The 72,089-nt window shown below is 36.0% G+C and overlaps 1 protein-coding gene, 1 long non-coding RNA gene and 1 pseudogene across 2 annotated transcripts in view; 1 reads left to right on the top strand and 2 right to left on the bottom strand.

Moving 5' to 3' along the window:
• The window catches only part of LOC123690527, a 1,360-nt gene extending 1,148 nt beyond the window's left edge, over positions 1-212 (bottom strand). Inside the window, exon 1 of the long non-coding RNA XR_006751152.1 lies at positions 1-212. This exon is cut by the window's left edge and continues 231 nt beyond it. This is a non-coding gene — a long non-coding RNA (uncharacterized LOC123690527).
• Positions 213-9,143: 8,931 nt separating this feature from the next.
• On the bottom strand, positions 9,144-14,569 carry LOC123690433. Its single transcript, XM_045633865.1, has 4 exons — positions 14,380-14,569; positions 11,637-13,687; positions 10,655-11,087; positions 9,144-9,361 (listed from the first exon to the last, which is right to left on the bottom strand). Exons 2-4 carry the CDS (start codon positions 13,683-13,685, stop codon positions 9,144-9,146), a joined length of 2,700 nt encoding a protein of 899 aa, XP_045489821.1. The 5' UTR covers positions 13,686-13,687; positions 14,380-14,569.
• A 14,955-nt stretch (positions 14,570-29,524) lies between these two features.
• LOC123690434 lies at positions 29,525-49,943 on the top strand (annotated as a pseudogene).
• Positions 49,944-72,089: the final 22,146 nt, after the last annotated feature.

Here is a 72,089-nt window from a genome sequence, read left to right on the forward strand (position 1 = left end):
TGGAACATACTGGGGCTCTGATCCTAAAATTCTTTTAACTCTATACAAATCTCTTGTTTGTAGCCACTTTGAATACAGTTTCTTTTGTTTTGCTTCAAATAACCAACTGCTTCACAAATTGGATGTCATTCAAAATCATAGTCTTCGACTTATCACTGGGGCAATGAGAACAACTCCCATAAATTCACTCCAAGTTGAATGCAACACTCCTCCACTATTCCTTATTAAGGTTTCAATTTCTAAAAAGGAGATTTTTGCTAAAATTACTTTCTATTAATAATCACTCCCTTATAAACAAACTTACTCGTCTGAACAATAGTTTGCCTATGAATTCCCCTCTATCAAGCAACTATCCCTTCCTTTTGCATGAGCTCCCCTTCTTGTTAAATCTGGTCAATCAGCACAACATCTTTAAATCAGATAACTGGGTTTGCTATACTAGGAACTATGAAAGTATTATGCATAACATCAGCATAATTATAGACAATAAACTGAGAGATCGACACGAAATCTATAATGTTATATCTCAATATCCCAATTATAAACACATTTACACAGATGGCTCAAAAAAGGAGGATACGGTTTCAATGGCATTCTATATACCAAGTTTGAAGTTTGGACGAGTTACTAAACTAAATGAAAATTTGAGCATATTTTATTTTCTGCAGAAGCTCTTGCTATTGTTTCTGCATTAAGATTCATTGAAGATCGTTCGGAAAGATATTGGTTAATCATCACAGACAGCATGAGTGTTCTAAAAGCTCTACAAAATCATCAATTCAGTGCTAAGTCAAGCTATATTATCACCGAAATAAGATACTTATTGTATATGCTATTTAAAAGAAATTACAGTGTGGAATTCTTATGGACGCCCTCGCATAATTATAGGAGATGCAGGCAACGAGCATGTGGATTTCCTTGCACGTGCGATTGTCGACAGTGACAGCGGCAGCGCTGCTGACAATGTTGCCATTCCGTACACAGATTTACTACCACTTCCAAAGTCAAAACTTAATCAGGATTGGAAAGATCTTTGGCAAGAAAGTTTAGCGAGAAAAGGCACTTGGTATGCTGCAATCAACCAAGATATTGGAATGCCATGGTTTTGTAAATCCAGCAATTACAAAAGCAGAAGATTTTATACAAAACTATGCCGCCTTAGATTCGGACATTGCAGATTTAATTCACATTTACACCGCATGCGCATTATTATGTCTCCCTCCTGTTCGTATTGCAATTCAGACGTCGATCAAACTTTAGACCACATATTCTTCGAATGCTCTGAATTCCATATTCAACGCCTATGTTTGTCATCTTATCTGTTAAACTATCCTAAAAGACCTGAAAATATACCGCGCTGTATTCAAGACTTGCTTGTGAACCATGATATATATGATACTATTTATGAATTTATTTCTAATACGGTTCAAGAAATTTAAGAGGATTGTACTCCTAGGATTGACTAATTGGTTTGAATGGTTCTATTTTTGGATTTACCTTAAGATCGGATTTGAAACAAGCACCTGAAAATTTAATCATTTTTACTTGGATTCTTCTATTATTGCTTATGGATTTGACTTTGACCAATTCAAAACGTCAAAAAAGTGGTTTAGGCTTTTATGACCGAGATTAATAAGACATGACAACAATAAGACAAGTCATGGCTTCGGCCTTACGATCAAGAACAATGAAGTCGTGGCTTCGGCCTTTAAAACTACCAAAAATTTCCAATTATTACCAAAAATAAGACTTGGCTGTATTGACTAAAGTCCTTTGCCTTTCCCATTAGGGATAAATTGAAAAAAAAAATATATATATATAAACAAAATACATATTACTATTTTATTCGAAATAAAAAATAGAATACGTACATCAATCATGTTTTGGGGGATGGCGGCGCTGGTTGTTGATTATATTATTTATATTTATTGCAATTTAAAGTGGACTGTAATTTTCTTAATACGGTTGCTCAATATTTGGGTCTTGTACTGGAGAAAGAAAGAAAGGACACGGCACAGTACCTTGAACCTTCTTGGCTTCCTTTCTTATGTCTGGATGTGGCTTCTTGCTGCTGGATTTGAGCTTCTTCACTAACTTTATCACAGACACGCTTTATCACGAAAAAGTATGTAACGATATATATCACAAAACAATTATTACAATAAACAAGATAAATAATTAATAAGGTTAAAATGAAACTATACGATGCGTGCGGAGACCGAAACAAATCCACAATGCGAGGCGACCAAATTAACACTACCCGCTGCTCAATTTCCCTTTTTTTTAAATGTCGACGCATTATTATGCGTCACCTACAGCCCGTTCCGGTACTAGTGCCGTCATAGGGAAGGACATTAAGGAGGGATATATTGAGCAACCATTAAGATAAAAAAAATGCGAATTTGGCGCAACCATTCCCCCGGGCTTGAAGGGTGGCCTTCAAAAAAAAAAACAATAAACAATAAAATAAACTAGAATACAATAATCGAAAAGTTCATTAAGCTTACTAATCTACCTAGTGATCTATTAATCTAATCTATACAAATGTAAACTAACTATTCTCGAGGTAAGGGACAGAGACGTACTACAGGACGTATGTAGGAACCTGTAGCCGTACGAACGCGGACCACACGTGTGACACCGTTTGAACCAGGGAAAACTTCCTCCACTATTCCTAACGGCCAGTGAAGCGGCGGTGCATTGTCAACAATAACAATAACAACATCACCGTTAGAAATTGGGTTAACTGGCGTGTTCCACTTGTTCCGCATTTGCAATGTATGAAGGTAGTCAGCCTTCCAGCGCTTCCAGAAGGACTGCACTAGCTTATCAACTAACTCATGGCGTGAAAGCAAATGTAACCTATCTTCTTCGATTTCTCTAGCTGGTAGATACTTAAGCGGTGTTAAGTTTAAAAAATGAGCGGGTGTTAACGCGAGAGGTTCCGAAGGATCATTGGATAGCGTGCGACACAGTGGCCGCGAGTTCATCACTGCCTCGATCTGTGCAAGTACCGTGCTGAACTCCTCGAACGTTAGAATTTGATCACCTATCACCCGGTATAAATGAGTCTTTACACTTTTGATTGCCGCTTCCCAACTACCACCAAAATGTGGAGCGTTAGGCGGAATCATTTGCCATGTAATACGATTTTCGTTTAATACGCAGCGAAAGTCCTCACTGAATGCGTTAGAAAAAATGAAATTTTGACGTTCGCTTAAATAGGAACGTGCACCAATAAAATTAGTTCCATTATCAGAATAAATGACTTGGATTGGACCTCTGCGCGACATGAATCGTTTTAAAGCATTCAGAAATGAGTTAGTACTTAAATCAGTTGCGGTTTCTATGTGAATCGCTCTTGTCACAAGACATATAAATACGCAGATATAAATCTTTTCACTTTTACTACCCCGTCTACGAATAGGGGTATATGATAAATCACTATAGAATTTCTTCCATGCTTTAATAATATGAGGAGGAGCAATCTCATCCCAATCCTGTTTTAAAAGCCAAAGCTCCTTTATTAGAAGTTTTACGTATAGTATGAAAGGTGCGGCAAAACCTAGCACGTCCCATAAACGGGCAATGATAGAAAGCATATTACGCTTAGTTGCTGTGACATTAGTTAAGTTACTTACTTCGAACGAGAAGGTATCTGATTTTGAATCCCATTTTACACTTAAAACTTTATGAAACTCATTTGAGTCAAAATGAACTGCTTGCGGATGCAAATGATGGGAAGGTAAAGAAGAAAGTAACTTTTCAGAATTACTAGACCATTTTAAAAGATCAAATCCACCAGCTGAAAACATTTTAATAAGTTGAGAGGATACTTCAACTGCTTCGGGAATCGAATCGCAACTACAGCAAATATCGTCCATATAATAATTACCACGATCAATAACGTCAGCAGCCAAAGGATATTTTGCCCTTTCATCATCGGCTAGTTGTTTCAAAGTCCGAAGCGCTAAATATGGGCTTGAAGAAAATCCAAAACAAACGCGCTTAAATTCAAATAATTGTAACGGATCAAATCTATAATAAACGCGTTGATATTTATTATGTTCAGAAAGGGTTTTCAGTTGTAGATACATCTGTTTAACGTCAGCGCAAAAGGTGATAGAGAACGTTCTAAACCGAAGTAGAACTGCAAATAAGTCAGGCTGTAAGTTAGGACCGACATGTAAAATATCATTAATCGATATGCTATTATCAGTCTTCGCGCTGGAATCGAGCACCATTCTAACTTTGGTGCTTATAGATGACTCACGAATTACACCGTGATGTGGAATAATGTAACCTATATTGTCGCACTGATCTACTACAGGAGAAATATAATCTTTTTCCAGATATTCAATGAATATTTTGTCGTATGCCTCACGATAACTAGGCGATGACTGTAATTTACGTTCGAGTGACATAAACCGCTTTTTAGCTATGTCCATAGATGAACCCAGATTAAGAGGGCTTTTCTTGAATGGAAGTGCAACAACATATCGACCTGACAATTCACGATACGTGGTAGTCTTATATATGCGTTCACACTCTTCCTCTTCCTCACTAAGCAAAGCGGAAGACTTAGATGACGGCTCCTCAAGCTCCCAGAATCTTCGCAAAATGTTTTCTAAAGGGATACTCGAGTAAGCGCATAAAACCGATGAACTTTTTATATTAAAATTTGTAGACAAAATAGGCGCTTTACCAATTAAAATAAAACCAAATGTGGTTTGAACAGCATCAGGCATACCAGGCGGTCCCTGGATGCGACCCTGCTTGAGTAGTTTCGAAAACAGCTGCGCACCGATTAACATATCAATCTGACCGGGTTCATGAAATATATCATCGGCGAGCGGTACGTTAAACAAATACTCCAACTTCGATCTATCAACCTTAGAAGTGGGTAAATAATCCGTAATGCGTTTCACGATTAAAGAATTAATAGAATATTTAATATTTTTATCAAAACGAGAGGATATAACAATATTGGTTGCTCCTATTATATCATTCGAACAGCCACCAAACCCGTTCACAAACATAGGTTCGGAAAACGTATTGTAATTTAATAGTAACTTTTTACAACACTCAGTCGTTATAAAATGATTTTGAGAGCCGTTGTCTATAAGACAACGCAAAATATGCGGGTTACCACGCATATCAAGAGTACATACGCGGGCAGTACCAAGTAAAACCGTTGACGGTTGTGATATTAAAGTATTCGCTTCATTCTGCAATGAACACAGAGAAATCGGCGCGTGATTGTTATTAGGTTCGTCAAAGGAGCCAGACGCGACGCGCGGGGTACTGTCGACTAGCAATGACTCACGCTGCGACTCAATGGCTTGCGCGTTTGATCGCAGTCCATCGATAGCAGGTTCGAACGGTTTCTCCTGTTTATTGAACAAACTGGAATTTAACGAAAAATGCAGCAATGTATTGTGCGTATTAGAATTACATGTTTTACAACTTTTAACAGAATTACAATTTGTGGTTTTATGTTTTACGCTTAAACACTTCACACAATAATTTCGTTTTTTAATGATATTGAATCGTTCTTTTGCATTTAATTTTAAAAAATCAGGACAAACGTATAACTGATCATGATTTTTACTATGACATAAAGGACATTTTAAATTAGTTTGATCAGAGTTAGAAGTTACAAAAGATTTCACGGTTTTGGCATATTTATTATTAGCCGGTTTAATAATAATAGAATTTGTTCGATCCAAAACTTTACACTGTTCTCTTAAAAACATAACTAATTGCGTGTAACAGGGTAATTTTTCTTTTCTAACGGAATTCTCAAATGAAATAATTGTTTCGTTATCTAATTTTTTAAGTGCCAAAAATAAAAATAAAAAATTCAATTTATTAGGTATTTCTAGGTTTTCAAATGCTGCGATTGATGTAACAAAATTATCAAGAAAATTATTTAAACCCTCTGTAGAAGAGCTAGTTAATGTTTTGAAATTATATATATTATCTAAATACTGAAAGCCGAGAGACCGTATATCTTGATATTTATCAACCAAGGTAGAATAAATTAAATTATAATTATTCGCGGTTGGATTTATGCCAGCGATCACAGTTAGGGCCTTACCTGTTAGTTGCCCACAAAGATAAAACACCTTTTCTGAGTTCGAAATTGACCCATTATTATGCACTAAATGGTTAAAGGCTTCATAAAACGACGTCCAATTATTTGGGTCGCCATTAAACTGTGGTAATTTAATTGGAGGCAATTTCAATTTCGGGTGATCTAATTTCTCCTCAGGTGAAGTATTTTTAATTTCCTGCAGCTTACTTTGTATGGTTACGTACAGGTCCTCAAAGGACTCCCATGTTTGAAAAGAAGGAGTGAACTGAGGGTTATGCTTCATTTGTTCAATATTTAATTGAGTTACTAACTCATTAAATTCACTACGAAGTACTTGTATATTAAACGTTTTAATTTGGAAATTTTTTTCGTCTTCTTTACTATTAATATTTAACGACAAATCTTATAATGATTGCATCTTAGAAAAATACGAATTTTGTCGGGCTTGTAATAATAATATGGAACTTTGAACATGTTCTAACTCGATTGGTGAACATTCACCGGCCTTTGTTCTTGTTCTTTTGTCCATATTATCTACAAATAATTATTAATCGTTTCAAAATTAACTTTATAAAATAAAAAAATAAAAAATTAAATATGAACAATACGATTTATTTCGATTGTTAACTATGAAACAATTTTTAGAAAAAAGCGATGTAGGTACTAATGTTACGCATGATCATTCTCACCAAATCAGGCACAATATATTATTAAATACGTAATACGGGATATGAAATACGGATAATAGATTTATAAATACATATAATATTTAAAATCTATATTAAAATTGTCGTTATACAGGTAATAAAAAATGCCCACCGGCAATTTCACCTAACGAACAAAATTGAAAGAAAATATACGAAAATATATATGCCTAACTAAGAGATATGATACATATACGGCTCGAAAAGGACCAAAAAAAAAAATGGCGGCGCTGGTTGTTGATTATATTATTTATATTTATTGCAATTTAAAGTGGACTGTAATTTTCTTAATACGGTTGCTCAATATTTGGGTCTTGTACTGGAGAAAGAAAGAAAGGACACGGCACAGTACCTTGAACCTTCTTGGCTTCCTTTCTTATGTCTGGATGTGGCTTCTTGCTGCTGGATTTGAGCTTCTTCACTAACTTTATCACAGACACGCTTTATCACGAAAAAGTATGTAACGATATATATCACAAAACAATTATTACAATAAACAAGATAAATAATTAATAAGGTTAAAATGAAACTATACGATGCGTGCGGAGACCGAAACAAATCCACAATGCGAGGCGACCAAATTAACACTACCCGCTGCTCAATTTCCCTTTTTTTTAAATGTCGACGCATTATTATGCGTCACCTACAGCCCGTTCCGGTACTAGTGCCGTCATAGGGAAGGACATTAAGGAGGGATATATTGAGCAACCATTAAGATAAAAAAAATGCGAATTTGGCGCAACCAGGGGACCTAGATTGAATTCAAATTAGATAAATACACTTTTTTAATGTAGTGTAAATATAAAAAAAACATCTTGCCAATTATAACCTATTACCTTATGAATATTGTTAAGAATTAAGATGATATTGATATTGACCGTATAGCCCATCTGGCAAAGGGGCCGCTTAAAGGTAAGTTATAAGTTTATTTATTATGTGTTCCGTTTGACGTCCGAGGTCCATTATGAGAGTACATCGCTTCCGTTTCCGCCCAAACCGCTAGTTACCGACCTTTTCCCACCACGTGACACCGCCGCCAGCGCCCAGCGTTTGAAACTGGAACTAACTTTTTATCGCGCTAAAGCAAGCCGCCAGAATTCTTGTTCATTGTTGCGTCGTTTTTCGTCTAGCACAGTCGCTAGTGCAAACTTAAAAACGAATCAGTATATTTAAAGTTATATCGACCTAAAATTTATTTTCAAAGTGGAAATATTTATATATACGTAAATTGGTGAACTCGATTTTCACGTTATAAATACAAAATGGTTAATAAAAGTGCTAAAATCAGTGAAAAATGGTTAATCAAAGTGCTAAAATCGGTGAAAAATGGTTAATAAAAGTGCTAAAATCGGTGGTGTTGGCCACGCGGTCCAACGTACCTAGCCCGCACTTTACAAAGCCTTCTCATAATGTCACGGAAGATTTTGTCTCTGCAAGTTCTAACAAGCCGAGTTCTCCGCAAAGTTCGCAAAAGCACGAGTGAAGAGGATGATGAACCGCCGCCAAAACAAAGACGAAATAACCACGTGCGCAGTAATTCACGTGATTCTTCTCCAGATTTGTTTTATAGGTTTCAGTAATTGTCGCAGAAATTGGTGAGTCATCTTAATAATACTTTCTTCAATTATGCTGCGTTATCTGGTGTAACGAATTCTCACAATCGATCCTCGTCGTACAATACAAACGCCTGCTTTGTTACAACATTAATTATAATATGTACTTCCAGCACTTATGATTCCCAAGCAACCTTACAGCTTTCACACTAACGACCGTCCTCGTCAAGCGGACCGGCCCCAATGCCCCCGCTTATTTTTGATCGTCTCAAGACGACTCGTCATTTTGTTCGTGAATGTTGGTATCGAATCAATTAACTTACTTACATCGAGTAAAACATATTTAACAAATACAATCATCAAATAATCTATATTCTAAATTATAAATAATAATTTTAAGCATAATAAAATTGTAAAATAATAACATATCATAAATTCGTTAAATCGTGAATCAAGTACAATCATCAAATAAAGTAACTTGTAAATTGAATATAACTATTAATTAAAATAAACGTAATTTAAATAATAAATTTGTAAAATAATAATAAGTTATCCTAAATTCATTACATTCGGCCGTCCGACTACGTGCGATCTCCTGACGCACGGTATATAATCATGGGAAGGTTTTATAAATTCAAATAAGTACACTATCAAAATATTTTAGTTTCATGTGAACTAATTGTAACCTATCTATACATTTGGTTTTTATCATAAATTCATTACATTTACATCATTATTACAATCATTACATTCGGCTATTATTTGGATTCAGATTGATTGTGTGATAGTTTATTTGTCACTTTTGTTACTTTCGCTATCAGACGTACTACTGCTGCTAGCTACTGCATCTAAATTATCATTATGTTCGGACACATTTATATTGATCCACGGGCAAATCCTGTCTACCGCAACCACACTATCGAATTTATTTTTGCGTTTACTAAAGCCAGGTATTTCGACAATTTTATACCTATCATTGCCCAAAATTTTTGCTATTTTGAAGGGGCCTATAAATTTTGACATTAACTTAGTACTATTACCTTTATTACTAAAATTAGTTCTAGTTATTTTAATTAAATCCCCTACTTTATAAGTCGGGGCAGGAACTCTGTTTTGATCGTAGGTATGTTTTTGTTTAATTTGACTAGACTCAATATTTGTACGAACTTCTTGCCTCACTTCTGTAAGGTTTGAATTAGGCTCGTTATTTATATCTAACATATTACTTAGGCTATCTTTCAATCTGGTTCCAAATAATGCTTCCGTAGCTGTCTTTTGAGTGGTGGAGTTTGTTGCATTATTAATTCCCCACTGAATTTTTCCTACACACATGTCCCAGTTCCGTTCGTCCTCACCGTCAGAATACTTTGCAAGTGAATTTAATATCGTTTGGTTATATCTTTCGGCTTGGCCGTTGGCTCTGGGACACGCAACAGCATTCAAAACATGTTTAATACCATGGGTATCACAAAAATATTTAAAAGCTGCTGAAGTAAAAGAGGTACCTCGATCTGATATAATTCGGGATGGTAAACCGAAGTCATAAAAAATATTTTGTAATACTTTAACAGTTGTTTTAGTCTTTGTATCCTTAACAGCTCTTACAAACAAATACTTGGTAAATCCATCCACTATGGTGAGAATGTAAACATTGCCGTTCTTGCTTTTGACAAATGGACCCAAGTGGTCAATGTGAATGGTGTGGAACGAGATGTTAACCTTCTCTATCGGATACAACTGACCCTTCTTATGTCGAGACGTATTATCCTTATTATAAGCACACTTAATACAAGACTTAACATACTTTTTTACAAATCTACGTAACTTAGGAAACCAGAAAACAGATTGAATTTTCTCGGTAGTCTTTGATATTCCTAGATGACCTGCGTCATCATGGTTAGATTTACATATTTGCCATCGAGCACTGCGAGGAATTACTAAACAGAGCTTATCATCAACTCTCCTATATACTCAACTGTTCTTAATTAAATAGTTTCTCTTAATATCTTTAGCTTCTTCATCACACTCAGGCTTAAGAATTTTATATATTCGGGATATCTCAGGATCTGACATTTGTAAAGTCAAGAGCCAGTTATTAGTGTCGATACTGTAGACTGTAACTGCAGAATTATCGATAACCTCGGGTTTTAATTTTGTGTTACGGCTCAGTGCGTCCACATGAGTCATGCGGATGCCTGGCCGGTATTCTATACTAAAATTGAACTCACTTATTAAAAGCCACCACCTAGCTATTCGGGGTATTAAATCGCGTTTCGTTAATGTGGTTCGAATAGCGTTACAGTCTGTTATAATTTTGAACTCAATCCCCAACAAATATACCCTAAATTTCTTTAACGAACAAACAATTGCAAGGGTCTCGAGTTCATAAGAGTGCAAGTGACGCTCTTCCGGGGTGGTTTGCCGGCTAAAGTAAGCAATTGGCTTGAGAGCACGCGACTCCAGCTGCCATTGCATCAATATCCCACCCACGCCTAGAGAACTTGCATCCGTATGCAACTCAGTTTCAAAATTAGGATTGTATAGAGCTAAAACTGGTCGGTCAATTAACTTATCTTTTAAGGTATTAAACGAATGAAATTCTTTATCTGTCCATTTAAAAACATTACCCTTCTTGAGTAAGTTGGTAAGAGGCCTGGCTATCTCACCGAAACTTTTGATAAATTTTCTAAAATATCCTGCTAGTCCCAAAAACTGACGGACTTCATGTACGTTCTGAGGAACAGGAAACTCTTTAACAGCTAGAATCTTACTTTCGTTAGGACGTATGCCTTCTGCAGAAATCTCATAGCCTAAATAGTCCAGGGTATTATTGAAGAATCGGCATTTAGATAATTTTAAAGTGAGCCCATTTTGCCGTAACAATTTCAAAACATTCTCTAACCTCTCAAATCCCTCCTCCAGGGTAACCGATGGCACAAGAATGTCATCCAAATAAGCCAACGCTAACTCATCACGTTTATTACCAAGCATTGTATTCATTGATCTCTGAAATACAGCTGGAGCATTCGCGAGACCAAACGGCATCCTTTTAAATTCATAATGACCATCTGGCGTCACGAACGCAGTCAATGGACGACTCTCTTCCGCCACCGGCACCTGATAATACCCAGAAATCAGATCTAACGATGTAAAGAATCTATTGCCACTAAGGTTAGTTAATTGATCATCGATTATCGGCAAAGGGAAACAATCCTTCCTCGTTTTACTATTGAGAGCCCTATAATCAACGCATAAGCGCTGTTCTCCTGTTTTCTTCCTTACCAATAAAATAGGACTGGCATAATTTGAATTAGACTCTTGTATAATATCATTTTGCAACAAGTCGTTTATTATCTCCTTAACCTGACCTCTTTCCGAAAAGGATAATCTATACGGTCGGTAAACTACAGGTTTGTCATCCAATAAGTCTATTTTCATTTTAGTTGAGCTGATACAACCTATTTCTCCTAAATTAAATGCAAAGCAATCTCGATAATTGAGTAAAAGCGAATGAAGTCTAACTAATGCCTCTTTGTTAACTTGAGGACCAACATTTATGTCAGATATTAGTAAAGGCTCATATTCCGAATTATTTTTGGTTACTTTATTTACATGGATACTATCTTTTTCAACAAAACAAGTTCCTTTAGCAATAGGGCATTTCTTGGATAATGTAAGATTTTGACCAGATAAATTTGTCACGGGCAAATAGCACTTTCCATCAACAACCCTATAAATTCCCTGGTGCAAATAATGCTCTTTCCTAGGCTCACCATTACAGTAACCTTCAATATAAATATCTCCACAGAAGTCAGCGTCAGATGCGGTAGCTTCAACTAACCGTGATAATGAAATGTCGGTATCGTTATCAAGATTTAACTTCAAACATTTTACCGGCTCTGGTATGGTATCGATATCAGGGCTCTGGTAAAAAGTTAACTGACGACTATTCTTAAATACTGTAACACAAGGAAGTTCAGTAACATTTTGACCAATAAGTAAAGCCGACTGAAGGAAATGATTGCTAACCACCAGTAACTCTACATTAACCTCAACTTCATCTAATTTCAAATCGACGTTGGTCCTATATACTGGAAATACTTTAGAGTTCCCGAACCCTTTGATTACTGGCAACTCCGTTGAGTTTTTAGTTAAATTCAGACTTTGAGCATCAGATTCCCTGATTAAACTACATTCACTGCCGAAATCAATAAATGCAGTTACAGACTTATCGTTTACCTTAACCGTTTTGTAAAATTTGTCGCTGTTGTTATTGAGGGTAGATATAGTTAAAATTTTTCTATCCTGGTTATCCGTTTGTTTAGGCTCATTTCGCAAGATCAACGGCTCTAGTTTACAATTATCGCTGTTGTGGCCTACCCGATGGCATTTTACACATTTCGTAAGAGGTTTAGGGCATCGAAGGTAAGGGTGTCCCTTTGAGCGGCAATTGAAACAAGTTAACAAACTTTCGCCTGAGGATGATGCAGTGTTACCCGTTCGAACTATCGTATTATCGCTACGTTTCCTATTGAATGTTTTATTTTCTAATATAGGACGTTGGGAGCTTAGAAAATTCAACAAGTCTTCTGGTTCGCGACAAGTCAGTGCCTGTGCACTGCTTCTAATAGATGTATCTAGTATTCCGTGGATAATACAATCGACGGCCTTTTTGCCTCTTATTTCAAATCTGTTCAATAACGTTAACTTATCGTAGAAGTACTCACGTAAACTTTCGTTACTACGAGTACTGCGAGATAACATTTCTTCGAGAAGCCGACCATAATTTTGCTCATTTGGGAAAGCTCTTGTAAGTTTGTCCTGCCACTCTGACCAATTGAAAACAACGCTAGGAAGGGCTTCGAACCACTTCTTTGCCAAGCCAGACAGTTTCTGCAGAGCAAAATGTATGGTCTGCTTCTCGTCCCATTCATAGATTAAAGCACATTCATTTACTTTCCTAATCCAACAGTCGATATTCTGAGTTTTACTTGACGGATCAAATTCTGGTATTACATTGTTGAGAAGATTATTATTTAAATTACTTGTCTTGCACTTATGCCCTTGAAGGGTATTAAATATATCCAGTACCTGTTCAGTAGACCAACTACCTTTTTCCTTGGATCGTCTCTTACTTGCACACCGTGAACTACGGGGTGACTCACTGTTGGAGGAGGAGGAGCTGGAAGACACTTTGCGTTTCTTCTTTGATCGCTTTTTGCCTCTCTTAGAGTTAGCTGCTGCCTTGGAGGAAGACCGTGAACGCTTTCTCTGAAATTCATCATTTCGAGAAGGCGAGCCTTCGGGAGTCATCGCTTCATCAGTATCCATACCTCAAAAATAAAATATCATTTTATTATGTTAGTATATCAATTCATTGTCTAGACACATAACCTTTAACGACTAAGCACACATGGCTCGGTAGGCATACATAGCCTCTAGTAGCTGATGCACACTTGGCTTCCTATTGTAGGCACACATAACCTCTAACTATTAAGCACACATGGCTCGATAGGCATACATAGCCTCTAGCAGCTGAAGCGCACTTGGCTTCCTATTGTAGGCACACATAACCTCTAACGACTAAGCACACATGGCTCGGTAGGCATACATAGCCTCTAGTAGCTGAAGCACACTTGGCTTCCTATTGTAGGCACACATAACCTCTAACTACTAAGCACACATGGCTCGATAGGCATACATAGCCTCTAGCAGCTGAAGCACACTTGGCTTCCTATTGTAGGTACACATAACCTATAACTACTAAGCACACTTCGCTTCCGATTGTAGGTACACATAACCTATAACTACTAAGCACACTTGGCTTCCTATTGTAGGTACGCATAACCTATAACTACTAAGCACACTTGGCTTCCTATCGTAGGTACGCATAACCTATAACTAATTAGCACACATGGCTCGATTGACGTACATAATCTCTAGTAGCCAAAGCGCACGTGGGGCGTTCGATTTCTAATCATTTATAGAAATAACATTAATAGTCGTATAAAACACTTGTACGCACCTTAGATTGGGTCTTGTCCCGCTTCTGAATTGTAACGAATTCTCACAATCGATCCTCGTCGTACAATACAAACGCCTGCTTTGTTACAACATTAATTATAATATGTACTTCCAGCACTTATGATTCCCAAGCAACCTTACAGCTTTCACACTAACGACCGTCCTCGTCAAGCGGACCGGCCCCAATGCCCCCGCTTATTTTTGATCGTCTCAAGACGACTCGTCATTTTGTTCGTGAATGTTGGTATCGAATCAATTAACTTACTTACATCGAGTAAAACATATTTAACAAATACAATCATCAAATAATCTATATTCTAAATTATAAATAATAATTTTAAGCATAATAAAATTGTAAAATAATAACATATCATAAATTCGTTAAATCGTGAATCAAGTACAATCATCAAATAAAGTAACTTGTAAATTGAATATAACTATTAATTAAAATAAACGTAATTTAAATAATAAATTTGTAAAATAATAATAAGTTATCCTAAATTCATTACACTGGCATGTTTAAAAAGTGCCTGAATCTATATAATATAATAATAATGCAAACCTAAACGACCCGTTTTTGAACCATGCGGCTTAACACTTCTGATTGGAACTGTGTACGTTATATGATATACAAAAGAAATGCGTTACTTTTCCTGCTTTTACCCATTTCAAAATTAATAAAGACGTTTCCTAGAGGATTCTTTATAATTGTATATCATGGAACGAAATTGTGCGGTCTTATCGAACGCGTTTGTAGCTCAAAATGAGTTAGTCAATAAGGCGTTACGTAGCGTTTTAGAGTGGTATTCTCACTTGAACGTAACGCTTAATTCAATTCTATACATGATCAATTGTACGAATGTTTTGGTTAAAGTATAAAGTGAGTAATGGGCTTACGATGTTTTATAAATTATTTGCGGCAAGCGGGCCGAAGTCTTAGAATCTCGCTGTAAATCATTGCTAAAAAACCTTAAAAGAATTCCCCCTCTTCGGAATACATGTTCAATCCGGACATATCTACATATTTACATAAAGTTGGTGGTATTGACAAATTTGGCAGAATTCGCGAGTACCAACCTAAAACAATACGCGTTAAATTATCTGAACGTTCTGAATAGCCTGTAGCTTCAACTTCTCAGGACAGTCAAAAGCCCTTTCTTTGTAACCGATACAAACTCAAAACAAGGACAAAAGAGTCACAACTTCGATGATCACGAAAAGAAAAAAGGGGGTGCAAAAATAACAGATAAAATAAATACGTGATAGATATATAAGTATAAGTGACTCGAAAGGCTTTTCCGGCGGTTGTTTAAGGTACTATCACAAAAATTGGGCGAAATTAAAACCTTCTTCCATGCTATAAAAATTACCTAAGCTCGCATACCTTTCAATCGAAAACCGCCATTAATACTGCCAACGCGGTAAATCCTAAAAAAGTTGCAAACACCTGTTTCAACTTCGATGTCTTGGAAATCCATTTTATGATTCTAAACCATAATAAATACTGGAGCCAGCCCTACTGACCCCGTTGTTCATATCTGCTCTTTTGTAATAACGAAAAAATAAATCAATCCTATTTATTTTCAACCCAAAATCCTTATTTTCATGAAACCAGAACCTTTTCATCTGTTTCATCACCACCAAATGCTAAATTTCCTATAATAAAGCAAAAAAAAAGTAAAGTAAAAATAAGTAAAGGATCTCGGCCAAACCCAGTACCATGTACCGATTTTCCACGAACATCGTTTCTTTCTGTGTACCAGTTATGAGGGAAAGCTCCTTCAAATGACTTGTCTACCTCTTGGGTTGGCCATAGCTCCGAAATTTTTTGCGTCGGCGACAACTTGGACAGCCGAGCTATTACGCCGTCAAGGCTTACGAGTAATCGTTTTGTTTTTTTTGGATGATTACTTACTTGTCCAACAGGACAGAACAATTCTGAACTCCCAGGTTCTCGTAGCCATGCCCTTTATCAGAAGTCCTTAAGAATCTGGACTGGACCATAAATCTAGAGAAGTCGATATGCACTCCAATAAGGTCGATCGATTTTCCGGGTATCACGTGGGACACAATATTAAATGCAAAGTCCTCACCTGCAGAGAAAGTAATCAAAATTTGTCAGCGCCAGTTAACACGCCTGTCAGCCGGCAAATTGGACCCTCAAGCAGGCCCAACGCCTCTTAGAGTATGTCAATTTTGCGACCTCCATCACCCACCGGGAGAGGTCGCATTGCCGAACGCTACAGCGATACAGGAATGAATTAAGGAAATCGCCTCTTTGCCCGAGTCCTTTTGCAGAGGAGGTGAATCAAGACATGGTATAGTGGATAACCTATCTCAATTTTGCGACCTTCATCACCCACCGGGGAAGGTTGCATTGTTAAACACTGCAGCGATAAAGCAATTCATTAAGGAGACCTACTCTTTTCCCGAGTCCTTTTGCAGAGGAGGTTAATCAAGACATGGTATAGTGGATAACCCTTTCTCAATTTTGCGACCTTCATCACCCACCGGGGAAGGTTGCATTGTTAAACACTGCAGCGACAAATAAATTCATTAAGGAGACCTCCTCTTTTTTCCGAGTCTTCTTGCAGTGGGGGTGAATCAAGACATGGTATGGTGGTTGCATAACCTCAGTCACAAGACCCCGATTCACTTCGAAACAAGGCATATGCATTATATTGTCACCGATGATGAAAGGTTATTGGACACAGTCAGATGGAGTGGCATTGTAATCTGAAGGAGATGCACGCTCTGGTAGCAGCAATCTCTTTGACACACTCCGAGGTCCTAAAGAACTGGACGTTAATCCTGCAAAGCGACAGCAAAATTGTTGTATAGTACATAAAAAACGAAGAAGGAACAAGGTTCCCAAATGCTGTTAAAATTTACAATAGATCTTCTGGCACTGACGTACAGTTTGAATATTGTACTTATCCCTCACGACACTTGCCGGGAATGTACAACGTGGAAGCCAATTACCTCTCGCGCAATCGCAGGGGCGCCAAAAGGCATCTCTTAAAAAGGCAACCACGGACATATTCGAACCATATAGATCTTTTCGCTTCTGGAGAGGTTCATGTCTTAGCAAGTTATGTGTCGCTCAACTATTAGACTCGAACGTTTGCTTTAACTACTCCTTCATTAAGCAAATACTGGAGTTACGATCTAGTGTTGATATTTGCACCGCCAGCGCTTCTACCTCGAGTGCTGCACCATTTTATCTCATTCTAAGGGAAATAATAGCACCCAGGTGGAGGAAGCATTTTTTGGCGCCCGGATTTGATAGCCCGAACACTTGCACTCTCGCTATCAGTACGGAATCTAAGCCAAACCCTGATATATACCGTAACTAGTTAACCTTCCTTAAGTGCAGAAATTACAGTACAGTTGGAAGCGTTTTTGTCTAGGAATCTTTAACAGACAACTGGAAACGAGACGAAAAACTTCTTTCGTCGTGTTGAAGAACTTCAACAAGGAAAACATATGCCCCTATTTGGTATAAATAGGTAAATTGTTGTCAACAGAATATGTCGATTCCCGGCTCCTCCTGATGTAGTTAGATACTTAGCAAAACTATTTACCAAATGATCATCTGGCATATGGTTCAATTTGTGAGACTCTAAGCGATGTTAAGATTCCATCTAATAATAATTTATTAAAAACATACATAGTAAAGCATTTCCTTTCCTCATATCGCTTATAGCTAAACCAATCACGCAGGAATTGCCAGCATGGGATGCACATCCATTATAATTTTATCGGCGTCTCGGCGCAGAGTTCATGATTTGACTCTTGCGTGGCGACCTTCATCATTTTATTATTAGCCGTAATTCCATCACTTTGCATCTGGTTTTCGGTTCTAAAACAGATACAGAAACGTATAGACAATCAAGTTGGACGTTTTATCTTGCCCGAATAAGCATCTAAATCCGTCATTTGTCTTAGGACACTCATAACCGTCTCTAATAATAGGCGTGGCTCCTTGACAAATTTATTTATTACAACCAGGGATCCTGTACGACCAGCTACCCCCGCAATTATTGGGAGCTAAGGGTTAAGAAAACCCTTTGGAATCGGGTATCGAATCATCGCCGCGTAGTTGAGTAGCTTCGCTAAAGTTTTTAGAAAGATTTCCCATAAATTAAATTATTGCTAAGGCAAAGTGGCGTCATGAAAGTACATAGTCCGAGGTCCAAACAAGCTCTTCCTGGTTCTCTAATTATGAGACACACAATGAACAAGAATTCTGGCGGCTTGTTTTAGCGCGATAAAAAGTTAGTTCCAGTTTCAAACACTGGGCGCTGGCGGCGGTGTCACGTGGTGGGAAACGGAAACGATGTACTCTCATAATGGACCTCGGACGTCTTAGGAAACATAATACAAATTTTATTTTTAGGTAAAATTTATATATTTTATGTTGTCTACGTTTCCTTTTTTCAATGTCATTTGCAATTTTTAAAGCAATATTGCCATCGAACGACGGCATCACAGGATGGACATCGCGCGATCTATTAGGACACCTGTTAGGTCATCGCACGACCACTTTGATCGTGAGATGAAAAACGCATCGCGCCATCGTACGATCGCTCCCACTTAGGACGCCGCATTAGTGTTACATTTATTTTGTTTTCTCGTGAATGTGCGTGATTTTATTTGAATTTTTTTAAACTTGGTGAACCATGCTTGGTAAAAGACCGTCTTATGTGGATGACTTTGATGACGATGGGCCCGGTTAATGTTAGGTATTATGTTTTGTTTTTTTTATATTTTTTTATTGAAATAACTGTTTCTGGTACTTGAAATTGGTTGGGGGTGATAAATATACCCTCCTCCGTCCCTCCCCGATCTCAAATCTAGGTATTGAATTGCAAACCTTAACCCGCTTTATGTTCAGCTCTATTCGTAAGCCCTAAATTTTCTTTAGATACCTACTTTTAGTGTCTTACTTCCTACTACTACTATACTAGTGGTTTTAGGCGGCATAATTTGACGTCAAAGTTGTACCATTCGCTACAACTATAATAATGTAAGGATTGACTTAAATTAATTTATGTGATAGTGTTAGCACGGATCACGACATCGATGAAAAATATAATTATTCACTATTTTAGATATCACTAAATATTTATCAACTTCCACAAAAACTGAAAAGTTGAAAACAACAACCAAATTTATAAAGATAATTTAGTATATAGTACGGACGCGGAGCACGAAGAATTTCGTACAATGACCTTTGGGCCTACTGCCAGTGGTTAAAAACATTTTTTTTATAAGTACGAATATTAAAAACGGTAGTTTTGATTTTTATTTAAACTAAACGGCTTGATGGATTTATAAAAAGGAAAAGTTATGATTGCGACTAAGATTTGGTAAAAAAAAACAGAAATACTCTTAAAAAAAAAACCATAAACCACCAAATACAATACACAGTAGTTTAAGTTATGTAGCGATTTACCACAGATTTCTTAGTAAATAGTAATTGTATCATAGAGGTTGACCGACATAGGTAGGACTATGTCGGTCAACCTCACAGTTTGTTGGCGTAAGACTGTGGCGATATATCATACTATTTAGATGGGAAAATTTATAGGTTTACTTGCAATTTTGCGTATAGATCCATATGCAGAACATTAACGTGATATGTTCAAGATTCAAGACGTAAATTACTCAACTTTGAGCTCATCTACGATCTATACATAATAATTAACTATTATATGCGATCTGTGGTACTTACCGGCCAGCAATTCATTTACATAAGAGCCATGGAAGTTGAGACAAAAGTTATGCCATTAATATTGAGACGACTCTTACTTGCACACAGATACTGTGTCAAATTACTATCTTCAAATAATATGCAAATAGTTAAAAAATTGCACCATATCTAGACATTACTCCATCTTCATTATTAACTGGAATAACTCTTAACAAATATACACCACCTTTGTCCATAATTTTAGAAAGATAAGAGATATCGAGATATAGGTAGAAGATAATTGTAGAAATTAATAATAAATATAAAAATACCAGTAAACAGTCCCTCTGGCCATGTTACTTTAACAGCTATCACTCCATTTCACATCCAGTAAATATTATCCCAAGTACAATTAATAATAATTCTGATATGATGCAGTTCTTGTCACAAAATATTAGATATTACTAATTACACTATATAGTATATATATGGCATGGATGGCAGCAAGGGCACTTATCATGTTCATGCAGCCTTTTATGATTCGAAGACCAAGTTTTCTCAAAGCTTTGTTTTGAATAGATCTTGTTCCATTTTTACTACAGAGCCTTATGCCGTTTATCAGGCCTTACTGCAAATTAGTGTAATTAATGACTCTTAATACTATTTAATAATAATGGATACTTTAAGCCTGATAAAGGGTCTAAGTGATGTTTCTGTAAATTATAAAACTAACTACATCTTGTATATTATAAAAGACCTATTGTATAAATATCATCTTAAGAATGTAAATATATATATTTTATGTGGGTGCCTTCACATTAACCGAGTATCCGTTCCTTTTACTGATTATTTCCTAAATATTAAGGAAAACATGTACACTCTGTAGACGGGAATGTGGAAGGAAGATCAGGAAAACAAGGGCAAGTGGTATGGAAGTATACAAGATAACCTACCTATTAAACCATGGTATGACAAATTGAAAACTAATGAAAGTCGAGATTTCATTACAACAATAAACAGATTGAGATTTGGTCATAATACTGCTCCGTCAGACTGAGCAAGACTTGGGATTGTTTTAAACAATCAATGTAATCACTGTCAAGCAGAAGGAACGATCCACCACATTATAATTTATATTCGCTTGCCAACTGCCAAGGATTCCTTATTCAAACTTCAACTTTTTTTTTTTTTTTTTTTTGTATGGAATCTCGCTGTTAGCATGAAGGGCCTTTACAGCTCAGCACGGGCTGTTTGGCGAGTTTAGCTCAGCCGGAAAGGGTGGGGTTACCGCGACTCGCGCAAGGGCGTCTCCTGTGAGACTCAAACCTCGGCTTGGGCCGTCGCATTGGATTGTCAGGGGTGTCAATCGCCTGAAGGGCAGGACGGAAGCTCACTGGAGTGAGCGAAATGCGTAGTAAAGGTCATCGCCTTACCCGGATAAGGCGGTTTTTAACCCTAGTCTGATTGTTTCTGCTTTTATTATTATTGGCCGCGCGGGCTGCTTTTCATTTGTCGTTAGCTATTGTAATTGGATCATTCGGATCCGTTAGAATGTGTCGGGGCCTCCTGCGAGCCTTTTTAGTCGGGAAGAGGAAACTTCAACGTAGACGGACTATGGTATAGACCAGGCATCAGCGTACAGCGTGTGAGATAGCGAATATAATAATCCAACTATTTACAAAGGACACAAAGTGTGGCAACTACCTGACGATGGTAACATGATTCGCAATTTAGTCGGCTTGCAATTGTCGTTTGTTTGGAAGTGTTGTTGTGTCAAAGTATTAATTTATTGAAGATTGCTTATTATTGACCAAAATACACATCCGAATTAATAATTCTTGCACAAAGTTACTGAGTCAAAAAAAGTACTGTATAAATTATTAGGGGATGAGTTGTCACACAGAAATGGCATTCTATACACCAATACTTCCCTAAATCTGCCCAAACGGTCATTTGTCATCGGAGTTATCAAAATTTTCTTCTTTTTACCTGGTTTTTGTTGCCTTAATTGGAATTCAAACCATTGACCAGTGTGATCAGATTTAAATCTATTGAAAATATAAACATTTAAAGGGGCTATGTCACTATATATATTATCTATGCAAGTTGCAGTGCTAGCTGTTATTCTTGTCGGTGAATGAAATTGATTTTTTAAATTGTAAGAAGAAAAAACGCGGGAAGCTTCGAATTTGGCGGGCGCGATTTTTGTTTGAATTTTCTGTACAATAATATTTTTAAAAATTTAGTGATCAGAATAGTTAAATATTGTATATATTTATAATTTGTATTATTATTTATATTTTTCTTCTTCTTTCTTCGAGTTTTGGTAAGCTTTTCTGAGTTTTATGAACGAGCCTCCGGACCCGGGGGGCACGGCGCCCCCCGCGGTTGCATTTATCACCATTTCTAATGAATCCGGTATGGATTCAGACTGTTCTTTGGCCTCTAAAAGGAAGCTGAAGCGCAGTCACAGGCAAAATTTACACAAAATGTGCAAACATTGCAATAAAAGGAAACGCAAAAGTACTACAGAACACTAAACCCTCAGACAGTCATTCTTGTCAATGCACAGATGAATTTGCTGAGACCACTGTGACACCACCAACCAACAATTTGCCCCCACCTAGTCCTTCCACAAATAAGACAACAATGCCTCTTTCCACCGGTATATCTTTTAAACCCACCACACAAATTGGTAGGGCTAGTTACGATGCCAATGACCACGGCCCGTTTGTGGTACATGTGCAGAAAGTACAGTCTGCTGATGATGATAGCACAGTTTTACACCCAGTTGTATTCGGGAGATTTTTAAAAAAATTTCTGTTTAAAAATATTGTAGATGGTAGTTTAAAACGTATTGGCAGAAATAAAATGACATTAACTTTTAGTAAATATACAGGCGCAAACAGCTTTATAAATTCAAACTGCTTACCAACTAACAACATGAAAGCTTTTATCCCTACTTTCAATATTACAAGGATGGGTTTGGTTAGGGGAGTACCAACGGAATGGTCTCCTGAAGATATTATGGAAAACACTAACATACCCATTGGGTGTGGGGAAATTATAAAAATCAGGCGCCTTAATTATAAAATCATGGTCAATAACTCACCTACGTGGAAACCTTCACAAACAGTTGTTTTTACATTTGATGGACAAGTTTTGCCTAAACGGATATTTATGTGTTATAATTCTATGCCGGTTAAATTGTATGTGTATCCCACAATTCAGTGCTTTAATTGTTGCCACTTTGGACACACCAAGGTCCAATGCAGGTCAAAGCCCAGGTGTTACAAGTGTGGTCAAGGCCACACTGGAGATACTTGTAATGTAGAGGAAGACCATGGTTCTTGCTGCTTATGCTCTGGGCTGCACTTTGCTTCAAGCAAAAAATGCCCAGAATATGTGAGACAAACAGATATAAAAGTAACAATGGCAGAGAATAGCTTATCTTATATTGAAGCGTCAAAATTACATCCTCCAATTTCGAAATCATTTGCTGATGTTGTATCCTCTCTCCCAAGTAAATCTCTTCCTGGTGGAAATACAGTATTGCCTGGTTCACCACCTCCACGTACAATATCTTATAAAAAAACAGTCTTCACTAAACCCAGAACGCCTCCTCAACACAGTAAAGGTTTCGATCATGTAGCACATGAGTCTCTTGTAAGAGACTACAATATGCCAGAGCCTTCTAATGGATGTGCATTACCATCATCGCCTAATGCAAATTCACAACAGACAATAATAGAGTTAATTACTACATTAATTAAATTACTTTCTCAACCTAATTTATCTATACCGTCCCACGAAAAAGTCTCGCCTTAAACACAAAATCATAGACTCGAAATGGAGTCAATACAGTTTATTAGTAGAAGAGAAACTGAATAATTGCTCAGAAGATAATGTCACAAATAGTAATTATTTACAAGATGTTTTGTAAGAATCGGCTGATAGTGTTTTTCCTAGGAAAAAGCCGAGTAGTAATAAGTTGTCATCTCCACCATGGTGGGATGAAGAATGTACCACAGCTATTAAAAAACGTAAGGCAGCTGAGCTTAATTATCGCAATGATATGTCTATGGAAAAATACGAGGTCTTAATGAATGTAATGAAAGAGGTTAAAAAACTATTTAAAAAAAAGAAATCTGAGGGTTGGAGGAAATATTGTAGCTCTTTATCACCTGGAATAAACTCTTCTATCATTTGGCGAAATATCAAAAGATTCAGGTCAGCTATCAATCCTTCTAACCCGTCGTTGCTTCCTATAGAATTAGCTGATCAATTCCTTGATCGCTTGGCTCCTCCTTCTGCTCCAGATCTCATCCACTCTTCCACACAAAATAACTCTGATGTTGTCCCTTCCTCATTAAATCTACCTTTTACGCTATTAGAATTAAAAGGTGTATTAAATTACGTTAAAGACAGTGCTCCTGGGGAAGATGGGATCCCATATTCCTTTTTGTCTCACCTTGGCGAAAATGGATTAAATTACTTTTTAAATTTAATAAATAAAGTTCTATTGACAAATGACATACCGCCATCTTGGCGAAGTCAAATAGTGTTGCCATTTTTAAAACCGTCTAAGATTCGATCTGATATTAAATCATACCGTCCTATAGTCTTGTCATCGGTGATAACAAAAGTTGTTGAACATTTAATTAAAAATCGGCTTGAATGGTATATAGAAAATAATAAATATCTGTCACCAACTCAGTTTGGATTTCGAAAAGGTAAAAGTGTGTGTGACAATTTAGGCATATTAGTCACGGACATTCGTAATGCTTTCTCAAATAAAAAGTCAGTAGTCGCAGCTTTCTTGGATATTAATTCGGCTTATGATAATGTTTTGTTACATATTCTAAAAAGTAAATTAGATAAATTAAAGGTTCCTTATTTTTTAAATAATTTCATTGTAAATCTTCTATCAGAGAGGAAAATTATTTTAGATGTTGGCGGCCCTTACATGCCTAGTAGGCTGGTATGGAAGGGCTTGCCACAAGGGTCTGTGCTGAGTCCTTTATTGTACAATATTTATACACATGACCTAGAAAACTCTATCGGAGATTCAGTTAGTTTATTACAATATGCCGATGACTTGGTTATTTATGCCTCTGATAAGTCTGTAAGTAATGCTGAACAACGTGTCTTGTCCTCTTTATCTTTCCTAAAATCTTGGATGGATGCAAATGGCCTAGATCTGTCTCCCTCAAAAAGTACCGTCGTACTTTTCACTAAATCCAGAAATCCTCCCTCACCAACTATAAGATATGATTGCGATAATATATTACCCGTCAATAATCAAGTAAAGTTCTTAGGAGCTATACTTGATTCTAAACTAACAGGTCAACCACACTGCGAATTTGTGGTTGGTAAATGTGAGCGACACTTGAATATGCTGAGATGTCTCAGGTGGGGTGCTCACCCGGCCACATTGAGGTTGGTGTATAATGCTGTCATTAGAAGCGTTCTTGATTTTGGGACCTTTTTCTTAGATCCAGGTAATGTAGCAGGCTTTAGAAAACTAGATCTCATACAGTCTAGGGCTTTGAGGATTGTTTCTGGTGCTATGAAATCGAGCCCGGTTAATGCTCTGCAAATAGAATGTTGTGACCCTCCATTAAACTTAAGGCGTCAATATCTGTCAGATAGATTCATTTTTAGAACTGCCCAGTTCCATAATCATCCCCTCATTTCCAAACTGGAATCTCTTTCTCAAAAATTACCCTCTTCACATAAACCTTTACCTTGTCTAAAAAGCTTTCTGAAATTTAAACAATTACAAGCCCCAACTCATTCCTTTTATATCCTTCCCCTATTTAGCTCTTCTTATGATTCTCTACTTCTTTCTCCTGAGATATGCTTTTCTATTGGCATTGAAAAATCTGATTTTAATGCTAATGCAAACTTTAATTCCAATGTCAATATGAAATGGCCTAACTGGCATCAAATGTATACAGATGCTTCTAAACACTCCAATGGGTGTGTTGGTGTTGGAGTGTACCACAAACAGTACAACATAGTTCAGAAAATTAAATTACCTCCAGAATCATCGGTCTTTACCGGTGAATGTTTTGGACTACTAAAAGCTCTTGAATATGTGCTGTGTTTCAAACTCAAAAAAACCGTTGTATTTACCGATTCCTTAAGTGCATTACAGAGTTTAGCAAAATTTTCACTTAAACTAAACCCATTCTTTCATGTTATATTTGAATGTAGGAGAAAGCTGTTGCAATGCCAATTACACAACTATTTAGTATCATTTTGTTGGATACCTAGTCACTGTGGTATCTCTGGAAATGTGAAAGCTGACAGTTTGGCTAACAGTGCTACTGTGACCGGTGACGTATACCCGTACAAGAATTTTGGCCATGATCTTGCTGCTTTGCCCGGCATATATCTCCACAAATCGTGGAATATGTGTTGGGAAAAGAACGGCCGGATTAAGGGTCGTTTCTTGTATGCTATACAGTCTTCCGTTCCCAGGAAGCCGTGGTTTGCCAAATTGTCGCTTGGTAAAACTGCCACTTCTACTATAATCCGTATGCGTCTCGGACATAACAGCCTTCCAGTTCATTTGCACAAACTCGGTATCGTAACTAGTACCGCCTGTGAGTGTGGCGAGAGCTATTCTGACTTGAATCATGTTTTCTTTTCTTGTCCTAAGTATGACCATTCTTCCTTATATACTTCTTTAGTTTCTCTGTCCGTTCCCCTTCCTACCAATATTTATTTACTTCTTCGAGATTTAAATCCCCTTGTATATAGTATTATAAGTATGTTTATTGTAAATAATGACATTAAACTATAATTTTGATCTTTTTCCATTATTAATTATTCTGATTTTTTGTAAATTTATGCGCTTTCAATTATTTATGTTATGTCGCGATTGGTTTCCTTAGTTTTTTCATTAAGCATAAACTGTAAATAATTAAAACAACGAATTATAAAAATCCCATACTTGACGCTGGCTAATGCACAAACAGTGTTAGAGCCAAAGGAAAAAAAAAAAATTGTAAGAACGAAAAAGACTAAGTATGCGTATAATTGCATTAGAATGATAAAGTAAATTGACATTGAAGTCCCCGCACACAATAAGCCCTATATTACACTTTACTAATTTACACAATATCTCCTCTAATACATTTTCAACATTAATAAGACATTATTTTAGATATTATTTTGAGGTACATGCCCCATTACCTGCGCCCATATCAATTCGAAATGGTTCAGATCGCAATGGTAAGGGGGCAGTCTTAAAACCGTGATCCGATGTTGTGCTTAGACATGGGCTAAGTCGTTATTTTGCGATCACCGTGACTGTCGTTCCAGTTCCAAAAAAAACACTGTGTAAAATCACCGTGACTTTGTCACGTCGTTACTTGTCGGTTACATGGAACGACATTGGGCTTGGAACTTAGATAACTAGGTGGAACGGTTGGAACTTGGAATCATAACGATAGTCGATTATAGTTGAGCGCGGGCGAGAGTGACTGACTGAACAGTTGATCACAAAATATCTTTCACACTTTTTACAGGCTTAGGACTGTCGCATTTTTATAATTTAACTGTGCGGCGTGTTTATTATTTTGGATCAACTATTTACATTGATTTGAATTTTTATACATTTGTGCAAGTTTACACCTTTTTTTGTTCATTTTTATATACATAAGTTATTTACAAGTGTTGTTATTTACATGCGCTATGCGTTGAACTTAGATTTTCTTACACGCAATCTATATAAATAAAAATGTTTTGATGAAGATATTAAATTTAGAGAAAATCATTTCTAATACATGACTTAATAAAAAAATAGATATTCAATTCGAGAGTGTATAAATAAAATTACTATCATAATACTATTATTTTATTTCAAGGATAAAAGTCACCATGTTATAATTCCAAGTTCCGTAATTACTAAATATTTGTTACATTATCCTATAAGTATCGAAAAAAATAATAATCAAATAAGACATTTTTTTATAGTTTCCGTGTCTACTATACTTGTTGCTCTGTCGTCGTCGCGCGCAATCTACCTACCGATGATTGGTCGCCGCCGCGGACCGGGTGGGAGGGAGCGCGGCCGCTTGGCGCCAACCGTGACAAATAACGCGCGGTGCGGTCGCGCTCGGAACGACTTGGAAGCCGCGAAGTAACAACGTTATTTTGGAACGTTGTTATTTTCTAAAAAGTCACAGTGACTTTTGCAGGCACCTGATCACTGTGACGTTATTTATCACCCAAGTCTAGTTGTGCTGCCATTTCGTCTACAGCGTACTACTACATCACTACACTTTTGTGGTATCATTATTTTACAAAATGACAGTAGCTTATGTCAAATCAGGAATTGAATTAAAATTCGTGGTATAGTGAAGTTTAATTTTATGACACTAAAAAAGTTGACTTAAAGGTCTAGGTTACGAATCATTATTCATTAAGCCAGCCGTTTATTTCAAATTTATAAAATTTCTTAAATATTTGGCTGGCTGTTGCCCATTGATGATTTTTTAGTAATTTTAATAGCCGCCTTCTAATTTAGAAATAAAAAAGTGTTCTAGACATTTGAACTTTGGAAATCAATAGAGGTAAGGATATAATTCTTACTTGTGTGGTTCTAAACTGTCGAAAGAAATTTCTTTCTTCCCCTTGTTAGATTGTTTTCCACTAAATCACATCCAATACAATTTCAAGAAGGCAGATTTATGCGCTGTCTTTATAATGTTTTAACTTACTTTATTTCTATGTTCGTATATTAAATAAAACATACTTAACTTTCTACTTTGGGCAAAGCGTCTCTATATACATTTAATTAATAGATACAAATTTCTGTCAATGAAGAATTCCGATCATGCAAGTTAAGCAACATGCAAGTTATTCTTTACATCTTAAAGTAACATAAATTAATTATTTTACTGTATGTTTTAAAAGGAACAGAATGTTTCTTATGGTATGTGACTCTTTCCGATTCCAATATGAATGCTTATGAAATAAAGCTTTTTAATCCTGAATTAAAAAAAAAAATCTGGAAGAATACTTAACAATGGTTGCTTAATGTTAGACAATAATTTCAGAAATAATTTTACCATAATACTGATCATAATTTATTTATTGGGTATATAATTAATACTCAAAATGGTGGACGAGCATTCCAACAAATGTTCAATAGACGCTGTACAAGTTGCTTTAAGAATAAGGCCTCTACTGGCACAAGAAATTGAAAGAGGCTGCGTTGAATGCATTGAAATGATAAATGGAACCCCACAAGTTATAATTAAAGACTTAGCATTTACATATAATTTTGTGTTTCCACAACATATAACACCACAAGAATTCTATGATACATCAGTTAAGGCCTTGATTAAGAAGTTGTTTCAAGGTATGTATGTTTTAAACCTTATTTTATACTATTAATATGAATTACATTTTAATTTTATGCATGCAACATACACACATGTGTATTTTTCCTATGTTACACTCACACATATTATTTGATTATTAGTTATTTTTTGTTATCATCAATTCTTAATAATTATTAGTCATTCTCTAAATCCTATTTATTATATTAGTCTTATCTTAAGATTGTATTGTTATTGGTTTGTTAAAGTAAGGTGCATAGTAATTAAAGACACTAAAAATACTAGATTACCAATTATGTGGGATTCTTTTATAGACTAACTGCCCGATTATTGTATTATGCTCTCTATTCGGTGTGTGTATGTTTAGCTGATATAAACAGAATCATTTCAGGTTACAATGTTACAATACTTGCTTATGGGCAAACAGGATCAGGTAAAACTTTTACTATTGGCACAAATTATTCTGGATCATTTCGGGACTCAACAAAATTAGGCAAATTTTTTAACACTTAAATATAATACTAAAAAGTCCATATATATTTGTACTAATAATTATACATTAATATTTTCTTTTTTTATAACATTAAATAATTTTTTTCAGGTGTAATTCCTCAGGCTGTCGCTGATATATTTGATTTTATAGAAAAAAATGAAGACCAATTTATATTTAAAGTATCTGTATAATTTATGGAATTATATCAAGAGCAATGCTTTGATTTACTATCTGGGAAAAAGCGAGGTCATAGTATTATTGAGATTCGAGAAGATTTTAAGGGTGTGATCTTGCCAGGTATGTCATTATTAAAAATGTTGCTATTTGTTTTTAATAGTATAATCTAATTAAATTCACTAATTCTGTATAGTGTAATTTTTTCTAAAAATTATTTATACAAAAATAAGCAATAAATAAAAGAACCTTATGAACGAATATGCAGAATATGTGTTGCAGAAGCAGGCTGTTCGGGGTATTTGTTGTGTTTCCACGAGGGAGTTGGTTCGGAAGAGATTTAAGGAACTAAATATGACATTATCCGGTCAATATATTCTTGAAGCCTTGTTGTATGTACAAAAAAACTTGAACAACTTTAAAACAAATGGTGACTTTCACCAGTATAATACACGTAATAAAACTAATTTGAGTGTGCGACCAACCAGGCTCCAGAAGATAAACCACTCCTTACATGGAAATTGTATTCGTTTTTACAACAAACTACCAAGCGAAATTAGAAAACTATCAGTAAATAAATTCAAAGCCCTTGTTAAAAGTAAATTAATTAATAAAGCCTTTTATAAATGTGACGAATACTTAAATGATCCTTGGGATTGATTTGCTCCAGTTCAAACAATTTGTATTAAAACTTGGCGATTGAAAAGAGTGGTGGAAAGTTTCTTGCCAGTTCTTCTTACCCGCTCTACGCCCTTGACTTGCGAACTGCTTGTAAATGTAAATTTAATTTGTTTTTTTTGACATTCATAAGTGTACATGTTTACCTATATGAATAAAGATATTTTGAGTTGAGTTGAGTAAGAAAGATGGTCATCTTTAGCTATTTGTGCCGCCGCCTCACGCTGTTTATGGACAGAGGTTTAGGGAGCCACTCGGCCAACATTGCTCAACAACCTTACCCTTGGACAACCATACCCTTACCCAATACCCAACACATGTCTTAGATTTTTTTAAATTGTCTGACTGACACTGAGACATCATTGGATAGTAACATCACAAATAAAGATAGATTTATGTGTCTTAAACATTGATTCCATTGCTAGACTAACTTGTATATGTGTAAAAATATATTTATAGGTATAACAGAAGTGCCAGTCTCTTCAATGGCTGAAACAATGTTGGTACTAGAGAGAGGTGCATCAGGCCGTATGACAGGTGCCACTGCAATGAACCAGGCTTCCAGTCGGAGTCATGCTGTATTCACTATTACCATCTTAAAGGAGAGTCGAACTGATAAGTAAGTAATGTTGAACAGTTAACATCTAATAGTAAAAATTTCTAGAAACATATTGAGGTCAATAAAAGGCTGTAGTCCCACTGGTTTTTGATATCTCTATTAATTTTCAATGGAAAAGAATTTTCAATAACATAGAAAGTTTGCATTTGACTGTTGAAAAAAAGGGTTTTGTTAAATTTAAATTTTTCCAAACAAAATTTAAACTGTAAATTTACTTAGATTTGTAGATTTCTCTATAGAAAGTTCACTTGCCAATTCTTGTCTTATAAGAAATGTATTATTTAAAGGGGCTACAATATATAAATGTCCGCAATAAAATCAAGTTATAACTGTGCCATTTTAAAGTAAATATTCTAACTTCTCTATTCATGTAAAACAAACATCTACATATGTAATAATTTTAGTTTTAAATGTATTTTTGATCATTAAAAGATTTGCTTTATCAACTTCCGTGTCTATATTATAGAAACCTTGTGACATCGTCTAAGTTCCACCTTGTCGACTTGGCTGGTTCCGAGCGCATAAAGAAGACGAAGGCTAGTGGAGAGCGACTTAAGGAAGGAGTTAAAATTAACCAGGGCTTATTGGCTCTTGGTAATGTGATCTCTGCGTTGGGAAATGGCACCAATAGGAGTTTTATTAGCTACAGAGATAGCAAACTTACGAGGCTACTGCAGGGTGAGTAATTTGGTATTGAAAAAAAAAAAATGTTATTATTTTTAAAAATAGGAATATTCCCTATGAAATGTATTATGGAATTCCAATCGTGAATTTTTTGAAATTGGTGCAGTAGTATTTAAGAATCCATACATACAATTTTTTTTCTAATATTCTGATGTACTGTTTTCTGTGATATATTTTTTTTTAAATCAATGTAACATATATGATTTTTGTGTTCAGTCAGTATCAAGACTTCTGTAAATCAAGAGTATTCCAAACCAAAGTTTAATTTTTTGACCTCCCCCCCCATGTAAGGCGCCGTAACGTTTGTGACCACCCAGTGACTCTTTATACCTAAAAGTTACCATTATGTGGTGTAAAATACCAGAAATTCGAAAATAATATTACGTGTTCTTCTTTATATATGGGTAAATACTAGTGACCCGCCACAGCTTCGCACGGGTGCAATGCTGATGAAAAGCAGGTTTTTATTATGTTTGTTATTTCCGTCGCTGGAAAGCTCCGATAATATACCCGTTCGATCGCTGCTAAATGAGCTGTAGTGGGCTGTATAGATATTTATTCAATGAACAATGTATTCAAGGTATTTATTGGTTAAGGATTAATGCTTTATTGGTTAAAATCGCGTCGAAAATTAGGCATTATTTGTCGTAAAAAGTAAATGACAAAAAAAAAGTTATTGTAGGTTATCCATAAGAGATGGACATATACCATCAATGACTTTTCTGTAGACCTTTTCAATGTGTACAATACTTATTAAATTATTTTGATAAAACTCGTAGGGTTCAGCCTGCGTTTGCAATGTAAGCGGAAAAAATGTAATTATTTACGACATCACATTAGAAACCTCAAAAATAACAGTATTTAATGGATGTTATTATACATATAAACCTTCCTCTTGAATCACTCTACCTATCTATTAAAAACAACCGCATCAAAATCCGTTGCGTAGTTTCAAAGTTTTAAGCATACAACAACGGACAGAGGGACAGAAAAAGCGACTTTGCTTTATACTATCTAGTGATAAACAATAACGCGTAGTTCAATCCCAGTCCGGCATTGTAACGTTTTACAAGAGGGCTCCCCCACCAAAATTCGTTACATAATACTTGAACGCTCCTTTGAACTTATAATAAGCACATATTTGGTCTTAAACCTGGAAATAAAATGGAAAAGTACATATTAAAAGTAACAAATGATTACAGACAGTCTCGGCGGTAATTCCCTAACCTTAATGGTAGCGTGTGTGAGTCCGGCGGACTTTAATTTTGATGAGACGTTGTCTACGCTGAGATACGCGGACCGCGCAAGGCGTATACGCAACAAGCCCGTTATTAACCAAGACGCTAAGGCCGCTGAGAATGTTCGGTAAGTTTAAACTCTAAAGAAAACACTTTTTTAACGGATTGAAGCTATGTATTCAATCCGGTGGTCACACTGTAAAGCACGAGAAACGTCGGGAATCATTTAAAAGTATGTAAAATAATAAAATTATTATAAGTTGTAATTAAATTTAATCCATGTTTTTTTTTCCTTTACTCACAGGGGTTGTCTGGAAGAAATCGATCGAAAGCGATAAGGCCGCCAGTTGCGTTTCATTACATTATGTTTATTTTTTCGGCCTTTTATGTAATGCAACGAAGTGTTAATAAATAAATAAAATAAAATAAAAATAAGTTTATATAAGCTGAAATCCGTTAAAAAAGTGTTTTCTTTAAATGTGTAAAAGTTATGTTAATAAAAGACTAATATAGTCTGTGGTCATTTAGAAATGTGTTAATGAAGGTTCCAATGCGAATTATTGTTATTTTTTTCTTTCGAAAATATTAATTACAAAAAAATCTGTTAAATTTGTGTGCTGAAGTTTTTTAAATTTTTCAGCCTTACCAATTTAGTGAATGACCTCAAACTGCAACTCCTTGATAAACTTCCATCACCGAGTGATAAAAGCAAAGAACAATTGCAAGAAGAGTTAGATAGAGAAAGAGCCAAATACCAAGTGGTATTAAAAAAGAATAAACATATCACAGAACATTTGGGGAACATCCTCATTGAAAACACGAATCTATGTGAAAAAGTCCTTTTGGCTGAAGCTGCAAATAACAAAATTGAGGGGAAGCTAAACGAACTAACAGAACATTGCAATCAGATTATAGAAAATGTGACAATGGATAAAGAAGAAGACGACTCACAGAAAACAAGTTTAATGGACCACTTGAAGGAGATTAAGACACGATTGGAAGATATGCAGACTTTGAACAAACAGATCAATGAAGAAATGATCGATCATGATATTAAAGTTTCGTATATGCTAAAGGAAAATGGTGATAATGGTCATAATGGTGATAATGGTGTTGAAGAAGTGATGACTGAAGATCAGGCCGCGATTGAGGGGGAGAAGCGGGCTATGGGACAGGTATGATTTATTGGTAGATTATTTTTGACTTTGGTGGTATATTCAAAAGTAATAATAATTATATATAGAGTTTTAATGCCTGATTTAATATTTCAAATTGTCTCATAGAATCAAATTTAAACCTAATTTTTTATTTATTTATTTTAGAAAATAATTTATTACAATATGTTAAATTAGAAAACCGCTGTGGTTTGTATTAATGTAACCGTAGCAGTCTTGTTTAGGAGCGCGATAAATCATCTAAAACTAGATTTTTAATTGTAAGTAAATTATAAAATATATTATATAATATGGTTAGAATACTTATAGCGCTGTAGCAAATACCTCAACAGTCTCTCGCCATATACGTTGTTTGCTCTCACGTACAGAGCCGAACTTGTGTTACCGTTGTAGTCAGCTGTATCGTGCTCCACTCGTGTTGTAATTTCATTTTGAAAAAAGATACACAGACCCTTTTCATTTCAACTGAATTTGTGAAAAAAATTGTCTTTGCCAAATACTTCGTAACTTTATTTAGTTTTATTTTTAATACACAATTCTTTCTTTGATAAGAATATATATGTTTTAAACTAAACCTACTTCTTACTTATCCAGTTATAGCTATAGTATTATGTAAAAGAATAATAAAAATATTGAAGTATTTTCGTCCTGAATCTAAAATAATATAGCATGAATTCTGGCCTATTATTTAATGTTAACAAAAGTTCTGTACATAGGTGGCATTGAACCAAGAATTGCAAGAATTCAATCGGGAAATGGCTTTTAAAGCAGCTCTGGTACAAAGCATTCTTAGAAAAAACCAGGATATATTAAAAGTCATGACAATAAAATAAAATAAAATACGTTTATTTTGGAACATAAGATCATCTAGGTATCACTTATTCCACGTCAATCAATTCGAACTTGTTGGCATCCCTACTCATCGGCAAAGAAGACAGAGGGTGTTGGCCGAGAGAAAAAGCCGGCGTAAAAAACTCTCGGTACTCTTTTAAAAAAGCAAATCATCAAACAATATTTAAAACAAATATATCAAATTAATTAGAGGTAGCCTGCCCAGCATTAGTCCCAGGCCCTTTTATCAACTAGATAATCAATAACTATCATAATATCTATCAATGAGGACAAAATCGCTAAATTGGAGAAGGAAAAGGATGAGTTATTGCAACAGTTGAAGAATACTCAAGTGAGTTTGTATTTTATAAACTAATTTAGATTATCTGTATTTCTGTGTTTATCTTCTGATGTATCTGGAATTATTTAATCTCGTGTATTTTTATTATAATAATTAACAGCCTAGACTTATTTCATTAATTTTAAATATTTCCTTCAAATTCCAGAATCTTTTCCATGCATTTTCTATGCGTGTTTCCATTTGTTTTGTTGCTAGATCTTTCATTGATATGATTTGGCATAGATGTACATATTCGTCTATATAATCAACTGTAGCTACCTTTAGAAAATGTTAAAAATATCTATCAATTGAAGGCCCCTTATAATTTGAAACATTATTTAATCTGATTGAAAATTAAAATAATATTTTCCAGACCAAGGATCTGTCCCATGATGAGAACCGCAAGCAAGTGTCGAAGTTAGAATCAGAGATCACGGAGCTGAGGAAGAAATGCCAGCATCAAGCCAACGTCATCGAGACGACGCAGAAGAACGAATCCCATATCAAGTCGTTAAATGATGAGCTACAAGCCATGGATGCTGCTAAGGTAATTTTTTAATGGATTGTTCTTTATAAAGAACAGTAATCAATGTTAAGCATATATACATAAATTTATTAATTTCATATAATATTAGTATTTATAAATAAACTGGCCGTTTCTAATTTATTATTATTAAACTTAATGGACACTTAACATCGATATATTTTTACCGACACTCGTATGCAGACATATAATCTGTTGTTGCTCGTTTCGCGCACAGATGTGCGTGCACGCAAATACGTTGTCGCGTGCGGTACGCACTACATACTCATTTAGGACAGAAAACTTAATAAACAATAAAAAATGAGATTTAAAACATTAAAGGGGCGGTTTAAACTTCAAGTATTACATAACATTTACGGGGAAGTGCTTTTTTTATTTTTTTTATTTACTGTTTACGTCAACAGTAATTCCTAATGTTTTCGAGGATTCCTACATAAAACTAAAACGTTTATTCCCTTATATTGTTGAGAGCTTTGATTAGTTTTGCTGGAGTGTTTGGTTTATATAAATTCTCTAAAAATCCTATATATTTTAAAATGATTAAACAGGTGGAATTAATTCGTAAAATGCGTGAAGAATGCGAGAAGTTCCGCAAATGGAAGGCAGACAACGAACGGGCGATGTTGCGCCTGAAGGCGGAAGATCGCAAACTTGTATCTGCGATGGCCAAGATGGAGTCCCTACATGCGAAGCAGCAGAATGTGCTGAAAAGGAAGATGGAGGAAGTTGTGGCTGTTAATAAGAGACTCAAGGTATACATTTATTCCTATATCATCAGGTGCGATTTTACAAATTAAAAATCTAAATCAGCGGAGAAATATTTCCGCGTGTATTTTGTCGTTCCAATGTAACCGAGAACATAAAAAGAAGAAACGCGCTTGGAATTGCATCCGCTATTGGATTGTTTATTTATAATTTAAATAAATATTTATAAGTAAAATATTAATTTTATTTATAAGATTATATATATTTACGAGAATGTACTTGGGAGAGGACATTTTTGGTGGTAGTGATTTTCCGAACTGAGCCAGATCTATATGTCGCAGCCAACTAGTTTAATTAGCCGTTCAATTAAACGGCCGTTTGACTAAACGGCGCCGTTTTACTAGAGGACTGAAAGATATTCTCTCATTGTTGACTTGTTGATGCCTGCAAAGGTGTATAAATAATGCCAATGTTTACTCGCTCTGTTCAGAGACTCGGAAAATTGATGTTTTTGTCTATAGCAGAGCCTAAACTGTGTTTTGTACTTCACTTTGCAGTAATGTCTTATTCTAAAATTTTCAGGAAGCCCTAGACCGCCAAAAGTTGGCGGTCAAACAAAATGCAAAGGAAAATGTAAATGTCAGTAGGGGCGCCGTACCGAAATGTAATAATGATAATAAAACAAGAAGAGAAGATATTGAACAAGAACTGGAGATGCATTTAAGTATTGTGGAGGCGGAGAAGTCGCTTGATGAACTTATGGTGAGCTTCTTTTTATGGGTGCCAGGAATTTTTTTTTGTCATATTTAGTGTTGCCCAAAATCGGTCTTGGTCTTGCAGTCTTGGTCTTGTTCTTGCATTTTTGCAAGACCAATACCAATACCAAGACCGCCTTATCGTAGCAAGACCAATACCAAGACTGAAGCCTGCAAGACTTGAGCAAGACAATACTTAAGCCTGCAATACTCTTGCGTCTTGCAGTTAGGACAAACTGAGATTTGGGCGTTATCAAATTTTTTTTTGCCGACAAAGAGTACGTACAGAGGCACACAAAATTGTTACCTATTTTGGTAGGGTTGGTACAGGAGGATAAAATTAAATGACCGTAAGTAGGTATAAATTGAATGCTCTGAGTTTCTTGTACAAATTCATTCTCACACTGGCTGTCGGGCGAGATGATAATTAATAAATATAAAGTATGTATTGCATCTATTGAATTGCGAATATTTTGATTTCGAAATAATCATTGTTAATATCGGTAAATGATAGATAGTGAGTGATATACCTAGGTACTAAAGTGTGAGCAGCAAGATTGAAAATTGTATATTATGCCATGTCAGTGCTTTCGTTTTATTAACTTTAAAACGTTAAAGTTTATTTTAAAAAAGCTCTCAAGTAAGATTTAGAGTTTACTATTCAATTACGCACAATAAATTACTGAAAAACAAAAAATTATGAAAAATATATTAAGACTTAGGGAATTAGTAGAAAAAAAATTCTATCGTGGATACCTAGTTGAGTATCATAAAAAAGTGATAAACGTTGTGTTTACTTAATTTTATTTTTCTGTGCTAATGCCAACATTGACAACCGTACCAAAATAGGTAAAAATTTAGTCCAAGACTTTGTGTTGCCGCCGTCGCTTTCATGTCAAAGATCGCCGCCACTGCCTATGGTTCCAAAGAATAAAATAGGTTTTCGGGTGCTCAGAACGGACGTAGATTATGTTGTCCTCGCAAGGAAGATTGTAGTCGTAGGGATATTATAAAAAATTTACTTCTAATAATATACCTAGTTTATATTATTATTAAGTAATACCTATTATACCTTTTTGAAGGACATTGTGCTGCAAATTTGAAAGTGGGTGATTTAAACAAACTTGAAACGTGGAAAAACTCCAAATATGAGCGACGTCATATTGCTTTACGCATTTGGTTTTAAAATCACACATTTCCAAAAATCCAGATTTGCAGTGTCGGTTTATCAACTTCTATCGTATCTACTCTAGTAGCTAGTAACCTCCATAAAAACAGCAGGCAACGTATAGTTCCAATAAAAAAGGAACATAATAAACAATATTATTTGCATAATTATCTACACTTTATTTTTGCGTAGGCACAAAACCTATCTGATTTTGATTCTGATACTTGTTTTTTAATCTTTTAAAGATTTATTCTATCTATCAAAGAATGCCGCATTTTTCTTTGTCGGTAAATAAATATGTGTTTTTATTTCAATTTCAGTCATTTCCAATTCAGTTTTGCTTCGAGTCTATCTTATTTATTATTCTCGCCCATTTACCTAGCTAGATACTCTAAATTCTTATTGCTTTCGGAGTGAATGTTTACAATTTGACATGAGTGACGAATAAATAGCAATAGGCTAATAGGTATTTACAAGTCTTGCGAGACTTGCGAGACTCTTGCTGCAAGATCAAGACCAAGACCAAGACTGAGAGCGCAATACCAATACCAAGATCAAGACCAGGTATATTGACGCAAGACCAATACCAAGACTGGTTTAAGTCTCGTCTTGGTCTTGCATTTGGGCAACACTAGTCATATTTTATAAATTCTGGGAATCGAACCCAGATCGTTTGGTTACACGCCAAGACCTCTCTACCAGTTAACCTATCCAAGAAATCCTCAAATACTTGAAAATCCGCTGTGTACCTGGTGCACAAAATGCGCAGTGCCACCTGGCACTTGTGAATCCACCCGAACGCAAACGAAAAAAAATCATTCATTCAAATCGGGCTTGCAGTTTAGGAGGTATCAGTGATATACACACGTGCAGTAGAGTTATGTAAAGATATTTAGTTTAAAAAAAAAACATTTCTTTGTCTCCAGAGCGTTGATAACTCGGCAAATCGAGATCGTCCGCAACTGTACAGACTCTGAAGCCAATAGCAAGAAGCTTCAGGAACTGGAAGATGATTTGGCCTTACGCAACGCGCAGATTTCTGATCTGCAACAAAAAATTATTACTGCTGATCAAGGTAGGAATATGTGTCTCAACCATCCTCGAAGGAACTGTTCTCGTGTTGATTTCTGGTTAAGTCTGAGAGATGTTTTGACTGACATTTATTTAAATATTTTCTTTGCTTTAATTATCTTAGGAATTAATTCAATTAGTTACTTGTATATGCGTAAATAAAAATAACATTCATTTAAAATATATATGTGGCAAGAGTTACGTGAAGACAAAAAAATATTGTTATTATTATTTTTTGTTTAATACAATTAACGCAAACGTAAAATAATACGAAAGCAAATATTAGCATTCCAAAAAAAGGCCGCACCAATTGGACGACTGCAATTGAATACTTTTCTCAACTTTTTTGAAGTAAAAGTTTAGACGCATGAGGGTAACATTTTTTCGGAACCACACGAAAATGTGCAGCGTTTTTGTCGAAGAAAAGTGACAGAGTGAGCGATTAATATATATATATTATATATATATATATATATATATATATATATATAATATATATGTTAAAAAAAATACACGCTATTGATTGATGTGTTCGTTTAGTAGTTGCGTATTAGAACTTTAGAAGGCAATTCTGTGTTGTGCAGTAACGCAGATTTTTTATAATGTTTTTGACGTATACAGTGTGTAAACAGTGAATACAGATATATAAATACATGGAGTGATCAAATACTGGTACTAGATCATCTTTGGGGACACTTATAATTAATTTTCAAAGAAGTTTTACTTCTGACACGTGTACTTCGTACGCACGCACTTTTTTTTAATAAAGCCCGCACTATCGGGACGAGGTCTAATACAGATATATATATATTTTTTTACTTTTTCATTTTGTTAATTTTTTTTAGAAAACGAAGCTCTAAACCGCTGGGACAAGATCCAATCGATGCCCGAGGCCAAAGCGGCTCTCAAGTGCCTCTTCGAGTTACTTGTAGAGGCGAAGAAAGATCTCCAAAGCCAGACTGAGAAAGGCTTCCAGGCGAAATACGAAGAGATCAAGAACTCTTACGACCGCCTCAAAGTGGAGTACGAGAACAGGGAAGCGGAATTCGAGCGGAAGTTGGCGGGTATCAAGGCTGAACATGATGAAAAGGTATATATAGCAGAAACGTATTTTTTAATACAGTTGCTCAAAAAGTGGCATATTGCAGGTAGGTATAGCGTTCGGAAAGTGGGTTATTACACACTCGTGCTTTTTCTTTGCCATTCCCGCACTCGTGCGTTTTCTTTGCCAACTGTCAAAACAATGTGTATTAAAAAGAAAAAAACCAACCACGAAGGTTTTAATTTAAAAAATCATAGAATTTTTTATGATATATGATTTCTAAATTATTATAATAAGTAATTGGATTCAATAAGTTAGGTTAGGTTTCTTTTATTTCATATCAATAAAAAAATATTAAGAAGAAAAAACCAACCACGAAGTTTTTACTAAAAGAAATCACAGAAGTTTTTATGATTCATCCAAATCCCTACTAATATTATAAATGCGAAAGTAACTCTGTCTGTCTGTCTGTCTGTCTGTCTGTTACCTTTTCACGCCTAAACCGCTGAACCGATTTTGATGAATTTTGGTATAGAGATAGATGGAACCTTGGGAAAGGACATAGGGTACTTTTTATCCAGATCCCGATCCCGATCCCGGAATTATACGGGTGGAAACGCGGGGTGCAGTTATGTATCGCATAATTCAAATACTCCTAGCCAGCTTTTAGAATACTTTCTGCCTGACATGTCCATCAGGCCCATCGGCCTATACACTATGAATGTGTGAGTGTGACGATGCATGGTGTGGTGTGGCGGGGCTGGCGGGCGCGGGCGCGCTGCGCGGCGCGGCTGCAAAGACGTGCGGGGGACGCGGATGGCTCGGTGGGAGGAGTGTAGATCACAAAGTATGCTTACCCGAACGGGCAGACACGTGAGGGCAGACGTCGTTGGCGGACGCATGCGATATCTACAATTTTGAGCTGCAACGTATTCGCTTTCTTTACGTTTTCATTGGTGTTTAGGGTTTCTTGGATAAGCATTTTGTGTTATTTACTTAGTTGTTTTGGTTGTTATTATTAGTTTAGCATAAGTTAGTAGTAGGTAGAATTATAGTTAATAGGTAAAATAAATACTTTAATTCATTTTTTAGGATAGGTATAAAATTGTAGTAGATTAGTAGGCAGGTTTTTTTAAGTTTTTTCACATTTAGTAAGTAGTTACGGTACCTAAGAAGGTCAGCATAGTTTTTATTGAGTATTAATAGGTAAGTAATGTTGTTTTGTGAATAAAATAGTTCCAGTAGTTTCGCATATAATTTTATCGATTCATTTTGTTTTTATTCCATGTGGATAGTATATTTTTTTTAACATTTAGTTTTAGTTTAGCAATTCGTTTTGTTTTTGTTTTATTTCATGTGTATAAGTACCTACCTTAAGTATAGTTTCGTACTCAGTACCTTTAACTAAATTTTTTTGTCAGCTAAAGAATTTTTTTTTGCATAAGTACTTACCTGTTTTTATTACTTTAGGTAGGTAACTGGTTAAGTAATATGCCTCGCAAGCGTAAATCTAATTTAGCGCGTAGCTCTAAAAGAGCTCGAACTGCGCAAGTAGCTAGATCCCACGAATCTGAGGAGCAGACTCAGGCCCGGCAGATTTTAGATGCTGAGCGACACGCAACGCAAAGAGCTGCCGAGACCTATGAACAAACTCAGGCCCGGCAGATTTTAGATGCTGAGCGACACGCAACGCAAAGAGCTGCCGAAACCTATGAACATTCTCAGGCCCGGCAGATTATAGATGCTGAGCGACACGCAACGCAAAGAGCTGCCGAGACCTATGAACAAACTCAGGCCCGGCAGATTTTAGATGCTGAGCGACACGCAACGCAAAGAGCTGCCGAGACCTATGAACAAACTCAGGCCCGGCAGATTTTAGATGCTGAGCGACACGCAACGCAAAGAGCTGCCGAGACCTATGAACAAACTCAGGCCCGGCAGATTTTAGATGCTGAGCGACACGCAACGCAAAGAGCTGCCGAAACCTATGAACATTCTCAGGCCCGGCAGATTATAGATGCTGAGCGACACGCAACGCAAAGAGCTGCCGAGACCTATGAACAAACTCAGGCCCGGCAGATTTTAGATGCTGAGCGACACGCAACGCAAAGAGCTGCCGAGACCTATGAACAAACTCAGGCCCGGCAGATTTTAGATGCTGAGCGACACGCAACGCAAAGAGCTGCCGAGACCTATGAACAGACTCAGGCCCGGCAGATTTTAGATGCTGAGCGATACGCATCATTGATAGCTGCAGAGATGCCAGAAGAATCCCAAAGACGACGTGTGTTAAATGCTGAACGGCAGTCAGAAAGGAGAAATGCGTTTACAATACATATACATGGGGAGCATATATGAGCAAGTGACATCGTTCCCTGTAGAATTTCTTAACTCCTTAGAATTATCGGGGGTGCCTTCCCATAAGTTGAGGCTAAAAGTAGGTGTCCCGGTCCTGTTGATGCGAATGCAAGAATGTGTAATGGCACACGTCTACAAATTACACACCTGGGACGCAATATTGTGAGAGCAATAATTATGACAGGAACAGCAAAGGGAGAAGAAGTGTTAATTCCCCGTATTCCAATAATCCCTACCGATTTGCCATTCCAATTCAAAAGAGTACAATTTCCCCTGAAAGCAGCATTCGCTATGACGATAAACAAAGCTCAAGGACAGACACTCAAAGTAGCTGGTGTTCATTTAGAAAAAAACTGTTTCTCCCATGGGCAACTGTATGTGGCGTGCTCACGAGTATCGAGTCCACAAAACCTACATGTTTTGACCAAAGAAGGAAAAACAAAAAATGTCGTATACAAAAACGTATTAAACTAAGTTAAGTCAGGGATCAGGGTCAGGAAAAGTCTACCTATGTTAATCTCAATAATTCAATGTGCCGGCTTCATTAGAATCGTTTCATTATAGTTTCAGAGCCTATTCAGTCCAAACAAATTTACACGAAGTAGTAGTTCTACGCAGACGAAGTCGCGGGTAACAGCTTATTTTATAAAGAAGCTACTAATTTGTTTCAATATCAGATTTAATGATTGGATTCAATGAATTAGATTTGGTTAAAATAAAATAGTAATAAAAATAGTCAACTGAAGAATTGGCTGTATGGGCCAAGTTCCCTTTGCCTACCCAGAATGGGTGAAGAAAAGAAAAAAAAAAGGTTTGCTCATATTATTTGACGGTTGGCGGCATTTTCCAAAAATGTTCTTTCGAGTTGAGTTATTTGTTGCACAAAATGAGTAATTTCGACGATATTTTATTTGATTGAATACCACCCGAACTCAGTATGTACAAAACGCTTCGGAGAACAATTTACCGGAAACATATAAGTCGCTACATATCTACGTGCAACGACTTTATTCCGTAGAGAGAAGAGAAGAAAAGCAAATAGTTTAATTAAATTGCTTAATTTTTTCGCAACTGTATTAAAAATAGTCGTTCAGTACACGTGCGGTACCGTCATTGCATCTTGTTCCGACTGTCAACCCTCACCTTCGGCTATGTTAATATGTTTAGCGAAGCAGACACATAATAATGATTCCATAGTATTAATATTAATGACTGAAGTTGCTATTACTACAGTCTAGGAAATAGTCTGTTAATTTGTACATGTATTAATAGTGGCAAATCAAAAATCACTTTTCTACTAATTTGAAACTTACTGTTATTAAATTATAATTACAATGGCCACTGATACTAGTGCCATTGCTCCGACAGATGTAAAATATATTAGATCGAATGCTCTTGTCACAATGTTCGTTCCCATACTTCTCCGAAACGGCTCGACCCATTCTTATGACTTTTTTATGCATATTCGTAAGCCTGAGAATCGGACATCTATTTCTTATTTTTAAGACTAAATTCTATATTTTTTTATGATAAAGCATACAAAAATACATACATACTTTTAATTGGCACCCCTCTACGATCAATCCCTATTTTTTATTATAATTGATAGTTATTGAACTAAAAAAATGTTTCCTTGAAATAATATACATGTCTAGTGCTATCTTGTTAAATAAATAATCAGTAACCCAGACTCGGTTATGTGGCGTCTATTCTGCGTTACAAGCTTAATGTTTTAAACATTATTAATAATTCTTTGTTTATTTAAAATTTACATTGGTCTTCCAGCTATCCATCCTCTTCGAGTTTCAGCGCAAGGTAATTTGCCGCGGGGACGAGACGGAACCGTGTCGCAATTTGCAGACGGCATTGCAGGTACAGCAAGATAAGCTGGAGTTGTTGGACCAACAGCATGTAAGTGAATATTCCATATTCGGCTGAACGAAATATATGGATGAACGTGTATAAAATAAAAAAGCCTCTTTATTTCCTACAAATATAACTACTAGATAATATTTACTATTACATTATTTTATTGTATTATTAGCTGGCTTGGTTAGATTTTAGTATACTTAAATAATATAATTTGTAGGAACCCCATTATTGGGTGAAGGCCTCCTCCAAAGATGCCCATTTGTATCTGTCCTGTGCAGTCTGTTTCCAGTTTGGGCTGGCTACTTTTTTGATCTCATCATCCCAACGAGTATGTGGTCTTCCTCGATTTCTTTTACCTTGAGGTCCATTCCAAAAGGTCACTTCTGTGGTCCATCTTCGGTCTTTAAGCCTCGCGACATGGCCAGCCCATCTCCATTTAAGTTTTTGTGCGTATTTCAGTGCGTCTGTAGCTTTGGTTTTTGATCTTATTATTGTGTGTCGTATTTTGTCTGATTTCTTTAGTTTAAGCATGCTGCGTTCCAGTCCTCTTTGACAGGTGGTGATAAGATTTTTTACTTTTGAAGTGAATTTCCAGGTCTGGCAACCATAAGTCAAACTTGGAAGAAGGTTAGAATTCATAATTTTTGTTTTTATGGTAATAGGCAGGCCACTTTTAAAGATTTCCTTTAAACTCCAATATTTATTCCAAGTTTGTTGTATTCTTCTTTTCACTTCTAGTTCGTTATTTTTCGGATGAAAACTAATTTGCTTACCTAGATAGATGTATGAATCTGTATATTCGAGTGGCACATTATCTATTGTTAATATTCTTCTCCGCCGATTTGTCATTGCCATAGTCTTAGCGAGATTCATTTTCAGACCCACCTTGATACTAGCCGAATGTAAAGTTTCCATCATTTGTTGTAACTGGGTGCTGGATTCTGATAACAGCACTAGGTCATCTGCGAATCTTAAGTGACTTATGTATTTGTCTTTTATATATAGGCCTGACTTACTCCAATCTATCTTCCTGAAGATAGTCTCCAGAATTGCTATGAATATTATTGGAGATAAGGGGTCGCCTTGCCGTACGCCTCTTTCTATAGTAAAACTTGGTCCTAGAGATTCTAGCTTAATTTTGCCCGTGTTGTTTTTGTATACGCTCTTTATGACTTGTATGTATACGTCTTCAACTCCCTGCTGTTTTAGGCTTTCCCATATACTTACATGTGTTACTGTATCGAATGCTTTTTGATAGTCAATAAACGCTATGTATAGCGGTCTTTGTTGTTCTTGGTACTTTTCGATGATTTGTTCAAGTGTGTGTATATGGTCCACAGTTGAGAAACCTTTCCTGAAGCCTGCTTGCTCTATTGGTTGTTTTAATTCCAATGTGCTGCTGATTCTTTTATTTATAATGGCTGAGAAGAGTTTGTAGAGGCTCGGGAGTAAGCTTATTGGTCTGTAGTTGCCAATATCTTTCGGATCACCCTTTTTATAGATGAGTATGATGTCCGATTCAGACCATTGTATGGGCGTTTTAGTCTTTTGCAGTATTAAGTTAAATAGTTCCGCTAGTGGTCCAGCTAATGTTTTGTGTGCTAGTCTTAATACTTCATTTGTTATGTTGTCCGATCCAGGGCTTTTTCCCAGTTTTAAGCTATTTATTGCTTCTTGGACTTCCATTTCGTCCACTGGTTTTATACTTATTTCGTCGTTATTTTCGTTGGTGCTTGAGATGTTATTATTTTGGATGTTATCACTGTATAACTTTCTATAGAAATCTGTCGCCGCATTGATAATGGCAGTGCGCTTGCACAAAGTTCTGTTGTCTTTACTTAATCCTCCTATCCAGGTTTTGTTCGTTCTAAGTTCCTTAAAGGCCTTCTTTGTGCTTCCTGTGTGTTGTAGATGTCTTTCTATAGTATTTTCTCTGTATTTAGCGTAATCTCTTTTTATGTATTTATTTGTCACTTTGTAGAGGGCGGAAAGCTCATTTCTCATTGATCTCGATTTATTATTTCTTTCTTGTAGTTCTTTTCTTCTTTTTAGTAATAGAGCGGTGCGATCTGATAGTATTTTGTGGTGTTTGTGTGGCTCTCTTCCCTTTTCTCGAGCTTTTTGCAAGCTTTGGCTAATAGCATTTACTATTTTGTCGTGATAAGTTTGTATTGATGTATGTTTCAAGTTGTAAGAAGGGTAGGGTAGCATTGAGGTTAAGTTAATTGTTATATCTTACTACTTCGTCTTTGGTCTTCAGTTGAAAGTTGATTTTGCTTGTAAATTTCACTCTACTTTGTTTTTGTTTGGCTATTTTTAATGTTGATCTAATTAATCGGTGGTCTGACGGATAGTTTAAATTCAGGACTTCAAAGTTATTGAATAGTTTTGGTTGGTTGGATAGTATATAGTCGATCTCATTTTTGTGTTGTCCATTTGGGGATCGCCACGTCCATCTCCGGCTACGGTTTTTCTTGAAGCATGTATTGATGATTGTTAAATTGTGTTCAAGTGCGTAGTCGACAAGTCTCTGTCCTCTATCGTTTCTTTCACCGTCCCCATGTTGATGCACTATTAAGTATTCACCTTCTTTAGGAGCCCCTACCTTCGCATTAAAGTCGCCCATTAGTATAATGTTCTTATGTGTTATTTCCATAGCTTTGTCGATAGTTTTATAAAATTCCTCTATTTCTTCTTCTTTTGCGGATTCGGTGGGTGCATATACCTGTATAATGGATATCTTAAATTCGTGAAGTATTAAATTTAGCATTGCCACTCGTTCTGTTAGGCCGATGAAGCTTTCGATGTTGTTTTTAAGAGACTTCTTAATGATGAAGCCCACTCCAAATTTACCTGGTGTACTACCAATGTAGCAGAATATTAAGTTGTCATATTCCTCTATTTTATTACCAAGTCGTCTGATCTCTGAGATACCGATTACGTCATAATTGATATTTTTTGTTGCTTCATTTAACTCCAACCAGCGTTCATGTGAAGATAGGGTCCTGACGTTGTAAGCTGCGATTTTTAATTTGGTTGTGTTTTTGTATTGTCTCATCACCGTCTGTGTGGCTTTTTTTGGAGGGTTTTGGTCGTACTCTCCCGCGGTGACCGGCCGTATTGGGAGATTTGAGGTTGGGAGAGGGTCCGATTTTGATTGCTATTCAGTGTTGTGTTGTGATGTATTCGTTTGGCGTTGAGTTGTTTCTGCTTGAGAAATGAACGATGAACGTGTATATCGGGGTTTAAAAAAATACCCGTCTGTGTAGAGAGCCTTAATTTTAAATAAAATTAATCGTTTGAGTTTCTTCACGTGTAATAGAAAAATAAAAATTATAATCGAGTCATATTGCTAAATATAATATATGTCGAAAACGTTTTGAACTTTGAGATAACGCTGTCATTGTCGTATCAGACATAGGACACTTTTCTTCACTGTGAAATATATTTTTATTTGTTGAATTTTTTAGGCAACTGTTAAAATAGCTTTAACCATAAGGCTAACACCTCTTATATATATTTTTGTTGTATCTCATAGAAAAAACTTAACGATGAGCTGGACAAGCTACGTGCGACCAAAGCACAACCTTGCAAAGGGAAGAAAAGGAATAAGGCACTTGAAAAGGTTAAGAAAAAGGAATATGTTGAACCGACTGATGAGGACGAGGAAGATGAGGAGTTTGATGATGATCCGGACTGGGGTGCCACACCACTCTCCAAGCGGTGTCAGGTGAGAAATTGTCCAGTCAGAAAAAGTCCAACCATGTTACTTTATTTGTATGTTGATAATTTTAAATTATTTTATGTAGAAAAATAAAAAAAAAAATTTTCTATTATTATTTTTTTGTTTTGCCGGTGCAACGAATCGATTAACACACAAAGTAATCATTATATTTTGATATTACTAGCTTTAATTCGTTATTTAACACAACATTGATGGCTTTTTAGCAATCGAAGCTTCTGTGATATAAATTTTCTTACGTATGGATATTATGATCAGTTAAATAAATGGGGAGAGTTATTCGAGCTTAAAGCTGTATTTATTAAAGCTAAATTTGTTTATGAATATGCATTTTGTGCACATGTCTATTAACATGCACAAATTAATACATTAAAAAAAAGAGTGTGTGTACACGCGTTAAAAGTTATACTTCTTTGGGGTATAGAAAAAAAAAATAACTAAAATGCAGTAGTGATAACTATTAAAAGTAACCAGTAGTAAAGATTTATTGAAATAAATAAATTATTAGTAAATATTATCACCGTCGTATATGAAATTGATTTAAAAACACCAAAATAATATTTATTTATTCACACTGTTTAATTGTACTGTTACGAAATACATGTTCTAAATTTAAAAATACTAGAAAACTTGAACATAGTTATCGATTTCCATGCCACCCAGACCTAACTTTACGATGTCGAATTTCGGTGTTGGTGTGCCCGCGCATCTTAAAATTCACCTTCATCATTTTTCTCCATCGCGCCAAAAGAAGTATAACTTCAAAAAGAATTACTTCCTAAATTTTGCCTCTTTAATTGACTTAAAAAAAAAACTGTTCATAACTCAAACTCACTATAGGCCTTTAGTAACGACGACATTTTAGAAGAAACACAACGGATTTTCGTTAATTAAAACGGGTCCGGGCTAAGAATTAATTTTTCAATACGCAATAATTTGATTTAGTAAAAGTCATACCTTTCATAGACAGTCTATATAATTTGTTTGTGAGACACTGTAAAATTGATTGCAGCGTCGTTACCTGAAGAAAAAGTTTAGTGCGGCCAGAGACTCCATCGGTTATGCGATAGCCAGGCGGCGAAGTGAAACCCTACCGTACTGCATTTGTAGAGGTAGCTGCAGCAGCAATCTCTGCGGGTGTGTGAAGACTGATCGCTCATGCCATCCCAAAGACTAGCTACGGAAGCTAGAATCGGGTATCGAATCATCGCCGCGTAGTTGATTAGGTGTAGCTTCGCTAAAGTTTTTAGAAAGATTTCCCATAAATTAAATTATTGCTAAGGCAAAGTGGCGTCATGAAAATACAGAATAGAAATATTATTGCCGATAATCTAGAAAATAATAGTCGGAATGCTGAGACTCGATCGGAAAAGTCTCTTTCTCAGTAGAATTTTCGGCCGCTTAATGAATAGCCAGGTTTTCTACTTCATTATAAACAATGAAAATTTATTTACCATATTTAATAAAGGGTACTAAAGCTTAGGCTTTAATTAGATTGTATTGTTTTTTTTCATCATGATTCTATCAGAAATAAATAATTCAAATCACATTGTTGCGTTTTTTAGTTATATAATGTAACTTTACAAGCCACCAGGAGATAACAAACACGTCTCTCATAATGGACCTCGGACGTCTTAGGAAACATAATACAAATTTTATTTTTAGGTAAAATTTATATATTACTACATCTTAAGTTACGTGTTTTATTTATAACTTCCAATGAAGAGTTTATATTGAGTATTTACTCTAACCCTACAGGCGACAACTGATAAGCCATGGTGTTTGTGGGGGCAGACAACTTAAAAACATTAATTATATTTCAGCACAAAACAAAGGATACTTAGCATCTGGATATATTATCACAATTTAAGAATATTATCTTAACAAAAAGATTATCATGTCACTCTTAAAGTGATACTCTCAGCAAATGGTCTAAGGATTCAAACTAAACAGGATGGATAGATATCTTAAATTTCAAAATGTTACTAAAGGTGAGTACCAAAGGTTTCATGTAATATTTTGTTCAGAATAAATGAATAATAATCATGTTGGATCAAATCTATAAGCTTTCAATTGCTAAAATTCATACCATTGTAAGTGATCAATATTGATTTTTATTGATATGTTGGAAATGACATTGCTATAACTTATTTTATAAATATAGAAGCAATTAATATTAAAAAGGTAGTCATTGCTGCTGACTCCAGTTTTGCACTAATCATACCCTTTATGGGCCTGAACCATAGATTTGTTTCATTTATAAATAATTGTTTTAATGAAACAAATCAGGCCAAAGTGCATACTTTTCTTAGATTTTTGGGTTGACTCAAATCCAAATCAAAGAAAATCTAGGGCAAACCGTTATTAACATATAGGATTTTTATTCATACTATTGAATCAAATATTATGTGCAAAATAGTGTAATAAGTCCCTTTGTTACCATAAAACTCTTAATAATATTTGGCTTATTTATGAAACTAGTTGTTAAGAAACTTTACTTAGAATTATAATAGTATTCCATACATTATTTTTAAACTTCACAAGATACTACACTACACTTGAGGTTATCCTAATCAAAATAGTTTTAGTTTTTGTGTGTTGTTTGTATTTATTACAATTAATAACTTGCATAAAACAATATACTTAATTAAATTGTTATTGCTATGCAATATTATTGTGTCAGTATGGTCACATGCCACATCTCACTATTTACAATTTTAACAGATAACAATTGTATTACAGCCATCAGCGGTAGTTGTCAAGAACGAGGAAGATAATGAACAATGATTGAAAAGAAAATGTATAGTTTAATACATCAACAATTGATTTATATGAAAAATTGTATGACTGTGTTTAAGATAATTGTGTACTTCATAATATTTTTTTGTAGTTAATAATATTATATTAATAAAATGATTAATTAAATCTACTATTTATTTAATGACTGCCTAATAAAAACATAGTAACCTTAAATACATGGCTAAGCAGAAATAAAAAATATATATGCTGTGTTTCTGTATAGGTAAATAAAAGAACAGAATGATAACTTACACAACATGATTTAATGTCAATAATAAACTTTTAACACACTACAAAATAACTTTCAGTAATACAAACTCAAACTTAAGTATAATAAAAACTAATCAAACCCAGCCTCACATAGAGCTAATCAATTACTACTTTATTCTGTAGACAAATATATTTATTTATTTTAATATATTTTCTAATCAGTTAAGAAAAAGTAATTGTTATGAACAAAAATATTAAAAAGCTTAATAAGTACTTAAACTATCATGTACATAATAATGGTATTTTATACTTGTGTAAAGCAGAATAATGTTCTTATTCAAAACCTTATTGTTATACCTATCAATATTTATAAAGATATAAGAACCGCCAATTTTGGTTGATCGGGCTGTGATATCATTTATTATAAATTGAAGGATAGTTGAAATTCAATTATTTGAAAATATCTGCACTATTGTGTCTCTCTATATCCAGGGTCCTTGTCATTTATATAAATGTGACATTCTTCTTCACAGGCAGAAAAATACAACCAGGATTTTTTGAACATTGGGGTTGGATCTTATATTCAATACCTTGATTGTGATTAAACTGAGTGTGTAGGAGTCTCGGGGGACCTTGATTCGAAAACCTCCGTGAGATTTGGAGTAATTTTTGCTGCTTAAGTTGTAGTTTAAAATAAATTAAATATTAAAAAATTTTTTCGACATTTTGTGCAATATTAGAAATTTGTAAACAATCCGCCATTGTAAACTTTTCTATTTACCTTGAATTTGCTTATTCAGACCCCTTGATAGGGTCTCGGGGGCCTTGATTTGAACACTTCCGTGACATTTGGAGTCATTTATGGTATCTGAGTTGTAATTTACACTAATTAAATATTTAAAAACACTTTTTGATGTTTTGTGCAACATTACAAATTTGTAAACAATTCGCCATTTTAACTTTCGAACTTTTCTATTGGTTATCCAATTAATACTTTTCTATTGGTTGCATTTAATACTTTTCTATTGGTTACTAGAGATTTACTAGAGATGTGACATTTTGCATAAAATTAATCGATTGTTTTTAGTATGAAAAATCGATGATAATAAAGAATTGTTTTTTTTTTATTCCTACTACAATAAAGCTAATTCTTGCTAAAAATCGATGATAATAAAGAATTGATTTTTTATTCCTACAGCTTATAAAGCTAATTTTTACTACAATAAAGTGTTTACTTTATTTTCTAAATTTTATATTCAAAAATCAGAGCACCCCACTATCCACGTGGTCCGGTCTTGTCTGTCAGCTTTTGAACGGCTCCGGCGCGAAGGAAGAGCAGCCCCCACCCGCTGCCAAAGGACAGGCATTTCATGCCTGTCCTTTGGCACGTAGCGGAGCCGTTCGCGCCGGAGCCGTTCAAAAGCCGAATTACTAATTAGAATTTCTAACTAGTTAGGTTGGTATATTAATATTTAATTTAAATAACTGTTTAATCAACTAATTATTATCTAGTTCAATTAGGCTAACTTAGTATATTAATATTTAATTGAAATAATAATGGAAAGCGAAAGATTTTCATCGACTATTTAAATCGCGCTCTAAATTCGACTTTTTAAAAATCGATATTTTTTACATCCCTATTCATTTTTTAAACGCAATCGGCCATTTCGAATTTGGATATTGCCAGAAGAGTGTGTTAGTGTTACAGTACGGATTAGCCGTTAAAAATCCGCTACTTTTTACATTTCTTTTGTTTTTTTGTGAATGTGCGTTATTTTATTTGCATTTTTTTGAAACTTGGTGAACTATGCTTGGTAAACGACCGGCTTATGTGGATGACTTTGAGGACGATGGGTCCGGTTAATGTTAGGTATATAATATGTTTTGGTTTTTTTTATTTTTTTATTGAAATAACTGTTTCTGGTGCTTGAAATTGGTTGGGGGTGATAAGTAGACCCTCCACCCTCCCTCCCCCCTCTCCCCTCCCCCTCTGACCTCAAAATCGAGGTACTGAATTGTAAACTTTACCCCACATAAAACATATGGAAGTTTTTAAACCTACTTTTAATAATAATAATAATAAATTTAATAATAATAAATTTTTTTATTGTTTCTCAAATTTTTAACATCATTAAATGAGTATGAGACAACCCCCGTAAGTAGTCAAGAGACACTTGTGTTGGGGTTGGCTCGCTACTTCCCTTAACTAAACAAACTTTAACTAAATCTAAATCTAAATTAACTTAATCTATGAATGTGTGAATGTGTGTGTATGTGTGCATGTGTGTGCTGTGTGTGAGCGAGTGTGCACGCTGTCAAGTTCATAATACGGCCCGTCTCAAACTAGCGAATTCGCACCAAAATGTGCTCAGTTTCCTCGTATGTTAGAGTTCTCAGCCACCCTGCTACAACCTTTTTACAATCATACAAAACTCTATGATGAAGTCGGAGTTTAGAGTTCAATTGGTTGTAAATATATGCAGACTGACTCACGTACTGACGGCTGGCAAAATTTGAATGGACCATTACGGAGCGGGCCACATTACCACTCCGTCTTCTATCCTGGCTAGCAGAATTAAAAGGAACACATTTATGCAGATATAAGGTGACATTTAAAAGATATAATTGCCTTACCGATAACAATCCACTTGATCTGTACAAGTTAACTGTGGGATATCGATATGGTTTAAAATACATCACTTTTATTAGAGACCGCTGCGCTCTTTCCAGCTCAAAAAGTTTAGTTTTTGTGGCACCACCCCATACTGGTATGCAATACGTAATTACTGATTGAGCTAATGCAACGTAAACATTACTCAGTATCACAGGAGACATCACATGGCGTAGCGTCTTGAAAATCCATATCAATTTCCTGACTCGTGATATAATAGTAGAAATGTGTGAGTGCCATGATAGACATTCATCAATAATGATGCCCAAGTATCTTGTAGAGGTAACTTTCTGAATAATTTGACAGTTGCACTTCTGTGTATAGTGGTCCGCACACTCATGTATCCCAAGCCCAAAAGTAGCACCCGGTTTAGATCTCCGACTTGGAGAAAAACAAATGAAGTTGGTTTTTGGAATATTTAGGGTCAGCAAATTAGCCTTTAGCCAGTCAAATATAACGGCAAGACCTCGTTCAGCATTCTGGCGTACGGATTCCCAAGTTTCTCCATGGAAGACAATAGCTGTATCGTCCGCATAGGAGAATATTTTCCCTCCGCTGCCCAGCAGGTTACATAGTTCGTTAATGTACACCAGGAACAGCGTTGGGCCAAGCACACTCCCCTGCGGCACACCAAATAAAACATTTTCTTCTTCACTGTAAAGGTTTCCTATTTTAACTTGTTGAGTCCGATCTCGAAGATAGCTGTCAAAAAGACACAGAGCTGTGCCTCTTATACCCATCGCCTCAAGTCTCTGCACAAGGATGGGGATCGAAACGGTGTCAAAAGCTTTCTTTAAATCCAGGAATACTGTCAAGCATTTATATCCTTTGTCTACCCTACCTACAATCTCAGTTGTCAGTGCTGTAATAGCGTCCTGTGTCGAGCGTCCTTGTCTAAATCCATATTGCGAGTCAGAAAGTATATTATATTTGTTCAAGTAGCTAATAAGTCTTTTATTTAATAGTTTTTCTATAATTTTAGAAATAGCAGGTAAGACAGATATGGGTCTGTAAGTGTTGACATCACCCGTGTCCCCCCCCTTGTGCACGGGCGTAATGATGGAACGCTTCAATGCTTTCGGAAATATTCCCGATTCGAAACATAAATTGGCCAGTTGACATATAAGAGGAACTACGACGTCCCTAGACAATTTAAGGAAGCCTATAGGTATATCGTCCCATCCGGATGCACTTCCCGAATCAAGAGCCATGAGTATGCAGTCCACTTCCACTCGATCAGTCTTCAACAATACAAAAGAGGAGTTCTGTGAGCCAGAATTAGAAATCATAACTGAACTAGGACGAAACCCAGTCGAAGTCATTATGTCTTCTGCTAGTGTTTTACCAATTGTGACAAAAAAATTATTGACACGGTTTAAGGAATCTGGAGGATGTGGTGTGATTTGAAGAAGACGTACATTAGATGATTTCGGTTTTTTAAAATGAGTTATACTATTGATATTTTGCCAGAGCTTTTTCGGATTTTTTATAGAACATGCAATTAGTTTTTTATGATAATCTCTTTTTTTTACTTTGAACCCTTTTTGTTACGGGTCTTGTCTCCTCTCAGCTTTGGATCATCAGTGGTGGACGATAAGGGAATGCTGTCTGGGACTGTATCCAGTTCCTTCAGTGAAGAGATGCGTCGAAGTTCCCATCAGCCCCTAACACTTGTACCCGTCCATCCCAAGTTTCAAGCATTTAGTGACACCAAACCGCTTTCTCGCCTCCATAAATAAGGAGTGCCTTGATTTGGTTAAAAACTCAGACAAGGTTATGCCGGTGCCTTTGGGACTAGTTTTGGCAGCCCAGATCCTTAATTTATTGTCGTACTGTCGAAGCTTTATTAAGATTGGCCTAGGCTTCTCTCTGGATCTAATTCCCAATCGATGACACCTGGTAAGGCTCTGCTCCGTTATGTTGGGACACTTTAGCAGGACGGATATCATCTTTGCTATGGAGCCGGAACTTTCATCCTTTGTTTCGTTAACCCCATGCAGCAACATACACTATCTCCTGCTCATCCTGTACATTAAATAGCATCGCCATTTGAGCCTGGAGATTTTCAAGGCAAAAGAGAAGGGAACTTTTAAATACCTGAAACTCAAGAACAAGAGGAGCTTTGTTCCAGCGGAGGGGACCTACTCTGCGTTGCAATAAGGCGCTGCTGGAACTCCTCCATTTTGGCAGACACCATCTCGGATACATCTTAGAGACTTCTTGAGATCCTCCATAATAAGGTGACAGTGAAATTATATGAAATTAATTGTTCAAAAGAAGGTGGTTGAAAAGTGATTAACAAACTTTAAGTAAATTACAGTTTAATATAGAATATTATTAAAGAAAGATAGCGAATAATGTGTAGTTCATCTCTGGAACCGTAAGTAAAAAAGTTAAAACTGAAATACTATTTTATTCTAGTAAAAATGAAGAGACACACTAATACACGTTTGCACTACCCTCTCACTCGTTGGAAATCTCACACAATATTCTGATAATATAGTGAAGTGTTATCAGATACTGATCTGAAAATATGAGATTTTAAAACGAATCAAATAATGTACAATTAACCATTAAATAAAATAACGCCTATAAAATTATTAAATATGTAATTAAAATTCTGAAATAGCGCCATCTTTGATACACATACTCAAACAGTATGCTTATTGGCAAGATGAATAATTATTATTATACTCCAACTTACATGGTTTCAATACTGACGCATAGATGTCGCTGTATCGCAAAAAAGTTAATATGAATTACAGAGTTACAAATTTTGAAATACAATTTATAATTTACGTGACAATATATACAACATTATAAGAATCTTGACATTTAACCATCTTCTATTATTCAGTATAGAAAATTAAAAATATCAAATTAAAAACTCAATGATTACAAACGAGTTAATGTCATATCGCAAAACAATTACGTTCATCTTAAGACTCGTAACAAACGCCGATGACTTTGAGGATTTGACCTCTACTACAAACAATAATTTTCTAACGCCATCTAGTCTAACAAAATAGTAAATAGTCTAACAAAACTACGTGAATACGAAACCAATTATTAGCTAAATATAAAAATGTATAAATAAACTAGCGGATCCGACAGACGTTGTCCTGTCTATACGTCTTTAATTTGAAAATTTCAAACTTTTTTTAATAAGCTAAAACATTCTGGACCATTTTGATGAAAATTATTATTCAAATGTTATGACAATATCTATCGATTCAGCACATGGTCTACAATAACACAATGATAACAAAATTTTTTTTTTAATTTGATCGCAGCGCTAACTGTCGGGACAGACTAAAATTAAAATTCGAATATTATTTAAAATTTGACAGTGCGATGGTAGCGCCGTCTGTCGGATCCAATGTAAAACATTCCAAAATCAACAACTACTAATTAATTAGTTCTCCCCTAACCCTGCGGAGGACCCAGCCCGGGCGCTAGAGGTCGAGACCGCCGTCGCCGAGCAGCTGGGCGCCCCTCCACCGGCAGACGAAGAGGTGCTGTTCTTCTCGCCGAGCGCCGTCAAGAAACAAGCAGCGCGGCTCAAGCTCAAGAAGGCCCCCGGCCCAGACGGTATCACAAACGCAGCACTGCGTCACCTGCCCCACCGTGCGGTGGTGACGCTTATGCGTCTCTTCAATGCGATCCTCCGGACCGCACACTTCCCCGAAGCCTGGAAGGAGGCAAAAGTTATCATGTTGCCCAAGAAGGGCAAAAGCGTCTTCGACCCGGCGAGTTATCGCCCTATCTCATTACTCGCCACGCAATCCAAGCTGTTCGAGGCCATGTTGCTGCCGACAATCAGGCGACACTTTACTCCGAGGCCCGAACAGTTTGGATTCCGAAGTGAACATTCCACCACCCTCCAGCTGTTGAGAGTGCTGCACGACATCACCGCCGCTCTTAATAAGAAAGAGGCGGCGGCTGCAGTATTTCTCGACATGGAGAAAGCCTTTGACCGGGTCTGGCACGCGGGACTTGTGCACAGGCTCCTCGCTTCCGACATCCCGCGGCGCGTGGTGGCTATCATCCGCTCCTTCCTTCTCGACCGGCGGTTCCACGTCTCCGTCGAGGGGGTGAAGTCGAGCTGCCGGCCGATCACCGCGGGGGTCCCGCAGGGCAGCTGCCTGTCACCGAGCCTGTACTCTATTTATACCGATGATGTTCCAGTCGCAGCGGGGTGTGCGGTGTCATTGTTTGCGGACGACACCGCCTACATCGCAACGGCATTCAACGCGCGCTACGCAGGCGTCAAGCTGCAGAGGTCGCTGGATGCCCTTCCCGCCTGGTTGGCTGAGCGGCGCCTGACCGCAAATGCCGCCAAGACCCAGGCCATAGTCTTTGGCCGGCGACATCTCCCGCCACCGCTCCAGCTACAAGGGGTCGAGATCCAGTGGCGCCCCAAAGCAACCTACCTAGGCGTCACATTGGACCGAGGCCTCACAATGCGCCACCACATCGCTGCAGCCACGGGCCGCGCAAAGGCGGTTGCCGTGAAACTACGCCCTGTGCTCCAGTCGTCGCTGCCTATAAAGCGCAAACTGGCGCTCTACAAGCAATACCTCAGACCGCACCTTACGTACGCGGCGCCCGCGTGGTATGCGCTTGCGGCCGAGACGCACCGACGTCGGTTGCGGGCCGTGCAGAGTACCACACTGCGGCGTGTAGTCGACGCGCCGCGCTACGTAAGGAATTCCACCATTCAACGAGACCTCAAACAGGAGAGCCTGGATGACTTTATCAGCGCGCTGGCGAGACGCATGTTCGAGCGTGCGGACGCCTCCGGCTTCCAGCACCTCCAGAATCTCGCCCCGCTCCACACCAGGCCTCCCGACCACCGCCGATCCTTCCCGCGCGAGCTAGTGCGCGAGGAGGACTCCGATACCTAAAGAAGTACCTACGCATTCTCCACCCCCGCTGACACACAACAACATTGCAGCCAAGACGCTACATAGCACCTAAAAGACCCAGGGCCGCTCCAGGCCCGCCACAACGACCACCCCGCCCTTGAGCGGGGCGCGAAACTGATACCCCCCGCAAGCCCACGGGCGTAACGGGGCTCCCGGCGCCACCCACGGGTGCAGCGCGGAAGACAGCAATAGTTCTACTAATTAATAAAAAAAAAACATTGTCCAGCGGACAAAATTGTGAATCTAAACCATTCTCGAATCTCCACGAACACACACAAAAAATTTCATCAAAATTGGTCCAGTCGTTTAGGAGGAGTTCAGTCACATACACACGCACACAAGAAATATATATATTAAGATATTGGGCTAGAAAAAATGGTGGCTGCCAATTATTTAACTAGTACATACATGATTTTTTTTGTTTAATTCGTTCTGAGGTTAAAACTTTTTAATGTCAGTATTGCTAAAATACCGAAACCGAGTCATCATCATCAGTTGACGATGGACTCTGAAGGTTGGTACTGGATCTGGAGGATGGTAAGCAGTAGACATACCGTCATTGAGCTCCTTGTAATCAGCTCAGCGAGACGATACTAGAAATGTGACTATATGAACCTGATAATGGACTCCGAAGGTGGGTACTGGATCTCGAGGATGGTAAGCAGTAGACATACCGTCATTGAGCTCGTTGTAATCAGCTCAGCGAGACGATACTAGAAATGTGACTATATGAACTTATTAATATTTAATATTAAATAAATATTAGGTCATATTTACTATAATTTATTTATTTATTTAAGTAATCAACAGCTACTTAACACATATTATTATACAAAACACAAATACAATACACGAAGCCAAAACAGATTACACAGATTAAACAAAAAACAAGCATTAAAAGACAAAGTGTCATTTAAAAGAAAAACAAAAGAATAAAATTAAAAACTGCAAAATTAAATTAAAAAAAAGCAACAAATTATACTAAGAATTTATTAATATCTACTACTTAAAAAAACTGCTACTTAAAAAAATCGGAGTCTTCCCGCTTCTCCAGGTACTTCTTCACATCTCTCTTCTTGGGGTAGAAAATATCAATGTCTTGAAAATGGTTGTCATAGTTCGACAAAACCCAAAACATTGGAGAATTACGCAGGTAATTCGACTCCGTACGAGGCACACTGAACAATTTTGAGTATCTTGTTGCATACACAGGAGGAATTTTAAATGTCATTAATGATAGCAAAATAATACCACTATATTTCTTTGAGTTTATTGAAAAAATAATCAATTTCAACGATTCGTCTTCCAGTTGAAATTTTAAATATTATTCTTGGTTCTGAAACCTACGTGTGCAGCATGTTATATCTAAGCCCGAAAATGAAATCAGAGTCAATCAGACCCAGTACCCACCTTTGGAGTCCATCATCAGGTTCATATAACACATTTCTAGTATCGTCTCGCTGAGCTGATTACAACGAGCTCAATGACGGTATGTCTACTGCTTACCATCCTCGAGACCCAGTAACGACCTTCGGAGTCCATCATCAGGTTCATATAGTCACATGTCTATTATCGTCTTGCTGAGCTGATTACAACGAGCTCAATGACGGTATGTCTACTGCTTACCATCCTCGAGATTCAGTAACGACCTTCGGAGTCCATCATCAGGTTCATATAGTCACATTTCTAGTATCGTCTTGCTGAGCTGATTACAACGAGCTCAATGACGGCATGTCTACTGCTTACGATCCTCCGAGATCCGGTCCCCACCTTCGGAGTCCATTATCAGGTCCATATAGTCACATTTCTTGTATCGTCTCACTGAGCTGATTACAACGAGCTCAATGACGGTATGTCTACTGCTTACCATCCTCGAGACTCAGTATCCACCTTCGGAGTCCATCATCAGGTTCATATAGTCACATTTCTAGTATCGTCTCGCTAAGCTGATTACAACGAGCTCAATGATGGTATGTCTAATGCTTATCATCCTCGAGACTCTGTACCCACCTTCGAAGTCCATCATCAGGTTCATATAGTCACATTTCTAGTATCGTCTCGCTGAGCTGATTACAACGAGCTCAATGACGGTATGTCTACTGCTTACCATCCTCGAGATCCAGTAACGACCTTCGGAGTCCATCATCAGGTTCATAAAGTCACATTTCTAGTATCGTCTCGCTGAGCTGATTACAACGAGCACAATAAAGGTATGTTTACTGCTTGCCATCCTCGAGATTCAGTAACGACCTTCGGAGTCCATCATCAGGTTCATATAACACATTTCTAGTATCGTCTCGCTGAGCTGATTACAACGAGCTCAATGACGGTATGTCTACTGCTTACCATCCTCGAGACCCAGTAACGACCTTCGGAGTCCATCATCAGGTTCATATAGTCACATGTCTATTATCGTCTTGCTGAGCTGATTACAACGAGCTCAATGACGGTATGTCTACTGCTTACCATCCTCGAGATTCAGTAACGACCTTCGGAGTCCATCATCAGGTTCATATAGTCACATTTCTAGTATCGTCTTGCTGAGCTGATTACAACGAGCTCAATGACGGCATGTCTACTGCTTACGATCCTCCGAGATCCGGTCCCCACCTTCGGAGTCCATTATCAGGTCCATATAGTCACATTTCTTGTATCGTCTCACTGAGCTGATTACAACGAGCTCAATGACGGTATGTCTACTGCTTACCATCCTCGAGACTCAGTATCCACCTTCGGAGTCCATCATCAGGTTCATATAGTCACATTTCTAGTATCGTCTCGCTAAGCTGATTACAACGAGCTCAATGATGGTATGTCTAATGCTTATCATCCTCGAGACTCTGTACCCACCTTCGAAGTCCATCATCAGGTTCATATAGTCACATTTCTAGTATCGTCTCGCTGAGCTGATTACAACGAGCTCAATGACGGTATGTCTACTGCTTACCATCCTCGAGATCCAGTAACGACCTTCGGAGTCCATCATCAGGTTCATAAAGTCACATTTCTAGTATCGTCTCGCTGAGCTGATTACAACGAGCTCAATGACGGTATGTCTACTGCTTACCATCCTCGAGATCCAGTAACGACCTTCGGAGTCCATCATCAGGTTCATAAAGTCACATTTCTAGTATCGTCTCGCTGAGCTGATTACAACGAGCTCAATGACGGTATGTCTACTGCTTACCATCCTCGAGATCCAGTAACGACCTTCGGAGTCCATCATCAGGTTCATAAAGTCACATTTCTAGTATCGTCTCGCTGAGCTGATTACAACGAGCTCAATGACGGTATGTCTACTGCTTACCATCCTCGAGATCCAGTAACGACCTTCGGAGTCCATCATCAGGTTCATAAAGTCACATTTCTAGTATCGTCTCGCTGAGCTGATTACAACGAGCTCAATGACGGTATGTCTACTGCTTACCATCCTCGAGATCCAGTACCCACTTTCAGATGCCATCAGGTATCAGGTTCAGCAACTTATTTTACTTTGTTGTACAAGTTGCACTTGAAACTTGACAACTCTAAATTTGAGTTTTGTTTGGGTAGGTACTTATATACATATACTTATAACATAATTTCCGAAGTTCATGTCCTCGCCTCACTTGATATTTCTTTTTATATTTTGGCATTCCTAAAAAAATCCGCGGGTAAAAACTAAAATACGCAAATATTTAATTATTATTGGCTCCGAAACACAAGCGTAGTCGTCCCGTCGCAAAGCGTTGAGGTAGACTGAAGACAGGCCGCATGCAGGGCTCGCGGGTGTGAAATTGCCGGGGGAAGCCTATTGCGCTTGAGTTTATTTACCTTTTATTACTTTCCATGCCCAGGAAACGAATTAATACAAAAAAATCAAAATAAATACATCAAAATAATAATAAATGCTATATCTAATAATACGTGTAAGATTAAAATAAATCGCATTAACCGTTTTGGAGCGAATTTGTAATTTATGTCTAATCTACGGTTCGATGGTCAATTTTTTTTTGGGAAATTGGTATAGCTTTTATCTTTTTTGGTTTTATCGATACAGTAGGCTTCAACCCACAATATATATTTTTTTCAAATGCATATGAGCGGCAGTTCTTCCAACAATTTAATTTAAACTAGCCCTAGTTGACCGATTTGAACACTGTTCAAGCCTTAAGAAAACATTTACTTCGGTATTTTCTGGAACATAAATATTGTAGATCTTTTTGGGAAATGTTTAAATGATTGTCTTGAAATAGTTATATCCGTTGTTTATACGATAGTAGTTACATGAAAGCAAAAAATATTTGATTCAAAAATGAGAATTGTATCTATCTGGCCAATATTAAAAAAAAAAATTAATGAGATTTCTTACAAAATTTTCAGTTTCTATTAGTGCTACGTTTATATATAAAATGAACTAAAGGAAGTTCCTATGAAAGCGAGCGGTACGTAAACATATCCCTTTCACTGATGCTCATCTAGATAAGTAGGTGAGCCTTTCATACTGGAGTGAAAAAGTGTGGCTAGACTAGAAAAAACTGGCCAATTGCCGAATAAAATAAACAATAATTGTTACGGGCAGTGCTGTATCCAGGGTCGTTAGAACAAACGTCATAAATAAGGGTTTGAACAAACGAAAAAATATGTTTGCAATTTTTTGTTAAGCATTGTGTAATGTATTTTATGTAATTTATTATGATTATGATATTGGAAAGTAATGTCACTGGAGAGTTGCAGTCGTGGAGACCGCATGTTATCGCATCGCATATATATCGCATCATAACATAAAAGCTAGGCCGGCCGCATGGAAAATAATTACCTTTGGAGTAACCGTGTGGTTCCAAGGGCGCTAATTAAAGAATTGAATTAGTTAGTAGATAGTACGGGTGACCCCAGTGAACCAGTATTAATATACATCGACCAAATTTTTATGTATTATGTATTGTGTTTTGTAGTTATTTATTATTATAAAATTATAATAAAAATTGTAATCCCTAAGTGCACAGGCGAGTTTCACAAGTATAATCCTCAAAATGGTTGTAGTAAAAGTCTTGTAATATTTGCTTTGATAAGTATATAGGTATATATATATACGCCCATTTGGCCCGGTGTGCGTAAAGTTCTGGTTAATTAAACCAGCCTCTTCCAGAAGCAAAGCAGCAGCACGCTTCACAGCGACCTCAAAGCTCCGAGGATTTCTGCACGTTGGGAAGCGATATTCCAGGACTAAATGACTAAAACTTAACCTATATTCTAGTATTACTAAATCTAGAACACTTACAGTGATTGTGACAGATATTTGAAAAGTCCCAGTTTGGTGATTTTGCTCCCCTTGATGCCTTCATTGACAATATTCGTGACGGTCAAAAAATTCTTCGTCAAACAATTATAGACACGGTCAAACGAAAAAATTGAACCAAAAACTCGAAACTTACGTTTTCCAACAACACATTAATTATATTTCAACAATAACAAAATAATCAAAAATTTCACTTAACCGATGCTTTTCATTTTAATCTATTAATCAACATAAAACATTCCTTAAGGTTTCTTTTGCCTATGAGTGTTTTTGTTAAACGCTTATATAATCAGACACGTTTTATTTGTTTTTGTATAAATAATGTAGTTGTCAAAATAGTTAGTCTTTAGCATTATTAGCATCCTTGTGATTTGAAAGTCGATATAACGAAAAAGAGACACAATATGACGTGTGTGTTGGAAATGACATAATGAAATATCGTTCATCAACAATAGTTGACAAATTTAAACTGAAATTAAAATAAATGTTGATATCTGACCAAAATAACGTACGCCCTCGTGCTCTCTCCTTTATCATTTCAGTGCGACTGGAGCCTCCGCTTTATACTAGGATGGGGGAGGAGGTAACACTAAAGGATTTTGTTTTAATGTTATCTACATATTATTTACACTAATGATTGAAAAAAAGTGATCGCCTATTTAATCATTGTGAAATTATATTTCTACATTGTCATCTGCGATGATACGCGTATTAAAGTATATAGCTGAAAAACAAAAAAGTACTGTTTTACCCGGTAGTAAATTTTTAAATCCTTGTATTCATAAGAAAACTTATCACGAGATGAGATATATAAAATTATCGCGAGATGATAACCACTAAAATTTGGCCTATTATTGATGACATGGATATCACTGAAATGTGGTTTCAACAGGACGGTGCCACATGTCACACAGCCAATGAAACGATCAATTTATTGCAAACCAAATTTCCCGAGCGCATAATTTCGCGAAATTCAGCTGTTAAGTGGCCAGCCAGATCGTGTGATTTAACACCACTGGATTATTTTTTGTGGGGCTATGTTAAAGACAGAGTCTATACGAAGGCAATCGAATTGATTGCAGCCTTAAAACTCAAAATCCGTGATGTCATTAACGAAATAGACCCTCCATTTTGCCAAAAAGTGATTAAAAATTTTGATGAAAGAATCAACATCTGTCAGCGTGGTCGTGGTGGACATTTGCCAGATATCATTTTTCATTCATAATTGCCAAACTTTTCTCTTTGTAATACAATAAAAATTTTATTCATTTTCCTCTAAATTCTTTGTTTTATTTTGTTTTAGAAAACAAAGTTCTTGTTGAAATACCCTTTATAATCAGACACGTTTTATTAGTTGTTGTATAAATAATGTAGTTGTCAAAATAGTTAGTCTTTAGCATTATTAGAATCCTTGTGATTTGAAAGTCGATATAACGAAAAACAGACACAATATGACGTGTTTGTTGGAAATGACACAATGAAATATCGTTAATCAACAATAGTTGACAAATTTAAACCGTAAGTAAGGACATCAATAGATATTTAGCCCTGGCAAGGGTCAAATTTTATCCAAATAAACTTAACATTAAAATTTACTAAGCAATCACATTTGGTAAACAAAAGAAAATACTATATACATAGTAATATTGCACCTACAGATATTTAAGAGGATGTCAATCGGAGACTATAGATATAGATACAATACGTTAGTTTGTCACTGAACCTCTCTTAAACGGCTTTCCCGATTTAAATGTTTTTTTGAAGTGAAACTTCTTTAGAATCGTTGTGATTTCAAACCGGGTGCAACGGAAAAGCGACAGTAAAAAGAGACAGAAACATTAATTCATATGATTTAACGTAGGAGAAAATGAGATAGATAAACTTCTTTAGAATCGTCGTGATTTCAAACCGGATGCAGCGGTAAAGAGAGACAGAAACATCAATTCATAAGATTTAACGTGGGAGAAAATGAGATAGGAGGCATTATACAGCCTCTCTTTACTGCCGCTTTTTCATTTGATCGAATTTCAAACTTTCGCTGTTTTAGTTTTTGCCAAATTAAAGATTTATATTAAACTTATAAATTAAAATGTATCATTAAAATATACTGTTTTTAAAGAACACACACATTTAGATAGTGGAAAATGATTAATTTATATTTGATTAATTATAAAAACTTTGTTTTTGAAGGTTTCACTTCTACCATGTGTGAATTGCACATATTTTTTTTTGTATGTACGGATGGATGATTTAGATTCACGAATCTTCTAACTTTGCATAATGTAATAATGGCTTGAAATATCATGTAGGACAAAGTCTGTCGGGTCCGCTAGTATAAATATATAATATATCTTTATAAACTTTCTGTTGTACTAGCTGCAAAAAAGGCTTTACATTTGAAATTGTATGTCAAACACAACATCATGCTACAACAACAACAAACCAAGTTATTTGAATCATGGACTTTGATTTACTTTCCCACTTAGTTTAGTCTCAGTTATTACGTAATAATAGATACTCTCCTTATATTGGTGAGAAGTCATAAAAATCTTAAAACATGTATAATATTGTTAATATTAGATTAGGTATTATAAACTAAGAATGACAGGTATTGATTTACATAATGATAAGACGGAAGCAAACAAACCCTTTTCATTGATAAAAATAACGTGAACCAATTATGGAAATAAAGAATTATGCATATTCTTTCATATAATATTCAAATGTTTTGAATTATTTTGCATATTTTTCGTATATTTCATGAATTTTGTCTCGAAAAGCCAACCAAGCTTCGTAGTAACAGTAGCTACGTACGTAGCAACTTCGTAGCGTTCTTTTCTTATTAAATTATATTTGTTCTACAATTAGAATAAGAATTTATAATTAGATTAACCGGCGCCTCTGAGGCCGGCTGCCGCACTCTCCAGATTGTAATTACTTTTACACATTATCACTTTGGTGATTAATAGTTCGGATTTATCTTATATATAAAATTCTCGTGTCGCGGTGTTTGTAGTAAAACTCCTCCGAAACGGCTTTCCCGATTCTCATGAAATTTTGTGTGCATATTGGGTAGGTCTGGGAATCGGACAACACCTACCATTTTTCATAAATATGTTGACGGTAATCCATCCCTAAATATAATTTCTTTCAATTATAGACATTGATATACAAAAAACCCAAGATGCACGCACAGTCTCGAATAAAAGTAACGCTCGAAAGTGTCGCGAAACACTATTTCTGTCTCTTTCTATAAGTTATATTTCCTATAGTAATGTATAAATATATTTTTTTTTTACACCATCAGAAAGTAGATATTTCAACGAACAAAAAGCCCCCAAACTTTTTGAAAAAAGCTGAAATTTTGACGTCAGAATTTTCGATTGAAAATTAGGGTGCTTTTTTGATATTAAGTTAAAATGAGGCGAAAAAATAAATATTTTTAATCAAATAAATTACAGTATATTTGGGACATAATAAGGTAAGTTTTCACCAAATTTCGTAGGAAAAAAAATCTTTTTAAAAAAGATATAAATAAAAAACCAAAAACTTGTTTTTTTTTGCATTTTTCACCTAAATTTTAAAGTTATGTGAAAAAATTGTAAATACAAAAGTTGTAGATCTTTTTATGACCTACAACTTAGCCATTTAACTTTTTTCCATAAGACTGGTAGTTTCGCCGGAAATCAAGATAAACAATTTTTCACCTACTATAAACTGACGCCGTGCTTAGAGAAGTGGTATGAGAGGATTTCACGTAAGACAAGTATTCTCTAAACGACTGAACCACTTTATCCACGGAATATTTTTTTTGTAAAAATGGCAGCTCATTAATGATGAAAAGTCATAGTTGAAATTTTTAGGAACGTCAAACTCGGGTGGAACAGGTTTTAAGCGCATCCAACGAGTCAAATATTAAAAGGTTCAAATCAGCAGCAGCACCTAAAACAAAAATAGTAATTAAATTTCTGTCAGGGGCACTAAGGGTTTTCTAAGTTTTCTGTAATAGTTATATAGGTACCTATCAGACACGTCCACGCTTTAGTAGTGATGGCCTTCAGCATGAAAATTTACAAAAAATTAAATTATTTTACATAAAGTGATTTATTAATCGAATATATAAACAAACTAAACTGTATATTTTTTATAGTCAATGTCATCCACTTGCACCCCTTCAGCCGTTCTGGGCCCCCCGTCACATTATAAATAGATAACGACGTAATTTCACATAACCAAGTTGCATAATATAAAAAACGTATTAATTATTAAAAAATACCGCAAAGGAAATGTACTTACTTTACTTCAAAAACCATGATGAAAGACACAGTTCAACGCATCAATATCTAATAAACGTTCATGAAAGTAAAAAAAAACGTTCATGAGAAACACCATTTCATTCGTGCAAAAATTTATATCATTAGTATAACTTAAAAATCGACAAGAATGAAGTGACACGAGTGAAATTTTGGACGAAAAATCCAAAATTAAGATGGCGTGGAATGTTCTAGACGCTATCGGAATAAAATGAAATATCCGCGTAAAATATAGCTGATCATCAACCAATAAAGTAAATTTCCACGAAAAATTACTGTGAACACGAATGATTACAGTTTTGTCTTTAACGCTGAAATTAAAAGAAATGTTGATATCTGACCAAAATAACGTACGCCCTCGTGCTCTCTCCTTGATCATTTCAGTGCGACTGGAGTCTCCGCTTCATACTAGGATGGGGGAGGAGGTAACACTAAAGGATTTTGTTTTAATGTTATCTACATATTATCTACACTAATGATTGAAAAAAAGTGATCGCCTATTTAATCATTGTGAAATTATATTACTACATTGTTGTAATTAAAATTGTATGTCCTGTGCGATGATACGCGTATTAAAGTATATAGCTGAAAAACAAAAAAGTACTGTTTTACCCGGTAGTAAATTTTTAAATCCTTGTATTCATAAGAAAACCGGGAAAAAACTCACGACACGAATGAAATAAATAGTCTTTTTCTTGGATTCTCTCGAAATTTAAGTGGGTTTTGTAATTTTTATTTCTGAACCAGTCACAGGCACAGGATTAGTGATAAAATGGAATGAATATCTCTTGAATCTTATGACGTCACTTATTTTAGAAGTTATTTGGCAAACACACTTTCTTAATCCCATTTGAAATCGACCCAAAACCATCCATCCATTTTTTTTTTTCAACTGCCATAATTTATTGATAGTTACAATATGAATAATTATTTTTGATATTTAGATAATAACTAGCAAGAATTGTAATTTAAAATATATTCTCTACATTAATAAATATTAATTTATGACCCTACAAGCATTATTTTATTGTTTATAACGCTTTCGATAATAAGTACATCCCCGAACCCTTATAGATAGATAATTATTTTTATTGACCTAAAAAAATGTTTCCTACAAATAATATACATGGCATAACGATGATAATATACAATCTCTTTAACGGCTCATAAATTAATAAATTTGACGTGTTTGATACATAATTTGGCTGGTTTATTAATTTATTTTGTATAGCAATAATTCCCTGAACAACCATTCATCCATTTATACGTGTGGATACAACCGTGCGAGCGGTTAAATCGAAACCGGGCACCGTCTTACTGACTTTGCGGCACGCTAGAGGCCGTAATTTCTCAGAAAAATAAAAAATGAATTTGTAGCTTTAAACACGTTCTAGAAGTTTTGTTTCGGACATGTTTCGATATCTTTGACGAGAAAAAAGGAAATAGAGAAAAACAATTTTTCTCCCCAAACTTGTGGGTCTTTTTATCGATATCTTGATAACGATGATCGATACGTGAAAAATGTAAAGGATCTTAATTGTAGATATCTCAACTTTTATGACAAAACTGAATTTAACCCTTTTTTCAAGATGGCGTAAATTGCACAAGGTTATTTTGGTCGACAATTTGACCTTGGGCTTTTCTAGCCGCCCCCCACGTAATATGCTTTAATAATTTGGCTTTCTCAGTTCATTTTCTTTTCTAACCCGATTTTTCCGAAGTAATGACTACGAATGAAGTAATGTAGACAATTATGTCTACTAAACAAATATTATGTAAAAATAGTGTAATATAAGTGTCTTTGTGTTACCATAAAACTCTTAATAATATTTGGCTAAAAAAATAACTTGATAATAACTTGCATAAAACAATAATGTAAGTAATTAAATTGCTATGCAATATTATTGTGTCACATACCACATCTCCCTACAGTAATACCCCGACTTAATTTTCTACGCGATTTAATTTTCTCGTCTATTCGTTTTTTTTTTTTGAACGCCGCGCAGTCAAAGTCAAGCGGCGGCGTTTGTTACTGACTCCCGCCGCCCGCAATCGCATTATTATTCGTTCACAGTGTTTACAACCGTACGATAATTATCGTACATGTACGATAATTTCATAGCTACGTACGATGTACGATGGTACGCGACTATCGTACACAGATTGTTCGATAATTTCCGTTCTTATGAAACATTTGATGATTACACAGATAGCCCAATAATAATTACAATTTTTAGTGTTAGTGCCATCTATTGGCTCATTATTTTATTAGGAACACATGCCGTTGCTTCATGGCGCAATCCTTTCATTGGTTATTATTGTTGTTCAGTGTTCACAACCGTACGATAATTATCGTAAATGTACGATAATTTCATAGCTACGTACGATGTACGATGGAACGCGACTATCGTACACAGATTGTACGATAATTTCCGTTCTCATGAAACATTTGATGATTACACAAATAGCCCAATAATAATTACAATTTTTAGTGTTAGTGCCATCTATTGGCTCATTATTTTATTAGGATCACATGCCGTTGCTTCATGGCGCAGTCCTTTCATTGGTTATTACTGTTGTTTAATATAAATTCGAAATGTTGGCACGTTCATGACACTCGAAGTGCCCTCGTCCGACGTCCACTCCCAGCTCAAGTCTTGCCATACGTCGAACATTTTATTTGAATTATTATTTTTTCAATTTAAAAAACACAAGTTTACAAGATTTAAACTATAAATCATTTCCTACATACATTGTTGCACGTTTCATATGATTTTTAAAAGTATTTTATCCATTTTCCTGACTCGTACGATAATTTTTATCCATGTACGATAATTTTTCGGCCTCTGGTACGATAGTTGCCTGGCTTCAGGTTGTGAACACTGTTCGTTCAGCTTGCAACAGGCACAGACGTGTAGTGATGTAAACTGTGTAGGATAGTGATGATCAAGAGCTGGTGGATTCACACAATG

The sequence above is a fragment of the Pieris rapae genome, chromosome W (genome assembly GCF_905147795.1).
Source record: "Pieris rapae chromosome W, ilPieRapa1.1, whole genome shotgun sequence".
Classification (NCBI taxonomy): Eukaryota; Metazoa; Arthropoda; class Insecta; order Lepidoptera; family Pieridae; genus Pieris; species Pieris rapae.

What these genes read in the sequence shown, in the direction of transcription:
- LOC123690433 (XM_045633865.1), bottom strand. Translation starts at nt 13,685, where the DNA reads ATGGATACTGATGAAGCGATGACTCCCGAAGGCTCGCCTTCTCGAAAT. An exon ending in ATGCCAGTCCTATTTTATTG is followed by an intron (nt 11,088 to 11,636) that starts GTAAGGAAGAAA and finishes CCTGTTCCTCAG; the next exon opens with AACGTACATGAAGTCCGTCA. An exon ending in GTTCAAAATTATAACAGACT is followed by an intron (nt 9,362 to 10,654) that starts GTAACGCTATTC and finishes CAAAATTTATAG; the next exon opens with GCCCCTTCAAAATAGCAAAA.